The 70646-nt window shown below is 49.9% G+C and overlaps 1 protein-coding gene across 6 annotated transcripts; it reads left to right on the top strand.

Moving 5' to 3' along the window:
- Window positions 1-45109: 45109 nt before the first annotated feature.
- On the top strand, window positions 45110-61054 carry C20H19orf12 (chromosome 20 C19orf12 homolog). Of its 6 annotated transcripts, XM_063701199.1 has the most exons (4): window positions 45432-45515; window positions 46312-47862; window positions 52210-52379; window positions 57657-61054. In XM_063701199.1, the coding sequence occupies exons 3-4, from the start codon at window positions 52220-52222 to the stop codon at window positions 57920-57922; spliced, it is 426 nt and encodes a 141-aa protein (XP_063557269.1). In that variant the 5' UTR covers window positions 45432-45515; window positions 46312-47862; window positions 52210-52219; the 3' UTR covers window positions 57923-61054. The 6 variants fall into 6 exon arrangements, with proteins under 6 accessions (XP_030860158.1, XP_055228319.1, XP_063557269.1 ...); XM_031004298.3 differs by lacking the exon at window positions 46312-47862 and having other exon boundaries at window positions 45110-45515; XM_031004297.3 differs by lacking the exons at window positions 45432-45515; window positions 46312-47862 and adding an exon at window positions 45528-45733.
- Window positions 61055-70646: the final 9592 nt, after the last annotated feature.

The following is a 70646-nucleotide window of genomic DNA, read 5'->3' as shown; positions in this document are numbered from 1 at the left end:
TGTAATCCCAGCACTTTGGGAGGCCAAGGGTGGGGGGGGGGGGGGGGGCGCAGATCATTTGAGGCCAGGAGTTTTTTTTTTTTTTTTTTTTTTTTTTTTTTTTTGAGACGGAGTCTCGCTCTGTCGCCCAGGCTGGAGTGCAGTGGTGCAATCTCGGCTCACTGCAAGCTCCGCCTCCCGGGTTCACGCCATTCTCCTGCCTCAGCCTCCCGAGTAGCTGGGACTACAGGCGCCCGCCACTGCGCCCGGCTAATTTTTTGTATTTTTAGTAGAGATGGGGTTTCACCGTGGTCTCGATCTCCTGACCTCGTGATCCGCCCACCTCGGCCTCCCAAAGTGCTGGGATTACAGGCGTGAGCCACCGCGCCCGGCCCTTGAGGCCAGGAGTTTGAGACCAGCTTGGCCAACATAGCGAAACCCCGTCTCTACCAAAAATACAAAAATTAGCTGTACAAGTTAAGATGTCTCAGTTTCCTAATCTGTGAAATGGGTGCATTGGTGATCTCAGAGGTCCCTGCATGGTGGCTCTGGACTCAGATTCCAGTGGACACCCCTTCCTAGGATGGTCCTGGCAATGCCCAGGTGCTCTGAAAAGGAGAATTCAACTGCAGGCACAAGTGTGGTAGTCGGGGGGTGGGGGCGTGTGAAGACCCATGTGACCCAAGGTAAGGACCCAGGAGTTCGAGACCAGCTTGGCCAACATAGGGAAACCCCGTCTCTACCAAAAATACAAAAATTAGCTGGGCGGTGGTAACCTGTAATCCCAGCTACTACGGAGGCTGAGGCAGGAGGATCACTTGAACCCGGCAGGTAGAGGTTGCAGGGAGCCCAGATCGCGCCACTGCACTCCAGCCTGGGCAACAGAGCGAGACTCCGTCTCAAATAAACAAAACAAAACAAAACAAAATGCAAAATGTGCAAAATGGGACAGAAAGTGGAGACCTAGTCAGGGGAGTTTAACATAACAATAGTGATGGCAGAAAGCGTAGCAAACAGAACTGACAGCACCCATCAGCCATAGGTGTGTGGCGGGGTTCCGGGCTGTCCGGAGGGAGGGCCGGCCTGGCGGGCGCTTCCCGCCGCCTCTGCGCCGCTCTCGCTCTCGGAGCGGGTCAGCCCCGCCGCCTGCCTCCTGCTGCCCTCCTTGGGCGCCTCGGGCCGCGCCCTCTGCTGGCCAGTGACGGCCACGCAGCCAGTCTTGCCCTTGAGCAGGAGAGCTGGGCCCCGGACCCTGTCAGGCCCGGGCACTTCCTCCTCTTACTCATGGTTACCAGCGCTGCCCACCGAGGAAAGAAGCTTCCATTCCCTCTGAGGGTTAGGGCCATCCCTCACACAGCACAGGCCGGGCTAGAGAAAGGGGGACCCCAATGGCAACTTTTTTTGTTTTTTTAAGACAGGGTCATGCTCTGTTGCCCAGGCTGGGGTGGGTGCAGTGGCCTGATCTCAGCTCACTGCAGCCTTGACCTCCTGGGCTCAAGCTCAGCCTCCCAAGTAGATGGAACTGCAGGCGCGCACCACCACACCTGGCTAATTTTTTTTATATTTTGGAGAGGTGAGGTTTCACTATGTTGACCAAGCTGGTTTCAAACTCCTGGGCTCAAGCCATCCTCCTACCTTGACCTCCCAAAGTGCTGAGATCACAGTGTGAGCTGCTGCACCTGGCCTCTTCTTTAGTCCAGTACATCAGAACCAAGAGGAGACCTCTGGGATTCAAGAATGCTGACGTGTGAAAGCCCTCCCCACCGAAGTCCTGGGAGCAGCCCGGTGGGAAGGGCATCTGGCAGGTGGCAGAGTGCCATGGGAGCTGGTTAACCCACTAGCCAGACCCTACCATCCCTCCCTGTATGGCCTTGTACAAGTTGAGATGTCTCAGTTTTCTAATCTGTGAAATGGGTGCATTGGTGATCTCAGAGGTCCCTGCATGGTGGCTCTGGACTCAGATTCCAGTGGACACCCCTCCGTAGGGTGGTCCTGGCAGTGCCCAGATGCTCTGAAAAGGAGAATTCAACTGCAGGCACAAGTGTGGTGGTCGGGGGGAGGGGACGTGTGAAGACCCACATGACCCAAGGTAAGGACCCAGGAAGAAGGCAGCCGGGAACTCCATGGAGTATTTGCCCCAGAGCCCTGAGCCCCAGCCTGGGGATCTCGTAGCACCCCACTGTCTCTTTCATCATTGGTGGTTTCTTGTCCTCTTGTCTTAGAGGGTGAGCATCCCCGGCACTCAGCCAGTTGCCTGCACACAGCTGGGGTTCTGCAGATATCTGCATGAGTGGGGAATGCCTGGGTGGAATCTAACAACCATCCCAGCCAGGCCCCTTCCTGCAGGACTCATGGGCTCCTTGCAGGCTCCATGCCTCCCTCCTGGGTCTCTGTCTGAGCACAGATTGTGCACGAGTGTTTCATAGGTCCCCACCTGAGGCAAAGCGATAAGCAGAGGCCACATTTTTTCTTTTTCTTTGAGAGAGTCTCACTCTGTCTCCCAAGCTGGAGTGTAGTGGTGCCATCTCGGCTCACCGCAACCTCTGCCTCCTGGGTTCAAGTGATTCTCCTGCCTCAGCCTCCGCAGTAGCTGGGATTACACGTGTGCACCACCACACTCAGCTAATTTTTGTATTATTAGTAGAGACAAGGTTTTGCCATGTTGGCCAGGCTGATAAACTCCTGACCTCAAGTGATCTGCCTGTCTCAGCCTCCCAAAGTGCTGGGAGTACAGGCATGAGCCACCACACCTGACCCACATATCCTTTTTAAAAAAATTTGACACAGGGTCTCACTCTGTCACCCAGGCTGGAGTGCAATGGTATAATCTCAGCTCACTGCAACCTTCGCCTCCCAGGCTCAAGCGATTCTCCCACTTCAGCCTCCCAAGTAGCTGGGACCACAGATGAGTGCCACCATGCCCGGCTAATTTTTGTATTTTTTGTAGAGACAGGGCTTTGCCATATTGCCCAAGCTGGTCTCAAACTTGTGAGCTCAAGCAATCCTCCTGCCTTGGCCTCCCAAAGTGCTAGGATTATAGGTGTGAGCCACCACGCTCAGCCCACGTATCCTATATCTACGTATCTAACAGTTACAAATCAAGCCAACAAATGCTTAAATAAAACATGTTCTTTTCCCCTGCCCTAACCAATATAACTTCAAAAAGACCTAGAAGGCCAGGTTTGATTTTGGAAATCTCAGGCTCTGGGAGTTCCAGTGTGGAACACAGCAGCCCTGGCCTCTCCACTTGCCCTCCACACTACCCAGCATTGCCCCTTATGTGGGAGGACACCGCAGGCTGTGTGTCCAGGCTCTGTCCCTACCTCCCACACACACAGCCCCTCTGCCACCCCTGGGGCCTAGGGCAGGGCTTCTCAGCCTCAGCCCCATTGACATTTTGGGCCCCATCGCTGTTTATTGTGAGGCCATCCTGTGTATCGTAGGCTATTTAGCAGCCTCCCTAGCTTGTACCCCCTGCTGTAAAAACCAGAAATGTCTCCAGACCTTGCCAAATGTCTTCCAGCGTGCAAAATCGCCTCCCCTGCTTTCAGAACCACTGACCTAGGGGTACACTGTCCAGGGCCATTAGAACAGGGCATTCTGGGGTGCTGGGTACCCAGCAGGTGGTCATGAAGGGGGCCCAGGCTGTGCGGGGTGGGGAGGGGTCACATTCCCTTGTGGGGAGGGGCTGCCTGAGGAAGGCTGCTGGATGGCTGCCCTGTCTACGTGCATACCCATAGCTCCAGGGAGCCCGTGGGGGCATCCAGCTCCCTCGTGGTGTGGCCCAGCTCTGATCAGTTCAAAGAGCTTCTGAACACAGCACAAGTGCATCCCCCGCCAGCAGCCTGCCAGGTACCAGCGTAAGTGGCTTCCTCCTTCCCGACTGCCCATGGGGTCTTTGCAGTCCCCTGGGCCATCTCTAAGTGGTCTCCTGTCTTTACTGATGCCCCTGGCTCTTTCAGCGCGCCCCCAGGCACTGCATGGCCTCCACCGGTGCCCAGGACACTTTGGAAGGGCAAGGATGAACGCTGCTTATTTTAACAGTTCCGAGAGGTGCGCACATGCACTCCGAAAAGAGTAGCGCATCAGGACTGTGACTTCACGGTCTTAGGATGAGGATAGGTGATTCAAAGTGTTGATTTTCCTACAGGCCAAAGATGGCACAATTTAAATATTAGTAAGAAGAATGGCTACAACGAACTGAAACAAAGGAAATATGCTCAAAGCTGTGACTTTATAATGACACTTAAGCCAAAAGGAACCCTCACAAGTCACCTTGGGACAGAATGAACATGCATTATGGTTTGCCCTGGAGCATTCTGGCTCATGCCTGTTGCCCTTTCGCCCTTGGAAGTGTCCTGGTTTGGATGAGCAATTATATGGTCACCCCTGCCTTGGATTTCAAATTCATTATTTTATTTTATTTTATTTATTCATTTTTTTGAGACGGAGTCTTGCTCTGACCCCAGTCCTGGAGTGCAGTGGCATGATCTCGGCTCACCACAACCTCTACCTCCTGGGTTCAAGTGATTCTCCTGCCTCGGTCTCCCGAGAGCTGAGATTACAGATGCACGTCACTATGCCTGGCTAATTTTTTGTATTTTTAGTAGAAACGGGGTTTCACCATTTTGGCCAAGCTGGTCTCAAACTCTTGACCTCAAGTGATCTGCCCGCTTCGGTCTTCCAAAGTGCTGGGATTACAAGCATAAGCCACCGCGCCTGGTCAGAATCATTATTTTAAAATCTGGTAGGCCAGGCATGGCGGCTCATGCCTGTAATCCCAGTACTTTGGGAGGCCGAGGCGGGTGGATCACCTGAGGTCAGGAGTTCGAGACTAGCCTGGCCAACATGGTGAAACCCCATCTCTACTGAAAATACAAAAATCTGGGCGTGGTGGCGGGCACCTGTAATCCCAGCTACTTGAGAGGCTGACGCGGGAGAATTGGTAGAACCTGGGAGGCAGATCCCAGCTGAGATCGTGCCACTGCACTCCAGCCTGGGCGACAGAGCGAGACTCTGTCTCAAAAACAAACAAACAGACACACCCTGTCTCCTCTCTGTGCTCCCCCAAACACAGCTGAAGCCCCAGCACTGTCTATAGAAGGATGTGTGAAGGATGTCAAGGTTCCCATGGTGTTAAAGCGACATCAAGGACAAGGATGGAAGGATGCCTGGCGCCTGTCCTCTCCCCTATGCAGTGGGGTACAGAGCACATGGGCACCGGGAACTAACTCCTTTACTGATAGCTGAGCAGCCCGGGAGGCCCTCTCAGAGTTCTGGGCCTTGCTGGTGAGATGAGAGCAGGAAGTATGGAGTGGAGTGCACACCTCCAGGCCTTCTTGATGGAGTCTCTGAATCCCCTGAAGCCAGTTCCAGGTTCAGGACCCAGGTGAGGAATGTCCTTCCAGGTGTTCAGAGAGGGAGCCCCACCATCGGGAGCTGCTCAGCACATCCTGGTGCCTCTGGTACGACCTCAGCCTATCCTGAACATGGGGCGGGCCCTCCATCTGTCCTTGGCAGCAGGAGGGATTGGGCCTTCTTCTTGTGAATTCACTCCTGTCATGTTTCTGTCCCCAGAACCCAAGCAGCATCCTTTATTTAATTTTTAATTTTTTTTTCCTTTTCGAGACGGAGTTTCACTCTTGTCCCCCAGGCTGGAGTGCGGTGGCGCAACCTCGGCTCACTGCAACCTCCGCCTCCCAGGTTCAAGCGATTCTCCTGCCTCAGCCTCCCAAGTAGCTGGGATTACAGGCACACACTACTACACTCAGATAATTTTTGTATTTTTAGTAGAGATGGGGGGGTTTCACCATGTTGGCCAGGTTAGTCTCAAACTCCTGACCTCAAGTGATCCGCCCACCTCAGCCTTCCAAAGTACTAGGATTACAGGTGTGAGCCACCGCACCCAGCCTAATTTTTAATTTTTAAGAATTATTATTATTATTAGAGATGGGGGTGTCTCACTATGTTGACCAGGCTGGTCTCGAACTCCTGGCCTCAAGTGATCGATCCTCCCATCTCAGCTCCCAAAGTGTTGGTATTATAGGCATGAGCCACTGCACCTGTCTAATTCTTAATTTTTTGAGTCAGTGTCTTACTTTGTGACATAAGCTGGAGTGCAGTGGTACGATGATGGCTCACTGCAGCCTCGACCTTCCAGGCTCAAGCAACCCTCCTGCCTCTGCCTGTGGAGTAACTGGGACTACAAGGGCATGCTGCCCGGCTAATTTTTATATTTCTTGTACAGATGTGATCTCCCTATGTTGCCCAGGCTAGCCTCGAACTCCCGGCCTCAAGCAACCCTCCCACCTCAGCCTCCCAAAGTGCCTGGGTTAGAGGTGTGAACCACCATGCCTGGTCCCAGGCAGCATCTTGACTCCACCCTCATCCCCCACATCCAGTCAGTCCCCCGGACCTGTGGATGTCACCTGGGTCACTTCAGTACCCATCCCAGGATCCTGACGAGCCCTTGCCCCCAGCCCAGCCATCTCTGCCTCTCACTTGCAGCAGGGAGAGCTCCAGCATTGGGACCTTCCCTACTCTGTGTCATCCCCCCAGGACTCAGGCCCTTGGGGGCTGCCAACAGGAGGGGAGGGACTCAGAGGACTGAGGCTCCCATGGCCTCCACCAGAGACAGGGGGAGTCCCCACACTGTGAGCACAGTGGGGAGAGGGCTTTGCTTTGATGCAACATTTGTTGGCTTTTTAAAAAAATGTTCAAGCTGTCAAAAAAGTATGTTTGTTGAGTTTGGATGTTTGTGTTGGAATGTTGTTCTCTTGAGCAACATTGAAGAGGGATGGAGATGCCTGTTCTGCGCAGCCAGCATAGCGGGCAGTGCGCTGCAGGGCTGTCCAGCAGAGATTATAAAGACACACACCCGTGGGCTTGGGGGACCCAGTGCCCGAAGCATCTGGACCTCATGACTGGGACACAGTAAACCAGCAGAGTGTGGAGCCTAGGACTGTTTCTCATCAAATCCGCTAAGCCGCCTGCAGGCAAAGCTTGATCTGGGGACACGGCCTCGCCACTGCTGCCTCCTCTTGGCTGCTGCACTTGTCTTGACTCTCCCTGCCCCGGGTGGCAACTAGGCTTGAGTGACACAGTGTGTCATGATTTGTAAAGCAGATGTTTGACAGTATCAGATTTGAGAGAATACAGGAAGTAAAACCCGGTACACGTTGATGTAAGATGCATTCTGCCATGGAAATGACTTCTTGGTGCAAGGTCCCAGGGCCAGGCAGGTGCGAAACTGAGGGAGGACCCTGGGCCCCGCACCTGCAAACTCGGGCCCCAGCGCCTGCGAACTCCCTGCAGGTGGCTGGGTAGTCTGGCCGCTGAGGGCAACTCAGCCTCAGGAAAGCCCGAGAAGCCTCAAGGGTGAACTGGAGGCAGTCGTGGGTCCTCCTTGATTCTAGAGGATGAGGAAACCGAAGCAGGGCCTACTGTTGGTCTCTGACCTGGGGAAGAGGCACAGCATCCCTGCACTGGAGGGTAACTGAACTGCCGGGAGGGTGGCAGCCCCTGGGGTGGCGACTGCACTCTGGGTCCTTTGACCCAGGGAGGGGGACTTCGCAGGTGGAGCACAGTGCCAGGTCCAGCCCAGCCTTGAACAAAGCGGGGTCCTCGCTCCCACGCTCAGCCAATCAGCAAACGGCATCCTCTGGCCTCTCTGAGTGGGTCATGGCTAGAGTGCATGTGATCTAATCTGACCAATAAAAACAGCCGAGTCCAGGGGCTTGACTTCTGCCTTCTTGCTTCATTTGCATGGGGTGGGTTTTAAAGTCTGGGTCCCCTGCGAGAAAGGAGCACCTTGTGAGGATGACCGAGGAGCAAAGGATCAGGAACTGGGAAATATTAGGAAACTGATGACACAGGTGGAGGAGTTCCTCCCTCCCCCCCCCCCCCCCGGTACCCCCGTGCACTTTTTATGTGCATGAGCTAAAACATTGTTGTTTTTGCTTAAATGTTAGTTTCATTTGAGCTTTTAAACTTGCAACAGAAAGCATTCCGAGTATTACCCGGGTTGGAGTCCCGTTTACCCTGGAGAAACTCCTGAATCTTACTGGAATCCTCTGTGCCTCCGTTTCCTCATCTATAAAATGGGAATAATAATAGTACCTATGCTGTAAGGCTGTTTTGATGATTAAATGAGTTAATACTTGGCAAGGGTTTGAAAGAGTGTCCCGGGACCAAGTAATTGCTAGGCACATGCTTGTGATTATTACTATTGGTATCATCATTAGGTGCCTGGGGGCTGCTCACCCCCTTCAGAGACTTCAGCCCAGACAAGCCTAATTCTGGCTCAGGCCACACCTCTGGAACCACTAATAAGAGAGAGAAACCCCTGAGCTGGGGCTGGTCTGACTTTCCAATAATTTATCAAGAATCGAGAGCCAGATTTCCTCTGGGAAATACTAGTTCTTGGGTTTACAAAGTGCCTTGGCTGTAAATACCCATAAAAACGACAATTTGTTGGGCCATATTTATTCTTAAGCTGGTCAAAAGATATTAGTGCTTTCTGACTGTGTAAATCTGCCCACTCCTGAATTCCTTCATGCTCCCGGCATGCCCTCCTATGTGGGCATGAGCAAGCCAGTCGAGCCAGCCAGAGCCGGGCATGGGTGTTCATGACCCTGAGCAGTGGTGGGGGTATCTGCCTGATGACTGAGTCATACGGGTGAAAGGCGGGGTTGGTCTGGCCCCATCAAGGAAAACCTTCGCACAGAGAGTGGTCCCTGGGGCTGGGAGAGTAGAAAGAGAGGCCAGCAGGACCTGACTGCTCAGTGGAGGCTGGACCAGTTGGACAAGCTAGGCTCCTAATGGTGGCAGAGTGGGCCACATGTTGGCTGTTATGAGAGCACCTTGTGAGGGGCAGTCCCCGGGGCTCCTCGTGTTCTGGCCGTAGCTCTCTGACCCTCCCCACATCTTCACCTCCAGAGACACTTCTCCCTTCCACCTCCCAGAGGCTGCCCCCAGCCCTCTGCCTATGCAGTTCCTACACCTGGAATGTCCTCTCTCTGCCTATCCTGACTCTCCTCGCAAGTCAAGGCTCAACTCACATCCCTTCTCGCTGAGCTGCTGTGGCAGTAATGGATACCACCTAGTGTTTCCTATTTCTCGTGTACAAGAGCAAATGTAATTTCCCTGAGGCAGAGCCCTGTGGTTTCCATCTCTCAGTCCTCAGAGCACCTAGCACAGGGCTGAGCACCTAGCACAGGGCTGGGCACCTAGCCCATCACCTGGTCAGCACTCTTTGCATTTCTCCCTGATGATGAAAAAAAAGCAACACGGTAATTGTCACTATTTACTGACTGTGCAACGTTGTTAAGTTTTTAAAATATATTATCTCATTTAACCATCACAGGCTCAGAGATGATTATGCCAATTTTGGAGATGTGGAAACTGAGACTTGGAGAGAAAGTGTGATCTAGCTAGAGACTAACAGAGCTGAGATGGAAATCTGGCCCATATAGCCGGGCATGGTGGTGCACGCCTGTAGTCCTAGCTACTCAGGAGGCTGAGGCAGGAGGATTGCTTGAGCCCGGGAGGTAGGGGTTGCAGTAAGCGGAGATCGTGCCACTGCACTCCAGCCTGAGTGACAGGGTGAGACCCTGTCTCAAAAAAAAAAAAAAAAAAAAAATTTGGGGCCATGATCCCAACCTGTTTAACTTTGACTCTGGGCACATGTCCCTGTGTCCAAACAGGTAAAACCCACAGAGGATATAGTTGCTAAGATGGCTTAGTTAATTCAGGAAGGGAGGGTTGCATTTAGGAACGCAAGATTTGTGATCCACTGTCTTTGTTTTGTTTGTTTGTTTTGTTTTGTGTTTTTTTAAGACAGAGTCTCACTCTGTGGTGTGATCTCAGCTCACTGCAACCTCTGCCTCCTGGGTTCAAGTGATTCTTCTGCTTCAGCCTCCCAAGTAGCTGGAGCTACAGGCGCACACCACCACGCCTGGCTAATTTTTGTATTTTTAGTAGAGAATGGGTTTCACCGTATTGGCCAGGCTGGTCTCGAACTCCTGACCTCAAGTGATCCACCCGCCTCAGGCTCTCAAAGTGCTGGGATTACGGGCGTGAGCCACTGTGCCCAGCCTTGGGCTCCACTTTCAATTCTCTATTTGAGTGTAGATGTGGCTCCTGGAATACTGGGTAAATTTGTGTGTAGACATTAGTCTCTGCTTTGGAAGATACTGACTTGTATGAAGATCTTGTAGAACACTGTGAGCCATAACCAACACAGGTTAATGTACAGTTGGTGTTCAACAAAGGCTCAGAGATGACATTGACTAGGGCCCGTAGCTCCATGTAGCCTCCGTGAAAACAATGTCCAACCACCTTAAATAGCGTCCATCTTTTTCTTTTGGTGGGTGGTGTCGCAGGCAGGGTTTTAAAGTGCAAGTAAGAGGCTGGGTGCAGTGGCTCACACCTGTAATCCCAACACTTTGGGAAGCTGAGACAGGCAGATCACTTGAGGTCAGGAGTTTGAGACCAGCATGGCCAACATGGTGAAACTCCATCTCTACTAAAAATAAAAAAATTAGCTAGGTGTGGTGGCAGATGCCTGTAATCCCAGCTACCTGGGAGGCTGAGGCAAGAGAATTGCTTGAACCTGGGAGGCAGAGGTTGTAGTGAGGTGAGATCACGCCACTGCACTCCAGCCTGGGCGACAGAGCGAGACTCTGTCTCAAAAAATAAAAATAAACATAAAATAAAATAAAGTGCAAGTAAGAGGTCAGAACAAGAACAGCATTCAGGGCAGCTTTTAGGTGGCTTGGGGTGGGTGAGAAGGACCAGCTGGCCACCAGATTTCATAGCTAAAAACATCAGGAATTGTGGACACAGCCCACAGCCCTCGTATCTGAGAAATCCTCACCTTCCAGGTAAGCACTGCCCACTTCCATTTGCCCGATTGCTAATAAATCATGACTTCTTCCTTGCACATAGACACTCTCTGCGTTTTTATTCCAAACATTTAACTTGCAGAGTTGACAGAAAGGCTATAGATTTCCCCCCAAATATCCATTTGCCTTACCATTTATCTACTTCGATCTGAAATACAGAACATGATGGGTGCCCTAGGTAAATCAAGCATTTCCTGTCTTCCGAAATGGGTTTGCAAATGCTTATTTCATGCCATTACCATTTTTCTGTTTCTAGCAGTAAATCAAAAAAGTATCGCCCATTCATCCACTTTAAAAGTAATGTCTTTCTTATGCATAATTACACATACCCAGTGGAGATCTGTGTGTGCACTGTAAATCTACTCTTTTAAAAGGTTTCCCCTTAAGTACATTGGTGACATAAATTGGCGTAGAGCAAATTTATTTATTTAATAGGTTTATTCTTTTAACTGGTCTGATAACCATTACTGTTCACTGTTTGGTTTGAGGAGAGGAGGGAGTTCTTATTAATTTATCTGATTTATTTCTATGGCAGATATTTATGTAAAAGCGTTCCTCTGGAAATGAGAGTGAATGTAATTTATTGGTTTAGCAGGTTTATTCTTAACTGGCCTTCAGGCGATCCACATGGTACTCATAGAAATTGGGAGAGTGTCTTAAAATAATTGAAGTAAGAAAAGGAGGTGTGACAGACCAGGGGGAGAACATCTTGGAAGCTTGCATTTGGGCAAAAGTTTTCCTAAATACTAGACCAAAGGAGCAGAAGAAGTGATAGAAAAAAAGAATAAAGGGAAGAAGAAAGGAAAGAAAGAAAAGAAAGAGAAAGAAAGAAAAAGGAAGAAAGAAGAGGAAGAGGAAGGAAGAAAGAAAGAAAGAAAGAAAGAAAGAAAAAGGAAGGAAGGAAGGAAACAAAGGACAGAAAGAAAGAAAAGAAAAGAAAGCCTCAATAATAACAACCCCAAAATGTTTTGGCAAATTGAAGATAAAAGAGAATCTGCTATTCAGGCCCGTGTAAACTTGCTGGCTTTTGTAAATCTTGTTTGTAGCTCCTGATGGTGTTGGAGTGAAAGCAGACAGGCCCAGCTGGTGGAAGCGAGGGAGAGAAATGCTGAATTTTTAGCAGTTCGGGTTTATTTTTAGACATTGAAGGGTATCTTTAGCTTCCCAGTAAATGAGTCCATCAGAAGGCCGTATATGAAATAATTAGAATGTAAAAATACAGAACAGAAACTGAGGGCCCCCACGGCCAGACTTGCAATGCAGGCCCCCTCCCTCCCGGCACAGATGGGGTCAGACAAGCTCACTGCACCCTCTGGTCCAGGCTGCCCAAACCCACCTGGAGAAGGACACAGGGGCAGGCTGAGCCCTGGGCTTGTCACTGACATCACCAGCAGGCATAAGGGCCCATCCTGGAACATTGTCCCTGTGCCTCCCTCACATGAGGATCTGGTCAGGCTGGGCATGCCCTTAGGAACAGTGACCCTGGACTGGAGGCTGGAGACTGGTGGCCTTCAAGGAATCCAGAGCTTGGTCCATGGGGGACAGGCCCAGAGCTGGTGTGAACAGGCAAGGTTGGGCCATCAGGAACCAGCATTTTTATTTTTATCTTTTAAATCATAGAGATGGGGTATCCCTATGTTGCCCAGGTTGGTCTTCAACTCCTGGGCTCAAGCAATCCTCCCACCTTAGCCTCCCAAAGTGCTGGGATTACAGGCGTGAGCCACCACACCTGGCTGGAATCAGCCTTTCTGGACAGGGAAAGAAGGGTGAGACTTGGAGAATCTTTGGACTCCAAAAAGACCTTTAAGTTGGTTTAGTCCTATCCATTTTCTTTCTTTCCTTCCTTCTTTCTTTCTTTCTTTCTTTCTTTCTTTCTTTCTTTCTTTCTTTCTTTCTTTCTTTCTTTCTTTCTTTTTCTTTCTTTTGAAATGGAGTTTTGCTCTTGTAGCCCAGGCTGGAGTGCAATGTCACAATCTCAGCTCACTGCAACTTCCACCTCCCAGGTTCAAGTGATTCTCCTGCCTTAGCCTCCTGAGTAGTTGGGATTACAGGCACCCGTCACGACACCCAGCTACTTTTCTATTTTTAGTAGAGTTGGGGTTTCACCATGTTGGCTAGGCTGGTCTCGAACTCCTGACCTCAGGTGATGCACCTGCCTCAGCCTCCCAAAATGCTGAGATTACAGGTGTGAGCCACTGTGCCCAGCCAGTCCCATCCATTTTCTATTCCTAAACCTCCCGGGTCTCCCCCAAGAACACTGAATTGTGCCAGAAGCTGGATGAAACGATCTGACCCCACAGCCTCACATTCTTGTGACACTGAATATTCCTTACAAAATACAGAAATATTTCAGCATGGGATTTTCATTAGGCCCTGTTCTGGCTTGGAGGGTGGCACACCTGCTATAAACCATGCTCAATCTCTGCCCTTAGAGTAGGCTCCATGTCCCAGAGGAGGTTCCGTGTCCCACGTGCAGGCCGGTGAGCAGTCTAGAAGCCCTTTCATAAGCCCACCCTGTCAGTGCTGGGGAGGCTAGAGGCGGGTCTTCGAATCATTCATCCACCTTTGTTTCTCATGACCTTGAGGCCTGGCACATAGTAGGTGCTCCAAACATATATGTTGAATGTTTTTTATTTTTATTTTTTTAAATTTGAGACAGGGTCTGACCACGTTGCCCAGGCTCTCTCAAACTCAAGCAATCTGACCCCAGGCTAGGCTGGTGTAGAACTCGTGACCTCAGGTGAGGACTGGCCCTGGGAGCGTAGCCCACCACCAACATGGTGAAATCCCATCTCTACTAAAAATAGAAAATTAGCTGGGCGTGGTAATGGGTGCCTCATGCCTGGGCCTCAGGTGACGGGTGCCTGATCCACTCACCTCAGCCTCCCAAAGTGCTGGGATTACAAGCATGAGCCCCATGTCTGGCCTATTTTTTCTTTTATTTAATTAATTTATTTATTTGAGACAGGATCGGACTGTGTCCCCAGGCTGGAGTGCAGTGGCGTGATAGTAGCTCACTGCAGCCTTAACCTTCTGGGCTCAAGCAATCCTCCCACTTCAGCCTCCTGAACAGCTGGGGCTACAGGTGTGCACCACCACACCAGGCTAATTTTACTTTTATTTTTTGGTAGAGATGGCATCTCACTGCGTTGCCCAGGCTGGTCTTGACCTCCTGACCTCAAGAGATCCTCCTGACTTGGCCTCCCAAAGCGCCAGGATTACAGGTGTAAGCCACCGTGCCCAATGCCTGTTGAGTGTTGAGTGACAGCAAGACAGGCAGAGTGAGAGTGGCGTCCTTGCTTCACAGATGAGTGAGCAGGGGCATTCTAGGTGCTATGAAAGGCCACCTGCAAAGTGGCCACATCTAGCTGCCTGCTGAAGGACCACAGACGCTGCTGGCCAGGGCCAGGCTCCTGGATGTGAGGCTGTCACATCTCCTCCAGGTGGTATAGGAGCCTGGCCCAGTGGCCTGCTGCTGTGCGTCTCCTACCTTCCCTGCAGCCATCACTGGCGAGTGCCCCTGAGCCTTGGGGTCCTGTGCCTGGTGACTTCTTAGCTAACGGAAGTGCTGGCTTCCTGGCCTCGCTGGCCCTGGGAATATGGCCCAAGCCCCTCCAGCAGTAGGAGTCTGGGGCATAACTTGACCTTCAGTGTTGAGAGTGCAGTGGAAAAGCCTGGGGGTGGATGCTAGAGGTCTGGGGAAGGCTCCCTGGCTCCCAGACTCTTCCTGCCCTGCCTGCTAATGTCCCCAAACCCACCGCCAGGGCTGCATCACCATGGACCACAGTGGTGGATGCCACTCTATTTTCAGAAAATAGCTTCCAGTTTCTGTATCTGTATCTGTGCCTCTATCTACAATCACTCTCTTGATGACAGATTAGATAGATAGATGATAGATAGATAGATAGATAGATAGATAGATAGATAGATAGATAGATAGATATAGATAGATAGATAGATAGGCAGACAAACGGGGAGAGAGAGAGAGAGAGAGAGAGAGACCTATACCTATATCTATCTCAGGAATCATTAGTGTGCTGTACTTTAAAGCTTTTCAGCAGGCTTCGTTCTGTAAATGTGCGCACCAAAACACTAGACAAGTGACAATTACAAATAACAAAAAAGATACATGTCCAGGCGCGGTGGCTCACGCCTATAATCCCAGGACCTTGGGAGGCCGAGGTGGGCGGATCACTTGAGGTGAGGAGATTGAGAGCAGCCTGGTCAACGTGGTGAAACCCCATCTCTACTAAAAATACAAAAATTAGCCAGGTGTGGTGGCATGGGCCTGTAGTCCCACCTATTCAGGAGGCTGAGGCAAGAGAATCTCTTGAACCTGGGAGGCGGAGGTTGCAGTGAGCCGAGACTGTGCCACTGAACTTGAGCCTGGGTGACGGAGTGAGATGCTGCCTCAAAAAACAACAACAAAAAAAGGCCTTGTTACGGTCTCTGCTCCCACCCTGGCCTCGCTAGAGGCCCCTTTCAAGCCTGCGAGTGAGCCTGGGTTGATCAGACTCTTTCTTGAAGTCAGAGAATTGACAAGAAGCCCAGGGTCCTCCTCTGTCCTGCCAAAGATTTAAAGGGGAAGTTTGGGTAAGAAACAACAAACTTGACCAACTTGACAATGCTGTTTATTTGTTTGCTTTAAAACAAAATCTACTTGTTTGAGGAACAGTGATGAAAATGAGCGAGTGTCTGTTCTCAGGACAGTCTGTCTTTCCTGTGGAACTCAGGCGAGCCAGTCCCTCTGCCTCTGGTTCTCTGGGGACAGTGTGTTCAGGGAGTCCCAGGCAGGGGCTGGCTTGCTCTGGGGTGTCCAGCAGAAGGCCAGAGAGCTTGCAAGCCAGACCTAGGGGGCTCCCGTGGGGCTCCCACTGCCCATGAAGCCCTTCTGTCCCCAGTGCCTTTGCTCTTGTTGTCCCTCCTGCCCCACCCTCTAGCCCCCAGATCTGTGCATGGCAGTTTTTTCTTGTCACTTGGCTTTAATTGCAAATGCGCCCTCTTCAGGGAGGCATTTCCTGACAACCTGATCCAAAGTGCCCTGCCCTGCGGGCCTCCCACTCTCAGCCCACCTTGCTTTATTTTCTCCAGTACACGAATCGCAATCTCCATCATCGACGGCCATGCACCGAATAATGTATGGGTCAAAGGCAGTGTGCAGTGGTGACAGTGGTCCCATCAATGATAATACTATATTTTTACTGTACCGTTTCTAAGTTGAGATTTGTTTAGGTACACAGATACTTAACCACTGGGTTCCAGCTGCCTGCGGCATTCAGCGCAGTAACGTGCTGTCTGGGTCTGTGGTCTAGGAGCCACAGGCCACACCATGCAGTCTAGATGTGCAGTAGGCAGCCCCATCCAGGTTTCTGTAGTGCACTCTGTGACGTCCACACAATGACAACATCACCTCTCCATGCATTTCACAGGACATGTCCCTGTCACTCAGCGATGCTTTAGATCTTGTTGGCTGCCTTCCCCAAGCAGAACATGGGCTCCCTGAGAGCAGGGAGACCATTCTCTGTGGTGACCATTCAGAGCAGTGGTGAGAACAGGGCCTGGCCCACCTGGCGGGTACCCGGTAGGCATCTGTAGAGTGAATGAGAGTAAAGGAAAGACTGGCCCTTCCTGTGCACATAGCTGAGATGGGAACTCTGGATGTTCAGAGTTCAGTCATCCTTTGGTTTTGTTTGTTTGTTTGTTTGTTGTTTGTTTGTTTGTCAGTCATCCTTTGGTTTTGTTTGTTTGTTTGTTTGTTTGAGACAGATCTTGCTCTGTCACCCAAGCTGGAGTGCAGTGGCACCATCTAGGCTCTTAGATTCAAGTGATTCTCATGCCTCAGGCTCCCCAGTAGCTGGAACTACAGGCATGTGCCACCATGCCTGGAGAATTGTTTGTATTTTTAGTAGAGACAGTGTCTCACCCTATTGCCCAGGCTGGTCTTGAACTCCTCATCTCAAATGATTGGATCTCAAGTGATCCACCCACCTTAGCCTCCCAAAGTACTAGGATTACAGGCATGAGTTGCTGTGCCTGGCCACAATTGTCCTCTTGTCATTACTCCCAAAAGAAGCTTTTCCTAAGTTATTCTGATAATTCCTGCTTGAGCAAATCTAGATAATTGAGGTATAAGCATTGGGTGGGGCATTTTTTTTTAAATTGTTGTTTTCATTGAAATTGCCTTAATTCTCCCATTTCCTCTGCCACTGTGGACAGGACTATTTGGACCTCCTCTCTCTCTGCTCTGAATCGCTGTCTATCATGGTCACCAGCACCTCTCTTTTTTAAAAACAATTTTTTTTAAGAGTCAGGGTCTTGCTCTGTTGCCCAGGCTGGAGTGAAGTGGTGCAATCATAGCTCACTGCAGTCTCAATATCCTGGGCTTGAGTGATCTTCCTACCCCAGCCTTTGGAGTAGCTGAGACAACAGGTGTGCACCATCACACCCAGCTACTTTTTTTTATTTTTTGTAGAGACAGAGTCTTGCTATGTTGCCCAGACTTGTCTCAAACTCCTGGGCTTAAGCAATCTGCCTGCCTCAACCTCCCAAAGTGCAGAGATTACAGGTATGAGCTACTGTGCACAGCCAGCACCTTTTCTTGGACAATGACATTTCAGCCAGCCCCTGGTTTCATGGCCAGATCACTGAATGGGCCAAGGCAGTTGGTCCTTTCCTTCTCTTTTCCCTCAAGGGAGGCTTTTCTCCTGCCCAGCATCTCTTTTTTCTTTTTTCTTTTCTTTTTTTTTCTTTCTTCGACGGAGTCTCACTCTGTTGCCCCAGTGGGAGTACAGTGGCACTATCTCAGCTCACTGCAACCTCCACTTCCCGGGTTCAAGTGATTCTCGTGCCTCAGCCTCCCAAGTAGCTGTGATTACAGGCGCCCGCCATCAGACCCGACTAATTTTTGTATTTTTAGTAGAGATGGGGTTTCACCATGTTGACCAGGCTGGTCTCAAACTCCTGACCTCAGGTGATCCACCCATCTTGGCCTCCCAAAATGCTGGGATTACAGGTGTGAGCCACTGCATCCAGCCCCAGCATCTCTTTTCTGTCATTCTTGTAAGAGCATCCCAGCTAGTCTTGGGGAAGCCATCTTTCTCCACTTTCAGACCTTGCCTCTTGGGTGGGGCCAGCAATGTCCCCTCTAAACCCTGGCCACAGCAAAGGTTTAGAGGGGGAATGAATTGGGCTAGGGAGAGAAAGGGGCCCCTGGATTTCAGCTGGAGCCACAGGAAGGGGCTCTTGCTTCAGGTGTCCTGGGTGTTAGGGCTGGGGGCTGTGCAGCTGCAATGGCACCAACACAGGAGATGTGAGGCTCTGAAGCAAGCCGTGGTCTCTGCAGTTACGCCACGTTTCCTTCATGCCAACACTGGCTTGAGTTGCACATTCTGGCACAAGCTCCTGGGAGGCCCTTGATAGATCCTTGTCTCCTCTGGGCTCCACATTCTGTGCAAACATCTTTATCTGTGGACACAGGCTCGAGCTGGCCATTGACCCTTCCTCAGGAAAGACAGACCCCCATCCAGAAGTGTGTGGAGCCTCTCAGTGTCTGGGAACTGCAATGGCCTTGGTCATCCATGTTAGCCAATGACCTTAACCACATACCCACGGGCCCTGGCCACACCCCGTAGCTGACTGTGAAGATGACCCTAAGAACCATATAGGCAGCCAAGAAAAAAAGTCCAGAGACTCTATGATGAGATGGGGTGAAGGGGGTACCTTAGTCTGTTCAGGCTATTTTGACAAAGTACCGTAGACTGAGTGGCTTATCAGAAACAGAAATTTAGTGGTGGCTCACACCTGTAATCTCAGTACTTTGGGAGGACGAGACGGGTGGATCACTTGAGGTCAGGAGTTCAAGATCATCCTGGCCAACATGGTGAAACCCCATCTCTCAGGTTACAGATTGCAGACTTCATATTGTATCTTCACATGGCAGAAAAGGGGCAAAGAGCTCTCTGGTATCCCTTTTACTTATTTATTTATATATATTTCTTGTAAAGACGGGGTCTTGCTATGTTGCTCAGGCTGGTCTTGAACTCCTGGTCTCAAGTGATCCTCCCGCCTCAGCCTCCCAAAGTGCTGGGATTACAGGCATGAGCCACCACACCCAGCCTGGGATCCTTTATATAAGGGCACTCACCCCATTACTGTGGGCTCTGCTCTCATGACCTAATCACCTTCAAAGGCCCCACCTCCTAATACCCTCATGTAGGGAATTAGGATTTCAACATATGAATTTTGGGAGGACACAGAGCATAGCAGGAGGTTCTGGTGAGAGGCCTGAAATACTTCCCCGTCATCCGGCTCCATGGAGCCCTCTGGCCCTGTGAGCCTGTCCCTACAGCACCTCCTGTATTTGTTTAGCCAAGTTATCAGAGTGGCCCCAGGGGACACAAATCAGCCTGAGATGCCAACAATTAGGCTCATAAGCTCCCTGTGTCAATTTGCTCGGATAGTAGTGAGTACATCTTTGTCTGGGTAGAAGCACATCTTCACACTCTGGAGCTATGGAGGGTAAGCATTTTAAGCTGCAAATATTGTTATTCATAATAGGTTAGCAAATATTTTCAGATTAACTAAGTGTCACACTCTGGAATTATGACTGTGAATCTGACAGCTTCTGATGGTGGTGGCTCCTGCCTCGTTCTCAGGCTGGGAGGCCCCAGACCAGGGACTGTCCTTAGGGGATGGGTAGTCAGACCCTCTCCCCCATCGCAGGGATCCCCTCATCCATTTCCACCCTGAATAGTGTCCAATCCTTCTCCTCTTGGGTACCTCTAAGGATGTGCTACTCACTACTTTCAAAGGCAGAATGCATCCCCCGGCTGGGTGGCTCTGGTTGCCAGAGGATATTTTGGGCCAGCCTTGGGTGCACTGGCCTTTATGCTGGCATCACTCGCTCATGGGGTCACTCGGCAAACATTCCTCTCATGGCTACAGATGCCAGAGCCTTTGCTCAGAGCCAGGGAGTCAGAGGAGGAGGCAGCGCAACCCCTGTACGTGAGGAGCTCACCTCCTGGGAAACAGACAGACAAGAGCACACTCAGCTCTTACACAAGACACAGAGGGGGACCCAAGAGGCTGGGGGACTCTGAGACAGGAGCTGGGGGAGTGGAGGAGAGCCTCAAAGGATCGACACAATACGAATCTACCGAGCTGGGGACTGGGTGGATGGAGCAATGGCAGGCAAGGGAGGGACCCTCACCATGGATGTGGATGGTCAGAGCGGCCATGCAGGCGCGGAGAAAGCCGGTGGGGGTAAGCGTGTCAAAAGTCCTACAAAGCCAGGTTGCCATCGAAAGGGGCTGCTCCATGCTTCTGGAGACACTCTGCACCAGTCTCAGTGACTCTCCACCCTCCTGTCTTCCTCCCACCTCTCGGGCTTCTCCTTAACCAGACCTCTAAAGGCTGGAGTGCTCCAGAGCTGGAACTTCCACAGCAAAACTCCTTGCCCAGGACATAGTGTCTCCACCTCCCCTGTAGCTCAAGCCCAGAGACCTGGCAGTCATTCCTGAGGTCCTTTTTCTTCCATCCCAGTCTCCAGACCATAACCAGTGAGTGGGTCTATCACTACAGAATGTGTCTTCTACCCTGTCTGCTTCTTCCCTACTCCCCTGCTGCTGTGCTCTAAGCCTCCCCCATCTCTCAAGGGCCAGGCCCCCAGCCAGCCTCCTGTATTAGCTCAGGCCACCATAACAAAATACCATGAGCCAGGGCTTGAACAATGAACAGTTATGCTTCACCGTTCTGAAAGCTGGGACGTTTGAGATCAAGGAGTGTCTGAGTCCATTTTGTTTTGCCGTAAAGAAATACTGGAGGCTGAGTGATTTAAAAAGAAAAGAGGTTGATTTAGTTCACGGTTCTGCAGGCTGTACAAGAAGCGTGACACCAGCACCTGCTCCTGGTGAGGCCTCAGGAAACTTCCATTCGTGGCAGAAGGGGAAGGAGGAGCAGGCATGTCATGTGGCAAGAGAGGGAGCGAGGAGAAAGAAGGGTTCCAGGATCTTTTTTGTTGTCGTTTTATTGGCCAGAATGTTTTATTTCATTTTTTATTTTTATTTTTATTTTTTGAGATGAAGCCTCACTATTTCGCCCAGGCTGGAGTGCAGTGGTGTGATTTTGGCTCACTGCAGCCTCCACCTTCCGGGATCAAACAATTCTCCTGCCTCAGCCTCCTGAGTAGCTGAGACTATAGGCACGCGCCACCACACCCAGCTAATTTTTGTATTTTTAGTAGAGACGGGTTTTCACCATGTTTGCCAGGCTGGTCTCAAACTCCTGACCTCAAGTGTTCTGCCCGCCTCAGCCTCCCAAACTGCTGGGATTACAGGTGTGAGCCACTGCGCCCGGCCCTGGGTCCTGCTTTTAAAAGTCAATCTGGGCCAGGTGCCGTGGCTCACATCTGTAATCCCAGCACTTTGGGAGGCTGAGGTGGGTGGATCATGAGGTCAAGAGATCGAGACCATCCTGGCCAACATGGTGAAACTCTGTCTCTACTGAAAATACAAAAATTAGCCAGGCGTGGTGGCACGCAACTGTAGTCCCAGCTACTCGGGAGGCTGAGGCAGGACAATTGCTTGAACCAGGGAGTCAGAAGTTGCAGTGAGCTGAGATGGCACCACTGCACTCTAGCTTGGCAACAGAGCAAGCCTTTGTGTCAAAAAAAAAAAAAAGTCACTCTGATCAGTTTTCTTGTGGACCCATCCTTCCTGCCCCTTACCCCACCCCATTCAGTGGCCTCCCATAGCTTCCAGGACAAAGTCCCCAGTCCTAGGGGGCTTAGAAAGCCTTGTAGGCCCAGGCCCCCAACCCAGTCCCTGACTCTCAAACCACTGCAGCCAACCCCTTCGTACCAGTTCTTCAGGGGCCACTTCGCATGGACAATTCCTCCACCTTGTTCCACGGCATCAAAGGCTCCTTCCCTGTGTCCAGCTCCCATAGGTCCATAGGAGACAGGCATCTGATCAGATAACCATTCTGGGCTAATGGGCTGCTCGGTGCCAGGGGATGACTGTACCACTCCATCCAGGTCACACCCTTGCGTTTGTTTAAAATTTAATTTAGTTTAGATTCAAGGGGTACATGCGCATGTTTGTTATCTGAGTATATTGTGTGCTGGTGGGGATTGGGATTTTACTGTACCCATCATCCCACCCCTGCCTTTTTACTGGGATACGGGGAACTACTGAGTCTTAACATACAAGGACTAGCACACAGGGCGGAGGGGAAGGCAGCACCTTAGACCCCACAGCATTTCCAGTCAAAGGGTATTACTCTAGCAATTCCTTTCTGTCCAGGGTTGATCTTGATTATTTTCAGACAGGGTCTCACTCTGTCTCCCAGGCTAGAGTGCAGTAGTGCAGTCAGGGCTCACTGCAGACTCAACCTCCCAGGCTCAAATGATCCTCAGCCTCGCAATAGCTGGGACTATAGGCACATGCTACCACACCTGGCTAATATATATTTTTTAATTCTTTGGAAGTTTTTAAAATTCTATGTAGAGATGGGGTCTCACTATGTTGCTCAAGCTGGTCTCTAACTCCTGGACTCAAGCAATCCTCCAACCTCAGCCTCCCAAAGTTCTGGGATTACAGGTGTGAGCCACCACGTCTGGATGAATCTTGGTTATTTTAATGCAAAATAACAAAAAGAGAAGTTCTTTGCCCCTAAATGAAAGTATATGTTAGGGAAGATGACCTCGTGACAGGTGCTGGCCCTTGTGTCAATAGACTTGAGTCCCTGGTGAGGCTCTAAGGGGCGGGGCTGGGAGCTAGGACCCCCTGGCCCCAGAGCCTTTCAGCTACCATGTGGCTGGGCCCATACCACGCCACCCTTCCCACACTCGGCTGGACATCCTGAATCTGGGCCTGAAAGATTCTACATGCAGACAGCACCTGTAGGGAGGGCAGGGGTGGGAAAAGGCAGGCAGGTGAAGGGTCAAGTTGGTCCTAGTTAAAGGCTTAGACCAGCGACTTCACCAGCTGTGTGACTCTGTGGAAAGTCCTCACCCTCTCTGAGCTTCTGTTTTTTGCCCGTGTACATCGGGGGTTGGAAAATGGGGGAGGGAGGGTGTTTGTCTCCATTCTTAAGGGCTATGACGAGCAACCTCAAAGTTTGTCAAAATGAACCAAGGAAATCGGCCCTTGGGAATGCACCTGGAACAAGTGCACAGTGGGTAGCAGGAGCCAGGTGGCTTCTGGGTGAGAGGCCTTCCTGGTCACCTGCTTGGCTGCATAGCATAGGAAAAGCAAGAGGTGACCAGACGGGAGGTGCAGAGGAGGGCAACCCCAGAGCCAGGCGTGGGCTCAGTACAGCCTGGAGTTGCTTCAATCATTGTATCCAGGACTATTTCCAGTTCCAAGGGGGGCCTCCAGGAAGCTGCTAAGCATGCGGTTAATCCTCAGGTCTCCTTGCCCATCAGGCGAGAAGGAAGTTTTGGCTGCTCAGGAAGGCCTGTATCCAGGAGAAAGGGCACTGACCACACAGGCAAGAAGGTCCCATTCTGGGAGATGGTACCTTTCTCACTGCCCGTGGGTAGCTTGGGCCTGGGCAGCAAACCTGGGGCTTGTGGCTAGGGGCTGAGCTTGGGACCGCTCAGGCTGGTGGGAGGGCTGAGGTCTCCCCATGCTGTCGGGGGAGCCTGAGGGAGATGCTTGCCCTGGCCTCCCAAATTCCAGTAGAGAGAGCCACATGCAGAGACTGAGCGTGCCGTTGGGAAGAGGTGCCCCATACCTTATTCCAGCCTGAGTGCCTGCTGTGCTCAGGACCCGCACACCTTTACAGAAGGGTGGCTGGGGAGCTCATCAGAGGGCCTGGCATGTGGTCCTGGGAGCCGGGGGCTTAGAGGCTGACATGGATATAGTGACAGGGGCACAGTCTTTGGTATAAAGGTGGAGGACACTGAAATGTCCCAAGCCAGGAGGCTGGAAGGGAGTGCGAGGCGGATTAGCCTGGGCAGGAAAGACAGGGGCACACCCACCCCAGTTCCCTGCAGCCCTCTGAGGGGGTGTAGAGAAGCATCAGCAGCTCTCGAGGCCCCGGGGACGGGACATGGAGGCTGGGGAGGCGCAGAAGCCCTGGAATGGGGTGTGTTGATGAGAGGACATGAAGGCTTTAATGCTTCGTGGGGCCAAAGGGATCCCAGCTTACCCTTCAGCGAGGGCATTAAGTTATAGAAGGGGCCAAGGTGATGCTGACACACTGGCCCCAGTAGAGACTCCCTAAGAGTTGGAAACAGGGAAATCCAACATCCAATGACTGAAGGCAGTACTTGGCAAAAGTAATTTTACTTTTTACATCAATGAGATGAGATGCAGTCACAGACATAAAATTCACAACCCAGAGCTGACAAACTCACCGTAAGATGGCAGCTATTATTATTGTCTCAAATTTCAAGCACTGACACCTTTTAAAAGGCCCCAAACTTCACTTAACACTTGTTGTTTGGAACCCTAAAATTCAAGAACTGAAGGTCGCCCAGGAACCAAATAGGAGGAGTCTGACTACAAAATTAGAAGAGACAGATCAGGGAGACTGCCGGCCCTTTACAAATTCTCCATCCTTCTCACCCATCACCCTTCAATCCCAAGACAGGTCAGCAGACTCCATGTGGGGCTCTGAGTCCAGTAAGCACAACTAAGCCAGGCAACTTCTTTTATTTTTATTTTGATTTGAGACGGAGTCTCACACTATTGTCCAGGCTGGAGTGCAGTGGCACAAACTTGGTTCACTGCAACCTCCACCTCCCAGGTTCAAGCGATTCTCCTGCCTCAGCCTCCTGAGTACTGGAATTACAGGCATGTGCCACCATGACCTGCTAATTTTTATATTATTAGTGGAGACAGGGTTTCGCCTGTCTCAACCCCCAAGTAGCAGGGACTACTGCGCCTGGCCACGGGCATTCTCTTATACAACCACAGTTCAATTATGAAAATCGGGAAATACCGATTGATGCGGTATTAATAAATAAATTTATTTATTTTGAGACAGAGTCTTGCTGTGTCATCCAGGCTGGAGTGCAGTAGTGCAGTCACAGCTTACTGTAGCCTCAGCCTCCAGGTCTCAATGAATTCTCCCACCTCAGCCTCCCAGTAGCTGGGACCACAGGCGCATATAACCACACCTAGCTAATTTCTTTTTCTTTTCTTTTTTTGTTTTCAGTTGAGATAGGGTCTTACTATTTTGCTCAGGCTAGTCTCAAACTCCTAGGCTTAAGTGATCCACCAGTCTCAGCCTCCCAAAGTGCTGGAATTATAGGCATGAGCTGCCACGCCTCGGCCTTGGGTGCTTTTGAGCATACTTTGCATGCATACAGGCTGTCTCGGGATAGTTTGCACAGCACACTGGTGCACTGTTGATGACGTTATGCTACCAGCATATGACACAAGCACCCCGGATGTCCTAGGAAGAAGACACGTGCAAGCCAAGGGCAGGGGCTAAAGCCCAGAAACATTCAGGGGACTGGCACATTGGCAAGGTTGTTAGGGGACCCAGTGGTCTGACACATGCCAGGACAACCCTTGTAAAGGAAGGCACAGGCAGTGGCAGCTTTCCTTCAGCTGCACTAGGGAAGAGGCACAGTGCTGGGTGCACCACCTGGGACATTAGAAGTAGCATACTTGCTGATACTTCTCCCATCCGCCTACCAGACAGCTTGGGAGACTGCCACTCAGAATGGAGTCTAGGGCAAGAAACGGCTGGCCAGGAGGTCTAGGCTGTGAGAGGATCTGCTCTTCCACTCAAGCTGCACAACCCAGAGGAGCCAAAAGTATCAGTCTTAGAGTCTCCTATGATGAAGAAGGCTGCCATGCCAACCCTCTGCAAGCTTCAGTAGGAGAGGTGCAGGGTAAACCTTTAGCCCTTGGGAGTGCGGTGGTGCCTTCTGCTGCCGAGAACTCATCTCAGTCTGAGACTAGCTCCTGCCGTGCAGTGGGTCCTCGCAGAGACTTGGAGACTACCCACAGGACAGTGAGTGACTTTGTTCCTGGAACTGATTACAGTGAGACCCATCAAGTCATAGATTGGGAGGACACAACAGCAACCCATCAGCAGTGAAAATAATGCATTTGAGCTGGGCACGGTGGCTCAGCCTGTAATCCCAGCACTTTGGGAAGCAGAAGAGGAATAATAATAACATGAAGATGCATAATATGTTAATGCAATATTTTAAAGAGTTAAAATTAATGCAAAAATCCATGATGAGCAAAATATTAAAATTTCAAATAAAGACAGGATCAGTAACTGCTGTGCCGAGCCATATTGGTGTCTGAGACAAAAGGAAAAATCAGTACTACTGACCTATGGAAGTGGCACTAGCATGACAATCATTGGACTTACATTAAGGTCTGCCAAAAAGCCTTTCCTGCAGAGGAGGCACCTAGCAACTGGGTGGACAGGATGGTTCATCCTCTGGGCATCAGCCAGCATCAGCCACCCCACGGCAGGGGAAACAGATAGTTCCATGAATGGTGTGGCCATGGTGGCAAAAGTCAAGGGAGACATGAGCCCAACACAAGTTCCCTCTTGCTAGAGATGACCTGGCTGCTGTCACTACTGAATGCCCTACCTGCCAACCACATGGACTAATAATGAGCCCTCAAGATGGCACCATTTCACAAGGAGATCAGGCAGTCATGGTGCAAAGTTCATTATATGAGACCCCTTCTGTCATTGATGAGACAGTGATGAGTCCTAGCAGAGTGAACACCTACTCTGGATATGGATTTTCCTTCCTTGCAACAGTGCCTTCACTGGCATCACCAACAGAACACTTACGATCATCTCTGATTTATTGGCAAGGGATTTGAACAACACTGCCTCAAGCCAAAGGGTCTGTTTTACAGCAAAGAAGCTACGGCTCCAAGGTTCCTCTGGAAGCAGCAGGCCTACAAGAACATCAGGATGACCTGTGCCAAGGCTATGCCAGGGTGAAAGCGTGAGCCCACACCCTGTATAATTGGGATACTATCCTTGAAACTGTGGTGTACGTGCCTTACCAAGAGGAGACACATGGTGCTATGATCCCAACAGCAGAAAGACATGGGGCTGGAAACCCAGGGGGTGGCGGGGGGAGTGAGATCGGCTGCTCTCACCATCACTCGCAGAGACCACCTTGAGAAATGTGTGCTTCCTGTGTCCACAGCTTTGGGTGGGGCTCTAGCAAATTCGACGTCTTAGTTCTTGATGGGGGAGGAGGAGCGGAGAGTGGACTCCTCCACCAGGGAACATCACCAATTCCACAGAACTTGAAAATATAAATACTCCCTGGTCCTCTTGGGCTTCTCAAGTCAGTGGGCCAGAGGCAATTAGCAACAATTAGGATAACGGAGTTTCTACATGCAAAAGAATGAAGAGGTAGCCCCTACATTATACGATATAAATGTTAACTCAACATGGATCAATGACAAACATCAGAACTCTTAGAAGAAAATATATAGGTAAAACTTCAAGACCTTGGATTTGGTAATGGATTCTCAGATACGACACCAAAAACATGAGCAAAGAAAGAAAAATAGACAAATTGGAATTCACCAAAACTAAACACTTTTGTGCATGAAAGGACATAATCAAGAAACTGAAAAAACAACCGATGGAATGGGAGAAAATCTTTGCAAATCATATATCTGATAAAGTTTTAAAATCAAGAATATATAAGGAACTCCTACAACTCAATAACAAAAAGACAACTCAATTAAAAATGAGTAAAGGATTTGAACACATACACATCCAAAGAAAATATACAAATGACCACAGGAAAGTATACTCAACATCGCTAAACATTAGGAAAATGCAGATCAAAACCAAAATGAGATACCACCCCACACCCATTAGAATGCCTGCTATATATAATAAAAGAAAAATGAAAACATGGTAAACTAAAAATAACATGTATTGATGAGAGTGTGTTGGTAAGAAATTGGAATCTTTGTGCACGGTTAGTGGGAATGTGGAATGGTGCAGCCAGCCTGGAGAACAATATGGCAGTTTCTCAAAAAATTAAACAGAATTCACATAGAATCAGCTACTCCACTGCTAGGCATATACCCTGATGAACTGAAAGCAGGACTCAGAGACATCCATGCTGATGTTCACTGCAGCATTATCCACAAGGGCCCAAAAGTGGAAACAAGCCAAGTTGCCATTAACAGGTGAATGAATAACAAAATGTGGCATGCCTTGTACATACAATGGAACACTATTCAGCCATAAAAATGCATGAAGCTTTAATACATGCTACTACATGGATGGACCTTGAAAACACTATACTATGTAAAATAAGTCAGTTTCAAAAGGACAAGTATCATATCATTCTACTTGTTTGAAACATCTACAAGAGACAAAGTAGCAGAGAAAGTAGGCTAGTGGTTACTAGGGGCTGAGGGGAGAGGGGATGGGGAGGTGTTGCTTAATGGTTACAAGGTTTCTGTTTAAGGCAATTAAATAGTTTTGGAAATACATAGTAGCAATGGTTGTCCAGCAATGTTCATATAATTCAGGCCACTGAATGAACATTTAAAAATGGTTAAAATGGGCTGGGCGTGGTGGTTCACGTCTGTAATCCCAGCACTTTGGGATGCCAAGAGATGGGTGGATCACCTGAGGTCAGGAGTTTGAGACCAGTCTGACCAATATGGTGAAACCCCGTCTCTACTAAAAATACAAAAATTAGCTGGGCATGGCTACTTGCGCCTGTAATCTCAGCTACTCCGGAGGCTGAGGCAAGAGAATCGCTTGAACCCAGAAAGTGGAAGTTGCAGTGAGCCAAGATCGCGCCCCTGCACTCCAGCGTGGGCAACAGGAGCGAAACTCTGTCTCAATAATAATAATAATAATAATAATAATAATAATAATAATAATAAAATAAAATGGTTAAAGTGGCACATTTTATGTTGTGTGTATTTTACTGCAATAAAAAAAGTACTGATTAAACTGTCAGGAGAAACTAGTTCTGATTATTGCAAGGAGATAGAGTTGTTTCTCCATGAGGGATGGATGAGTATGTTTGGGACTCAGGAGAGTCACTGGGATGTCTCTTCGTATCTTATTTATTTATTTACTTCTTATTTTTGGAGACAGGGTTTTGCTCTGTTGCCCAGCTAGAGTGCAATGTTGCAATCACGGCTCACTGCAGCCTCGACCTCCTGGGCTCAAGCGATCCTCCCACCTCTGCCTCCTGAGTAGCTGGGACTACAGGCATGTGCCACCACACCTGAATAATTATTTTTCTTTAGAGATGGGGTCTTCCTCTGTTGCCCAGGCTGGTCTCAAACTCCTGGGCTGAAGTGATCTGCCTGCTTCAGCCTCCCAAAGTGCTGGGATTACAGATGTGAGCCACTGCATCCTGCCTTCTTGGTGAATCTTGAACCCGCAATTAGATAAAATAGGCAGTCACAGCAGCCAAGGGCCAACCAAGACAAAGCTCAGGAAAGACTCAGAAACTGCAGGGGGGAAGGTGTGGTCACCTCACCTGGCACACAACTTAAACAAGCCAAAGTGCTGGCCAAGAGTGAGGGACATCTGGAGTGGTAGGTGCAGGAGGGAGACGATGAATAGCAACTGTAGTTTCATTCACAGTAGGATTTCCGCAGGCCTCCCCCTTGAAGACCTGGTGACAGGTTGGATTTGATGCAGGGCATGCCTGAGTCTGAGCAGTCCAAGAGGGAGATGATCAGACAATCGTGGGCACCGCCTCGCATCCTCCTGGCCTCTGCTGATTCAGCTATGGCAGTGGTGAGCAGTTTTGTGCAAGCTTCAGCTCATTTGGGCCTCACAGCACCTTGCCTCAAGCATGCTGTTTGCTTTGGCCCCAGAGCTTCCTGAATGCTGTGGCATGGGATGGCAGAAAGAGCCCATTCAGCATGCAAACATATGTTCAGCCCGAAGGTACGGGGGTTACCGTTCCCAGGGAACTCTCAGCCAATGGGGGAGAGGCAGAAGATTCTGAAAGGTCTTCTGTCTGCTCAGCAGTCCGCGTGGGACCGAGCCCTGGGTGCCTGTAGAGGGGACCAGCCTTGGTAATGCACCCTTGTGTTGGCTTGTCCTTCACTGTGTCACCTTCCCTGGTTCCTCATCCTACTTCCTAAAATTGCCTCCAAACTCCACCTTCCCTCGGAGAAGGACTGAAGTAGGTAAGTGGAATTTAGTATCAGGTTTGTAAGGGTGAGATCGCAAAGTACTTAAGATACAAACACAAAGTGTATCAACACAAAGTGTATACACAAAGTGTATACACAAAATGTATACAAACACAAAGATACACACAAAGTGTATCTATCCTACAGACCTGGGCTCAGTCCTTTTTTTTTTTTTTTTTTTTTTCAGACAGGACTGGAGTGCAGTGGCGTGATCTCAGCTCACTGCAACCTCTGCCTCCTGAGGGTTCAAGCAATTCTCCTGCCTCAGCCTCCCGAGTAGCTGGGATTACAGGCACCAGGCTAATTTTTGTATTTTTAGGAGAGACAGGGTTTCACCATGTTGGCCAGGCTGGTTTCGAACTCCTGACCACAAATCATCCACCAGGCTTGGCCTCCCAAAGCACTGGGATTACAGGTGTGAGTGAGCCGCTGCACTGGGCCACAGCCAGTGTTGAAACTCCATATAATCACAGACTAAGTTAAAATTTCAAATTAAACATATCTGGATAATTTCATCATAGCAGAAATGGTGAAGGGGTAAATTCTGGCAAAGTGACACGCTCAGTTTCTTAGGTTACAATCGGGAGGGCAGCGTTTTGAACGCGCTCCGGCGCCCATGGTCCCTGGATTTCCTAATCTATAGCACCCTCTAGTGTTAGCTTTGCTTCATGTCCAGAGCTCAGTGGTAAAAGCCTGAAATTCTGCCTCTGCACAAAGCATGGTAAGTGGAAATTTGTGACAGGAGAGGCTCCTTTTATTGCTTTTTCTCTAAGGAGAAGTCATCAGGTGCTTAAATCTTTGGAAATAAATTTGTGCCACCTGTATGTTTAAAATAAAGTATCATGCTTTATGCTTCATTTGTTCTTCCAACAAGTAATTGTTGGGGGTCCCTGCGGTCTGCAGAACGCCCCATGTTGGAGCAGGAGGTTTTAAATGAAAACGCTGAACATTTTCACAGATGAACAGGGAAGGAGGGTGTCACCCCAGTGTCCAAACGGGGAAGTAGTTGGCCGGTGCGTGCAGGGGAGAGAGCTGCCACCGTTCCCCCTCAGTCCCACCTCAGAATTCATCATCCTACCTGGCTCGGAAACAGATTTGGGGAGCATATGCTCTCTTTGTAGTTTGCCCCACAATCAATTTCAGTGCATCTGTGCAGAGTGACGTGAACTGTCCTAAATGTCTTCTAAAATAAAAAGACACCTTTGCCTTACTCAGGGCTTCGCAGCATTAAATGTACTTGGGTTAAAGGCTTCAGCGTACTCCAGTGGGGGCTCATCTTCCTACACTTTGGATAATTCATATGCATGAGAAGACATCGTCATTTTCGGTGCAGTTCTGAAAGGAAGTATTAAGGGCGAGAATTTGATTTTAAGTGAGGGAAGGGAAAAAAAAGGCGTGAATTTAGCTCCAGACTCTGCAGAGGATGAAAGAAGATGTTATATTTCTGTTTGAGACGTTGCAAATCACTCGAGTGCCCTCTGAACTTCTCCCTCAGCCCACCTGTCCACAGAATGGCTGGGATTCACTCCACTCTCCAGGATTTACTGTCACCTCTCCCATCCACAGTCTTTTAGGAACAGACCATCTCAGACAGCCCCTAAAGTTACCGCATGGACAACAAATTGTTCTGCAAAGTGATAGCATAGAATGCACCAAAACATCTTGAAAGAAACTTACTCAAGATGTGCTTGTTTCCTCAAGATGATATTTTCTTTGTTTTAACCGGCAGTCTTGTGGGTATATATGTCTATGTTTAGCCAAAATGAAAAATGCTCCTAAAATAAAATCTCAGAAACTTTGACCAGAGTGCTTGTATGTTCTAAGGGGGAAAGAGTGTTGCATAATTCATTATGGGAGCAGACTAAACCTTCCCTCCACTTAGAAGAGTGGGGCTGGGTGTGGTGGCTCATGCCTGTAGTCCCAGCACTTTGGGAGGCCAAGGCAGGAGGCCAGGAGTTCAAGACTAGCCTGGGCAATATAGGGAGACTCTGTCTCTAAAAATAATTTAAAAATTAGCCAGGTGTGGTGGCATGCACCTGTAGTCCCAGCTACTCAGGAGACTGAGGTGGGATGATCACTTGATTCCAGGAATTCCAGGCTGCAGTGAGCTATGATTATACCACTGCACTCCAGCCGGGGTGACACAGTGAGACCCTGTTTCTAAAAAATAATTTAAAATAAAACTAAATAGAAGAAAGATGGGCACTAAGCCTAAAAATTTGACCACACTAAACATAAGGTGTTAGTTCAGAGCTCTGGACCCCAAAAGCTGTGGCCTGGAGTGGGTGAGTGTTTTATTGGGAACACTATATGGGAAAAGGAGTCCAGGAAGAGGCTGGCCCACAGATAAGAGAGTAGCAGGAGACCCTGTAAGATGCTGAGAGCCTGGCTGGGCCCAAGCAACTCTCAAGAACCAGGAGGTCTCAATATTCCCTTCCAGGCACCTGGTGAGCCACGCTGCTACATTGAACCCTCACTGGCCACTGTAGACCCAACAACCAAAGTCTGTGGCACCAACACCTTGTGTTAGAGAGACTTCGGGGAAGTCCCCGAGAAGGTCTGGAGCTCCCAGTTCATTTGGGCCAGGCACACTGAACAGAGGGAGGGCTGGAGGAGCTGAGGAGGGAGGCGAGGAGGCGAACCCTGAAGAATCAGGCTTTAGAAGCTCCTGATCAGGAGAAACGCACAGGTGGCTCTTACCACCTCTCTCAGCAACCTTTAGAGATTCCGGGCTGGTGTTTGCTAGCTTAAAAATCACTCCTTTAAAATAATTAAAAATCATTTAGAAAAGGAGGGCTTTATTTCTCACATAGAGTTACAACCTGCAAGGCAGCCACCCTGACCGGCTAAGAAGTGTAGTCTCCAGTAGAAGCCAATAGGCAGGAACTTTGAGGAAGGGTGGGAGGGGATAAGACAGGAATTCAAGCTGAATGGGTTGGCCAGGTACACATATTCAACAGGATATAGGAAGAGCTATGAATATTCATGGAGGAGGCCATACACATGTGTGATAAGCAAACATGCATGTTACACGCATCCCATGTTCACCTTGGAGTGGAGAATACACATTTAAGTGTATTACAATCAGGCTGTAGACGTCAAAAGGTGAATCAGGGACATGAAGGCATTGCACAGCCTCTGTAAATGGGCAGAACCAGGCCATGGTCAGTGGTCTCTTATCAGGAGAAAGTTACTGAATCAGCCTCTTGTCCAATCAAAGCTGCAGCTCTGGCTGGCGGAACGAGGGTCAGTTAGTGTCTGGCAGTGGGCGAACTGCAATTGTTTTAATATTACCTATCTCCAAGCCATTGGTTTGTTTAGCTGCTAGAGAAAAAGAAACCCCTTGTGGCAGCTGGAAACTAGTTTATTCTTTAAGTGTAGGGGTGTGTGACTTAACCCTTCCCTGATATGGCCCTTAGGTCCTGGTTATGATTTGGTATCTTACTGTCACGGAGTCCATTCTGCCAGTCTTATGACCTCTATTTTATTTTTATTTTTTAGAGACAGGGTCTCAGTCCATCACCCAGGCTGGAGTGCAGTGGCGTGATCTCGGCTCACTTGCAACCTCCACCTCCCAGGTTCAAGCAATTCTCCTGCCTTAGCCTCCTGAGTAGCTGGGATTACAGGCACCCACACACTCAGCTAATTTTTGTATTTTTAGTAGAGAAGTGGTTTCACCATGTTGGCCAGGCTGGTCTCGAACTCCTGACCTCAGTTGATCCTCCCACCTCAGCCTCCCAAAGTGCTGGGACTACAGGCGTGAGCCACTGCTACCACCATGACCTCTATTTTAACATGAATGCTGCTCATTTGTGTTTAAGCCACAAAAGGGAGGGGGTAGAGCGGGGTGTGTCTGACCTCCCTTCCCGTCATGGCTGGAAACTCTGTAGTTAAGGTTCCTCTGGGGTCCCCTTGGCCAAGAGGGGGTCTGTTCAGTTGGTTGGGGGGTGCTGAGGATTTCATCTGTAGTTCTCATGTTTCACTGTAAGTAGACTGAAGGCTTAAATCACTTTTATTTATTAATGTTAAGGGGGATGTCCATTAAACCTGAAAGACTTGGGGACACCAACAAGGCTGATAGCCATTAGATAATTATTATTAATGACAGTCATTAGTGATACCAATTATGTACCAATCATTCTGGGCATGAGAGCTATAGGGATAAATAAGACATAACAGCCTCCTCCCTTGTGGAGCCTGCCTTCTGGGAAGGGGGAGTGTTGGTGTTCCATGAAAGTGTGACAATATCAAAAATCCCTCCTAGGCCAGGCACAGTGGCTTATGCCTGTAATCCCAGCACTTTGGGAGGCAGAGGCGAGTGGATCACTTGAGGTCAGGAGTTTGAGACCAGCCTGACCAACATGGTGAAATCCTGTCTCTACTAAAAATACGAAAAATTAGTCTGGCATGGTGGCGGGTGCCTGCAATTCCAGCTACTTGGGAGGCTGAGACAGGACAATTGCTTGAACCCGGGAGGCGGAGGTTGCAGTAAGCTGAGATCGCAGCCACTGCACTCCAGCCTGGGTGACAGAGTGAGACTCTTTCTCAAAAAAAAAAAAAAAAAAATCTTATGTTTTGTCTGCTGTTCTACTAACAGGTTTGGCTTGCAGGAAATCTGCAATGCCTGGGATATTTCAGATTTGCAATTTAGGGAGGACCAGGGTGTACAGACCTCCAACCTTGGCACTCAGAGCTTAGTCTCCTCCCTGAATTTCCCTCTTTTTTTTGAAATTGCTTTGTCATCCAGGCTGGAGTGCAATGGCACGATCATACCTCATCACAGCCTTGAGCTCCTGGACTCAAGCGATCTTCCTGTCCCAGCCTCCTGTGTAGCTGGGACTACAGATGTGCGCCACCACATCCAGCTAATTTTTTATTTTTGTAGTGACGGCTCTCTATGTTGCCCAGGCTGGTCTTGAACTCCTGGCCTCAAGTGATCCTCCCACCCCAGCTTCCCAAAGTGGTGGGATTACAGGCGTAAGCCACCAAACCTGGCCTGTACTGCCCATTTGGCAGCACTGTCTCGATAGTATTGTAGCTCTGGTTGCTGTGTTCATGCGTACACTTACGTTTTCTTTCTCTGAAAAGTCAGGGATGCCAGAAGGGGACCTTATCTCTCTTGGCTACTGTTCTATTCCCCAGTCTGAAGGGGGAGCTAGCACTGGGAAGGCCCTGAGTCCATGTTTGTTTTCTGGGAATACCATTAAAGGTAACTGACCACTTTTGTTTGCATTGACTAGAAAGACAAGAAATGATGGCTTTAGCTGTATAATACTCTCCTCCAGGCACTTGAAACAGCCCTACCAAATCATATTAATGATAATCACTCGTGGTAACCAGTCTCTGAGTTGGCCCCAGTGATCCATGCCTACCAGCCTTCATGCCTCTGTGCAGTCCCAGCCACATGGACGAATGTGTAGGGGTGTTGCAGTGATGGTGTGCAACCTTTAAGCCAGATCATGAAGACGCTGTGGCTTCTGCTTTGTTGTTTGGATCCTTCCCTCTGGAGGATGCCAGCTTCCTCATCAAGAGGACATTGGAACAGCCTGTGGAGAGCCCCACCTGCTGAGGCACTCGGGCCTCATGGCCAACAGCCCAGCCACATGAGAAAGTGGTCCTCTGGGAAGCACATCACCAGGCCCAAGCACCCCTTCAGATGACTACAGCCTCAAGAGAGGGCCCAATCTAGAACCGCCCAGCTACAGCACTCTCAAATTCCTGACCCTTGGGAGCTGTGAGAGAGGACATTGGTCTTAAGCCACTAAGTTTTGCATTTGATATGCAGCAATAAATAACAACTACAGTGATACTGATGTTGTTCCTTAATAATACCAATTAGTGGTGATTTCTTAGTCTTTTTTTTTTTTTTTTTTTTTTTTTTTTTTTTTTAAAGAAATGGGGTCTTGCTATGTCTCCTAGGCTGGAGGGCAGTGATGCAATCATAGCTCACTGCAGCCTCAAACTCCTGGGCTCAAGTGATCCTCCTGCCTCAGCCTCCCAAGTAGCTGGGACTACAGGCACAGGCTACCACACCCGGCTAATTTTTAAATCTGTTGTAGAGACGAGGTCTCACTATGTTACCCAGGTTGGTCTTGAGCTCCTAGGCCTTCCAAAGTGCTGGGATTACAGGTGTGAGCCACGACGCCAGGCCCCACATTATCTTTTTTAAAAGATGCAATATAAAACCTTAGCAAACAGTGTGCTCGCTTTGCAAATGCAGCTTTAAGAGAAGCCCCTTACCTTCCAGTGCCTTCCAATTGCATCGTTGCCCCCGAGTTCCTCCTACGCGGAAATCTGGTGCTTTCACTGTAAGAAAAGCAGGTATAAGAAAGTGAGAGGGTTGAAGTTCTATTTATTGCCACAGTCAAAGGGGGCAGCCAGAACAAACGCAGGGTTTCCGGGGAGTTAGCTGTGGAGCACAGCAGAAAGGCCGCTGGGGTCTGGCTGGGAGGACAGATTTCCTTGGCGCGCTGTGCAGCAGCCTTCCCAGAGGATGGGGGCCGGGGGGGGATGGGGGGCGAATTATTTCAATAATAAAGGAAAGGAAGATTTTTATTTTAGGTCAATAAAACAAAAAACTCGACCATAATTCGTTAATTTTATTGAAATGGCATGCAAATTACTTGATGAAACTTAGCAGAAAAGCGGCTCGGTGCAAACAACGAGCATTGTTTGGGAGCGCGTTTCCCGTTGGTCTCAAATCCACATACAATATTTCCTTAGTGCTTAATTATTTCCCCACTGCTCGCGTCTGCAGGGCTGAGCCCTTTGTCTGGCTCGCTTTGCACGCGGCGGGCAGCAAGTGCGGCGCCCTCCCCCGCGCCCGGCACAGATGGGGCCCCGGGGCCTTTGTTTTAGGGGTGGAGCGACAAGATCTGTAAAGCGGGCGCTGCAGGCCCGGTGCACGTGCTGCGGGCGCGGGGGTCCCCAGGCCGCCGTCCCCTTCCTTCCTCCGCCCCATTGTCTGCCGGCGTATGGGAAGCCGCTGCGCTCCCGCCGTGCGAGCGCTGTAATCTTTGAGGTTTCTGCAGATTTGTGGAGGAGCTTACTTGACAGCAATCTCTTGGCGTGCTCAGATCACTCTGCAAGCCTCTGGCACCCGCAGGGCCGCCGCTAAAGCAAGGGCCTCTGGTCCCCCGGGCCTGCCCCGCGCAGCTCCCCCTGGCAGCTCCTCCAGCAAAGCACCGCAGCACCGAAAAATAAAATCCTACGGCGGGGATTTAGACCAGAGAGGAGTGAGGGTTTGGGGCCTGGCGCCTGCTCGAGCCTCGGGTAGGGGAGGGGCTTCCTTGGCTACTGGGTATGCTGTGGGCCCACGCTGCACCCCTAAATTCCTGACCCACAGGACCTGACAAAGGTAATCCATTGCCCCAAAGTCACCCTATTCGGGTGGGATCTCTGCTTTCATAACAGAGAAGGGTCCCAGCAAGGGGACTGAGGAACGAATGTGTGCAAAACACTGGTTTCATTCTGAAGTCAGAAGTGTGGTTCCCCCATGCAGCTGGAATTTTGCAGGGACGTCCGGCTATAAGATGGGTAATGCATGTAGAGTAGGAGGGAGGGCAGACGCCAGAGACCCCACCCCACTGCAGGTGAAACGCAAAAGAACACCTTGCAGATTCCAAGGTGCCCACTCTTCCCAGCGCTCCAAACTATCAGGATGTTTTCCGTGCTGGAAGAGTCCCTGACATTTCCTCCTCTCTGATTTTCGCCATATTTACAACGTGTGTGTGTGTTTACCTTCCTGGACTTCCCTGCCTTCCAAAGGCGCTCTGCACCCAGTGCAAATGCCCTCACCCTCAGGGCCCTCTCAGGTCTCCCCATCTCTGCCAGCCGTGTGTTAAGCGAAGAACAGAGGCTGGAAGGCCAAGAGCCCTAGATTTCTGTTCCGATTGTGTTACTGACAGTGTGATCAAGGGCAGGTCCCTTCCTCTCTCTATTTTCGGGGTAGCCTAAGAAATCATCTGAGAACCGGAGGGGCTCTGTCTAATCGAAGACTGTGACTGGGGAGCCTCGGTTCTTTGCAGGGCCCAGAACCTGCCCCTCCATCAGGTTCCAGACTCTGAGCCCGGGAGCGTGCATTACCAGGAACATGGAGACACGGTGGCTACACATGAAGGTGGGTTCTGATGATGCTAGATTGCTGTGGGCAGATATTCTGGGACTTCTCAGAGCCCTGAAATCCTTCCTTTGTGGAAAAGTCAACTGGGCCGAAAGCTGGACCTGATGTCCAAGATTTGAGGGTCACCCTTCCCCACGGGTGGGGTCTTCTTGGAGGGGAAGACCTTCACTGTTGGAGTCAGCAAGCCCATTCCTGAATCCCAGCTCTGCCTCTAGCAGCTGCGGGTGTCTGCAGCCTCTAATTTAACCAAGAAAATCTCCAGCCCCCTGCTTTTCAAGGTGGAGCTACCACCTGAAATAGGATGTGACCTAGCCTGAATGTGCCTAGAAGTTTCAGCTCCTCTGTTTTCATGATCACTAGTATTAGTGTTTCATGATCACTAGTATTTACCTTCTCAAAATATAGTTTGTCGGCCGTGTGCCGTGACTCATGCCTGTAATTCCAGCACTTTGGGAGGCCAAGGTGGGTGGGTCACTTGAGGGCAAATCACTTGAGGTCAGGAGTTCAAGACCGGCCTGGCCAACATGGCGAAACCCCGTCCCTACTAAAAATACAAAAATTTGCCAGAAATTGCTTGAGCTTGGGAGGCAGAGGTCGCAGTGAGCCAAGATTGTGCCACTGCACTCCAGCCTGGGTGACAGAGCGAGACTTCGTCTAAAAAAATAAAAAATAAAAAGTTAGCTAGGCATGGTGGTACACACCTGTAGTCCCAGCTACTAGGGAGGCTGAGGCAAGAGAATTGCTTGAACCTGGGAGGCAGAGGTTGCAGTGAGCTGAGACTGCACCACTGCACTCCAGGCTGGGAGACAAAGTGAGACTCCATCTCAAAAATATTAATACCAGGGTTATGGAGACTTCTCCAGCAATAATGAAAGAAATTTTGCAGATATATAGAGACAATCTAGGTGACATTCTTTTTAAAATTGCGTGCACCACAGGCTAACAAACAAGCAAATACCACGGGTGACTTCATTTATGTATACTGGAGCGAAAGAGAACATTCTGCTATAGAACAAAACCTCAAACAGACCAAAGCTCCAATAGAAGAAAAGACAAACCACCCCCACCCCAAATTCAAAGCTGCCTTAAAGTAAACCTAGTGGGAGAAAGAATTTGCATCCTCTGAACAATTTGAAATAAAAACTTCAGAATCATAATAGTGACTCTACCATAATTTTCTGTAATAAAACATCTATTATAACAGATATGGCAATACAATAAAAGTCCTATTGTTCCAGAAACTGTATTATAACTGAAACAGGATAATTATAGAAATACTTCCGTGAGAATTGCATGTTCAACAGAACCATTGAAAAATCATTCTTCTCAGACTGAAAATAAGTCTTCCAGGCACAGAAGAACTCTTCAGTGAGATCTGAAACGCAAGACGAGGTGGATTTTTTTTTAAGTCTTCTATAGCAGCTTGACCTTCTAAAGTCTCGTCAGGGCCATCTGTAAACTCCAAGGCCCCATCAGCCTCCAGCTCTGAGTTCCACACTTTATTTGGAATACTAACATCTATGAGTAGATTTTTAAGTAGGGCATCTCTTTATATTCTTTCAATAGACAGATTTTCGGATGAATCTTGGCTCTATCGAGTTCATTTGTAAATTCTAACTTAGAATTTTTAGCTTTTTAGAACAGTTGACCTCTGGAACATTTTGTAGAAATCCCATCCTATGTGGAAGGCATTGCTGATAGTACCACCCTCCCTGTTTTATAGTTTACAAAGCACCTTTCAGTTTTTTTCCTCTTTGAATCCTCACAATAATCCCAGGTTGTTGAGAGCAGGGATTCTCATCCTGATTTTGTATTTGAGGAAATTGAGGATTATCTGGGAGCAGGGGCTGGGGGATTTGTCTGGAAGCTGTGTTTGCAGTGTAAGCATGCTGTTTTTACTTAGTTTGTCTTTTTTTTTTTTTTTTTTTTTTTTTTGCTGTGGCTTTGGGGAAACTGATGAGAATTAGTGAGGAACCAGAGGGCCTGCAAGCCCTCTGTGACAAGTAGGGCTTGTCACCACTACTGACTTTTAATGTCCCATCTTGGGTAACCTGGTACTTGAAAGGTTGGGAACCTGGAGGAAATTCACTGAGTGATGATGGTGGCTGAGGGACTGAGGGAGGGAGCTGGGAGGAAATAATAATAATAATGACAATGATGATAACACACACTCAACATGACAGCAAATATGCAGAGTGGTGCTAAGTGGTGACTAAAGGGACATGATAACCATCTACAAATATTTGAAGGATGTAAACACCAAGGAAGAAGATGAATTAATTATTTAAAAGAACAGTGATGAAGCCTGGGAGGAGATCATTACCAGTCCCCAAGCCACCTTGTCCTTCCACAACCCTTTCAGGATTAAGCTCTCCCAAGACCCAAGGGAGGTGGCAGGATGGTTTCCCTGCACACAACAGTCTTGACATAGGCATGGCCTGAGGCTGTTAATATTTTTTTGAGACAGGATCTCACTCTGTTGCCCGGCGAAGTGCAGCAGTACGATCACAGCTCACTGCTATGCAGCCTCAGTCTCCTGGGCTCAAGCGATCCTTCCACCTCAGCCTCTCGAGTAGCTGGGACTACAGACGCATGCCACCATGCCCGACTAATTTTTAAATTTTTTGTAAAGATGAAGTATTGCTATGTTGCCCAGGCTGGTCTTGAACTCCTGGTCTGAAGTAATTCTCCCACCGTGACCTCCCAAAGTGCTGGAATTACACTAGTGAGCTACCGCACTTAACCCAAGGCTGTTATTTTTATTTTTTTGAGACGAGGTCTCGCTCTGTTGCCTAGGCTGGTGTGTGGAGTGCAGTGGGACCATCTCAGCTCACTGCAACCTCCGCCTCCCAGATTCAAGCGATTCTCCTGCCTCAGCCTCCCGAGTAGCTGAGACTACAGGCGCGCTACAGCACGCCCAGCTAATTTTTGTATTTTTAGAAGGGACGGGGTTTCACCATGTTGGCCAGGATGGTCTCGATCTCTTGACCTCGTGATCTGCCTGCCTCGGCCTCCCAAAGGGCTGGGATTACAGGCATGAGCCACCATGCTCGGCCCAAGGCTGTTATTTTTATTGTGCCATGGGTGGACATGTATGTACTATGCACATGCTCAGATTATAATAATCACAGCTGGCATCTGGTGAATACTTCGTGATAGTGTTTGCATGTTTCCTTTAAAACTCATGTTGAAATTCAATGGCCATTGTGGTGATATATATATATATTTATTGTATTAAATATTACATATAATATATTATATATAATTATATATAATATATAAATATATATATGTTTAATATTTATATATTTATATATATTTATATTTTTATTATATATAAATATATTTTTATATTATATATTATATATCTTATATAATATATATAATTATATATAATTATATTATATAATAGATTATATATAATTATATATAATATATCATTATATATACTGATATATTATATAATATATATCATTATATATAATGATATATTATATAATATATAAATATCATATATCATATATAATATATCATATATCATATTATATATTATATAATTCTATATCTTTGTCCAAGCTTATATATTATATATATTTTATATAATATATAACATGTTATATATATTATATATTATATGATATATATTTTATATATATATATATTTTTTGAGATGGAGTCTACCCTGTTACCCAAGCTGGGGTGCAATGGCATTTTCTTGGCTCACTGCAACCTCCACCTCCCGAGTTCAAGAGACTCTTCTGCCTCAGCCTCCCGAGTAGGTGGGATTACAGGCATGTGCCTCCATGCCCGGCTAATTTTTTTATTTTTAATAGAGATGGGGTTTTGCCATGTTGGCCTGGCTGGTCTCAAACTCCTGACCTCAGGTGATCTGCATTGGCCTCCCAGATTGCTAGGAGAACCTTTCAGCAGTGATGAGGTCATGAGGGCTTTGCCCTCATGAGTGGATTAATGCTGTGATCACAGGAGTGGGCTCTTGATAAAGGAATAAGGGTGGCCCTCTTCCCTCTCTTATGCTCCCTCTTTATGTGATAACTTCTGCCATCTTATCATGTAGCAAGAAGGCCCTCACCAGATGTGGCCCTTAGATCTTGGAATTTCCAGCCTCCAGAACTATAAGCCAAATAAATATCTTCTCTTTATAAATTACTCAGTCAGTGGCATTCTGTTGTAGTAGTAGAAAACAGATTAAGACACCTGGTATTAAGGGTTGAATTGTATAAAGATGTGTTGAAGTCCGAACCCCATCACTGGGAATGTGACCTTATTTGGAAATAGGGTCTTTGCAGATGTAATCAAGTTAAAATGAAGTTATTAGGGAGGGCTCTTAATCCAATATGACTATCAGAAGAGAGAAGTTTGGGCTGGGTGCAGTGGCTCACGCCTGTAATCCCAACACTTTGGGAGGCTAAGGTGGGCGGATCACCTGAGGTCGGGAATTTGAGACCAGGCTTACCAACATGGTGAAACCCTGTCTCTACTAAAAATACAAAAATTAACCAGGCATGGTGGTGCACACCTGTAATCCCAGCTACTCAGGTGACTAAGGCATGAGAATTGCTTGAACCCGGGAGGTGGGGGTTGCAGTGAGCCGAGATTACACCACTGTACTCCAGCCTAGGCAACAGAGGAGACTCTGTCTCAAAGCAACAACAAAAAGAAACAACAAAAGAAGCTACAGGGTTTTTGGGTGTGGCCCACATGGCGGATCATCCAGCCCTGGTCTAGGTGGGTGGCTTTAGCCTGAAGGAGCCACGGAAGTTTTAGGAGCTGGTGCACTCAGCTTTGGGAGAAAGTGAGGGCATAGAACGCTGGCCTCAGGGGCCCCGTCTGAGTTTTGACTCTGGCTGGCCGTGTGAACACCACCTAGCACCCTAGGGCATTGTTGGGCCCATCAGCAAGAGAATGTTTTGTCAAGGTGGGGGTAGAACTGGATTTCCCACTATCTTGGGCCCATGAGGCATATGGAACTTTGGAGAAGCCGCTCATTTTCACATTCTGTAATGTAAACAAGAATAATCTAGATTCATATATATTACCTCCTTTTATGTTCAGAACAACCCTATAGGATAAGCACTACACTTGTTGCCATTTCCCAGATGAGGAAACTGAGGCACGGAGACGTGGAAGAACTTTCCCTAGGTCACTGTAAGCAGCATAAAGCATCGCTGTGTGCTGGGCCAGTGCCATTTCCGAGCCACCACGGCACGCCTTGCTCACTGTGCAGGAGGCCCCAGTTGCCTTTAGGAGCATGAGGCACTGTGTGCTCCATCTCTGGGGTTCAGAGTGTGCGGTCACGTTATGCCTGCATTCGTATCAGAATGAGGCCCAGGAGGCTGATGGGTTGCAGATTTGCATGCAATGGCGCGATCTCGGCTCACTGCAACCTCCATCTTCCGGGTCCAAGCGGTTCTCCTGCCTCAACCTCCCGAGTAGCTGGGACTACAGGCGTGCACCAACCATGTCTGGCTCATTTTTCCATGTTTAGTGGAGATGGGGTTTCACCATGTTGCCCAGGCTGGTCTCAAAGTCCTGGCCTCAGGTGATCTGCCCGCCTCGGCCTCCCAAAGTGCTGGGATTACAGGTGTGAGCCACCGCGCTGGGCTGCATGAACCTCTTACATGCTTGCCTTCTCTGGAGGGCCTGGACTTTGAAGCTTCTTTCACTCCCAGCATCTTTCCCTACACAGGCCCTCTCCCCACTATCTCTGGGGGAGGAGTCTGCAGGCCAGTTCTGCAATGTGTCGCCAGAGGGAGCTGCCCGCAGAGAAACGGGAGCGCCACACTCAGGCCCCAGGAAGGCAGCAAGCTGAGTTCCCCTGGCCTCAGTTCACTTTCCCTCTTGAAAGTCACCCAAACTCAAGCAAAAGCTCCGATTCAGGAATAAATGGGGTTGTTTTATCCCAGCCAAGGCCTGGGGAAGCTTGGTATTAAGAACTTTTATTCCATTCTTTTAAAAATGGAAAAGGGTCCGTCCTCTGGGTGCCCATAGCACCCTGGAAAGCAGGCAGAGTGCTGGTCACAGGCGGAGACTTTGAGCTACCGAGACCGAGGCTGGAGTTTGGGCCCTGAAACTTTCTAACCAGGATGGCCTTGGGCAGAGCAGCCTGTGTTTAGAGCTTCCCATCTGTAATATAGTAATGACAACCACGCCTGCTTTGCAGGGTTCCTGTTAGGATTCTCTATAGAGCCCCCCAGAAGCCACTTTTGGATTTGAGATGGTTCAAGGCCAGACCTTGCATGACAAGAGTAGGGACAGCTTTCCACAGGCCTCAATACAGTAGTATTCCCAGGCAGTTCTGCAACCCCAGCCTCATGCCCTTTGCACCTTCCTAAGAGGCTGCCTTGCCTCAGCTTTGGTCCCCATCCAAGAGTCCTAAGAGCAAAGCCAGTTCTTTTCCTTTTTTTTTCTTTCTTTAAGAGACGGTCTCACTCTGTCACCCAGGTTGAAGTGCAGTGGTGGGATCATAGTTCACTGCAGCCTCGAACTCCTGGGCTCAAGCAATCCTCCTGCTTCAGCCTCCCAAAATGCTGTAGGTCACAGGTATGACGCACCCACCCGGCCTAATTTTTATTATTATTTGTAGAGATGGGATGTCACTGTGTTGCCCACGCTCGAACTGCTGGGCTCAAGCAATCCTCCCTCCTCAGCCTCACTGGCAGCTGGGATTACGGGTCCCACCCAGCCTGCTTCTCCTTTTGCAACCCCCAGACCCAGAGGCTCCAGAGCAGGCTCTGGAACAGCGGAAATCTGGCTCCAGCCCACACATTCACCAAATACTGACGCAGCACCCTTGACCTCCAGATGCCCCTGTGCTCTCTTCCGCGTCCAGACTGCGGGGAGAGAGGGGTCCTCCAGGCCAAAGGGAGGGAGGTCTCCGGGAGGTCCCCGCGGTCCTGGAGGCAGGTGCGCGGGGCCCGGATGTGATCATGCGTGAGCGTGGGAGAAAGGCAGGGCTGGGCCTGCGGGAGCGCGGCCTTGCGGTTCCCAGGACTCCTCTCCGGGCGCCTCGTCTCGTTACGCCACCCGCAACCCAAGCCAGGGCCCCGGTGACAGCGGCGGGGTGGGCCAGGACCGGGGAGGGGGTGCCCAGCAGCGACCCCCGCGTCCCCCTAAGGCCCGGCGCAGCTCGGAGCCAGGAGCTGGCCCGGCGCGTGGCTTCCCGGAAGGCCCGGCGCAGCCGGAAGGTGGGACGGAGGGCGGGGCCAGCGCCGGGGCCGCCACCAAGGCCTGCGCGACCCTCCGCGGGGCTGGGGCCGGGGCTGGGGAGCTGGGCGGGGAGCCCGGGGCCTGCCAGGCCCGGGCTGCAGCCGCGTCTGATCGCCGAGCGCGCCGCGTAGACCTCCGCTCCCCCAGGTAAAGGAGCGCCCGGAGCCGGGGCGGGGCGCCTCCCAGGCCGCGCCCCGCGAGAGGAGAGGGCACCCCAAGAGCAGGCCTGGAGGCCCGGGAGCGCCTTGGGGAGAGGGTCCCCGCCCTGCCGGGAGCCCGGCCCTCCCGGTGCCGGGGTGGACACTGTTAGTGTAGTCATTGTCCCTATGGAGAAACTGAGGCATGGAGAGGCTGAAGTCACACAAGTAAGCAGCAGAGCTGGGACTAGAGTCCCGGGCCCTGGCTCGCTGTCACCCAGGAGTGGCGTAGGCATGGGTGTGGTGGGTGGGGGTGGGGTGCGGGTGGTGGACGTGGTGGGAGTGGGTGAGGTTGGGTGGGGTGGGGATGTGGATTTGGCGGGGGTGGGGTGCGGAATGTGATGGGTAGGGGTGGGGTAGAGTGGGGGTGGCTGGTGGGGCAGGGGCGGGGCTGGGGGTGGGGTGCTAGGTATTATAAATGTGAAGCGGATCCTGACAGGACACCTGTGGGGCAGCGGAGCTGGGCTGAGCCATATGGGAAGAAAATCTGGGCGCTAGTTTAGATTTGGTCAGGAAGGGTCGTTAATGATTTAGGAGATGAGATTAGTTTTGGGGGTGGCAGGTAGTTTGTTGAGCTTTTGTTTAGACAGTCTTACTCTGTTGTCCGGGCTGGAGTGCAGTGGCGCGATCTCGGCTCACTGCAACCTCCACCTCCCTCGTTCAAGCAATTCCCCTGCCTCAGCCTCCCTAGTAGCTGGGATTACAGGCGACACCACCAAGCCTGGCTAATTTTTTTGTATTTTTAGTAGAGACGGAGTTTCACCATATCGGCCAGGCTAATCTCAAACTCCTGACCTTGCGATCCACCTGCCTCAGCCTTCTGCAATGCTGGGATTACAGACGTGAGCCACCCCGACCAATTTTTGTATTTTTTAGTAGAGACGGGGTTTCACCATCTTGGAATAGCACCTGTAGTTCCAGCTACTCGGGAGGCCGAGTTGGAAGAATTGCTTGAGGCCAGTTCCCAACCAGCCTAGGCAACATAGGGAGACTGCGTTTCTGGAAACAACAACAACAACAACAACAACAACAACAACAACAAAGCAGGAAGGAAGGGGAGAGGGAAAGAGAGAGAGAGAGAGAGAACGAAAGAGAAAGAAAAGGAAGGAAGGAAGAAAGGAAGGAAGGAAAGAAAGAAAAAAGAAAGAGGGATACTTTGAGAAGCTTTGAAGTGATCTGTTTATTGATCAAGTAGATAGGTAAGGTGCATGCTGCCAGGAGGAGCTGGGGTAGGGAGGGCAGGGCCCTGCTGTATGGGGGTGGGCAGCGGACGGCCCCTGCTCAGCCCTGGCCTCCATTGCTACACAGAATGGCAGGTCCAGTGTGATCTGGTCTTCTGATTTTTCAGGAGAAATCAGGAATCTGAGGTGCATGCAAAATCTCCTGATTTTTAAATATTGGCAACTAATTTGTTTTAAAAAAACAACAACTATGAGCTAATCCAAAACTGTTTGCTGGTGGGATCCACCTACTGCCTTTGCGCTGGGGTATGGAGAGGTGGGAGGTCAATGTTGACAAGAGCCAGATCTAATTTTTTGGTAAAGAACAGGGTACTTGGAGGTCAGATAGCTCTCTTCATAGCTATCTGAAGCCTTCCTCTCCCTTATCTCTTACAATCTGGTCCAAACTCAGAAAGCTAGGCTGCTCTCGGTGAGATGGGCTTGTCTCCATCTCTGTCTACCTCTCAGAGCAGCCTGGGCGCCTGCAAGAAACCAGGGCTTCCAGTTGGCATTTGCCTTCCCTGTGGCTGGCAGATGGGCTTCCTGTGATCAAGGCCTGGCATGTGGATAAATCTGAGTGTGATACAGTGGGGGGGGGGGGGAGCCACACTCCCACCCCCTAAGGTCTGTCCCCATCCTCCCTCCTCACCCACTTCCCTGTCATTTACAGACAAAGGCAGCCTTGCGGTGGGAGAAGGAGCAGGGTGGGCTTCCCTCTCAATCTGGTGAGCCTGGAGAATTCAGGAAGCTGAGCTTTTTAGCAAGGGCTCAGGAGATGGAGTTACTAACCTTTCTTCCCCAACAAGAGCCTGTTAATGCTCTAACTTCTGAAATGATTACTGCAAAGAAATTAAACCTTGGATGGAGTCAGCCACAACATCTCTACCCGTGGTGCTGGACTATTAAAACACAGTGACTTCCTCTGCCTGCCCTCACACACGCAGTGATAGCTGCTGGCCCTCCCGTTCTGCAGAACCCTGGGCTTGTGTCTCAGTGAAACCTGCCTCATTGTCTGAGATATCACTGAAGTTCTGGGTCTCATGGCCAAGGAAATCAAGGACGCAGACACTCCAGAGGGTAGGTTAGAGCAGAAGTTTAATAAGTGAAAGAAAGAAAGCTCTCTGGATCAGAGAGGGGTCCCAGAAAGATGGGTTGCCATTTTACAGTGAAATGCAAGGGTTTTTGTAGAAAAGCTGGTGGGAGGGGTGCTTCATTTACATAAGGTGCGAATTTCTGAGTCCCTCGCCCCACCCTTTCTAGTGCACATGTGGGCTTCTTAGCCTGAGTTACTACTCCATGTTGCTTATTTCTTCCTACTGTGCATGTGTGAAAAAGGTTGGGGGGTGGAGGTAGAACACTCCAAGGTAGACATGCCTGCTCCAGGGTAGCTCTTCTTATCAGTGCCATGCAAGCCTCTGTGTCTGAGTATTTCTTTTTTCTTTTTTTTTTGAGACGGAGTCCCACTCTGCCGCCAGGATGGAGTGCAGTGGCGTGATCTCAGCTCACTGCAACCTCCGCCTCCCAGGTTCAAGTGGTTCTCCTGCCTCAGCCTCCCAAGTAGCTGGGATTACAGGCGAGCACCACGACACCTGGCTAATTTTTGTATTTTTTTAGTAGAGATGGGTTTTCACCATGTTGGCCAGGATAATCTCGATCTCTTGACCTCGTGATCTGCCCACCTCGGCCTCCCAAAGTGCTGGGATTACAAGCGTGAGCCACCGTGCCCGGCCGTGTCTTGAGTATTTCTAAGAAGGGAGAGGACTGTGCTTACTGGGGCCCACCATATGTCTGTATGTCACACAGGGGACCCCGTTTCTGTGTTAGAGCTTGCCTTCCTTATCTGTGTTTCCTGAAAGGGCAACGACTTCTTAGGCTGCTTTTTGTTAGAAGGGAATTCTGCCAAGGACCCTTGCCCTAACTATTTGCCTAATTGATTTCTCTCTCTCCTCTCACATTGATGCTGGCCTGGCTGGAGCAGGTAGAGCTGGAAGTAGCATTTTTGCAAGGACATCTCTTTAGCCTCTGTAGATTTTCACTTAAAGTCATTCGGAGCAGGTCGGAAGCTAGGTTTTTTTTTGGGGGGGTAGCCAGTAGAGCTAAAGTGGTTATGTATCTGTTTCCTGCCTTCCTTCTTTCCACTTCTACATGCATTTTCTTGCTGTGCAGAAACTGTTTTGAGAGTGCAGACCCAAAACTGCAGAAAACCTGTTTTGGGAGTGGTGTCTGGGCGCTGGCCTGGAAGCCAGCCTTGCAGACCAAGCATGGCAGGGCTCAGGGTCTTCATGCCCTGGGAAAGGGAGGTTCCTTGCAGCCTCCAAAGGGGCCCTCCTGAGACCTGGGCAGTGCCTCTCTTTTTCCAATATAATTGACAAATGAAAAGCTGGATATAAACCAGAACTAAGCTCAAAGGTGATTAGATATTTTACACCAGGATTTTGAGCTTTTTGTAAGATTTTACTATAAAATTATTTCCTTTGGTTACTTTAATATGTACTTGAAATATATCTCATTTTGTGCTGGATGTGGTGGCTCACGCCCGTAATCCTAGCACTTTGAGAGGCCAAGGCAGGCAGATCACCTGAGGCCAGGAGTTCAAGACCAGCCTGGCCAACATGGTGAAACCCCATCTCTACTAAAAATACAAAAATTATCCAGGTGTGGTGGTGCATGTCTGTAGTCCCAGCTATTCGGGAGGTTGAGGCAGGAGAATCGCTTGAACGTGGGAGGCGGAGGCTGCAGTGAGCCGAGATCGCGCCACTACACTCCAGCCTAGGTGACGGAGCAGACTCTGTCTCAAAAAAAAAAAAAAACAAAAAAAACCTCTCTGTATATCTCTATCTAGCTATCTATGTCATTTTGTTTGTGTGATAGCTTTTCAGGACCATGGTGACTGGATAAATCAGGTTCTGCGCTCTGTCTTCCCATTTCCAGGTGGCTTCTGCCTGTTCAGTCCTGACACTGTTATAATGCCATTTTATTGTTTAGACATTTGTATGTAAACAAATCTTGACCACTGGAATAGTGGAAGGGGGTTCTCTTCTGGGGAGAAGGAGGAGGCATTCAACCTGTCAGCAAGCAAAGGAGCTGGGCAGGGCCTGGAAACCAGGAGACCAGGTTTTGGGAGACCCAGGGCACAGGGTAGCCAGAGCGGGGACCCCCAGGCCTGAGTGCTCCTCCAGTCCCTTATGTGAGCAGGGCTCACAAGGCCTGCCCTCCCACTGCCTCTCATACTCCATGGGGACAAAAAGACATATCTAGGGGTGCTTGTTTGCAATTTCTGAATTTGAAGACTGAGTAACGAATGTCAGAGTCCTGCGTTATGCCCTCTTGGGGTCTTGCTGCCCAAAGTGAGATCAGAGGAGCACTTTGGGGGCTTGTTGGAAATGCAGAATCTTACCCTCCCATACTGGCTGTATCTGACAAGGTTTTCAGTGATTCCTGTGAACTTGTGGAGAATTACAGGTCTAATGTGTACCAATGGGGAAAAAGAAGGGAAATTTACAGGGGCAGGAGCGTAGAATGCTCTCCTGGGACTGCAGAGAAGTTCTGAGGACCTGACTTTGTGGTCCTCTCATGGAATCATGGGTTTGTTCTCTGGGCTCAAAATTGTATCCCAGGATTGGGAGAGCAATTTTACAGTAGGGACTTCTGCTTCTGGATCATCCTTGGGTCAGAAAAGCACACATGTCTGGGTACGGTGGCCCACACCTGTAATCCCAGCACTCTGGGAGGCTGAGGCAGGAAGATTGCTTGAGCTCAGGAAGTCAAGACCAAGCTGGGCAACATTGCGAGACCCTGTCTCTATGAAAACAAAAAATTAGCTGAGCGTAGTGTTGCATGCCTTTAGCCCCAGCTACTCAGGAGACTGAGGTGGGAGGATCACTGTAGCCCAGGAGTTCAAGGCTGCAGTCAGCCATGATCGCACCACTGCACACCAGCTTGGGCAACAAGAGACACTGTCTCTTAAAAACAAACGAACAAACAACAACAAACAAAACAAAAAAACCTCATAAAACATATAACCCAAAGATATTAAGGCCAAATGTAGTGGCTCGCGCCTGTAATCCTAACACTTTGAGAGGCTAAGGCAGGAGGATCTCTTGAGCCCAGGAGTTCAAGACCAGCCTGGGCAACATAGTAGTCATCTCTACTAAAAATAAAAATAAAATTAGCTGGGCATGGTGATTGCATACCTGTAGTCCCATCTACTCAAAAGGCTGAGGTGGGAGGATCGCTTGAGCCCAGGAGGTCGAGGCTGCAGTGAGTTGTGATTGTGCCACTGCACTCCAGCCTGGGCAACAAAGCAAGACCCCACCTCAAAAAAAAAAAAAAAGATAATAAGCAATAGAATCTATCCATAACTTCCTCAGTTGAATTGCTGTAGCACCTGTTTCAATATTTCCACCTAGAATGAAATGGGAAGTGCTGGTGAGAAAGGGAAGTACTGCTGGAGCCTTGGGCTCAGCCAGAGCTCTAAGGAGACCCCCCACCTCGTGGCCCCTTTGATTTTCTCAGCCTTTGGGCTCTCCAGAGCCCGTCCCTCCCTGCCCTGGCTCCAGCATGGCACACATTTTCCCTACCCTGGAGGATTGTGCTAAAGGTCTACTCGCCCATCCGTGTGTCTATTCATATGTATTGCAAAGCCTGGGAATGATTTCATGTATTTTTTCTCCAGTTGCTTTGTCTCCCTGCTTTATCTTTTCCCTGCTTTTAGTGTCCCGTGGGTACAACTATGTTGACTTTTAAGAACAGTTGCTTAAGGCAGCCCAGTGTGTGTGTTAGTAACAGTGTTCGTTCAGAGCCATCCTGGGTCAGGAGCCTGCAGGCTTCCAGACTTATGCCAGGCACTTCCTGCCCATCCTGCTGGCACTGTCTGAGAGTCCAGCCTGTAGGGACTGTCTCCGTCTTAGAAGGGAGGTATCTGACCTTCTGCTCAGGGCCCACTGCAGGTCAGTGCCCGTGTGGTTACAGGGTCCCATCCCTTCCCCGGCTCTGGCTTGGCCTCAGCTCAGATGCCTCACGCCGGGACTTCCCGGTCTCTGCTGGGCTTTGTGTGCAGGGCATTCCCCGGGCCAGTGCAAAGGCCACTGATGCCAGAAGGGTCAGACCACCTCCCTTGTGATGAACCAGCAGAACATGTGGCCGGGTTGCTCCTTAATCTGTCGTAAGTCAGAAGTTAATCAGAGGGCAAAGAAGACCTTTCATCCACTCAGCTGCTGCTATTTGCTTATTCACTAACTGCTGCCTGCCCTGTCTGTGGGAACTTTCCACCGTCTGGATGCTGTCTGTCATACAGGCGCTTGGAGCTGCTGAGCTTTCCTGAAAAGGGGGACCCTTCCTTAAAACTCTAGGAGCTAGAGTGGCATTGTGATGGAAATACTCTTATGCTCATTGAAACTGTCCCTCTGAACTTCTCCCTCGAAGGCCCGCCACGATGACTATCATGGTGGAGGACATCATGAAGCTGCTGTGCTCCCTTGCTGGGGAGAGGAAGATGAAGGCTGCTGTCAAGCACTCTGGGAAGGGTGCCCTGGTCACAGGGGCCGTGGCCTTCGTCGGGGGTTTGGTGGGCGGCCCACCGGGACTCGCCGTTGGTAAGTGCAGGTGTCTCACAGAGATAGCCAGCCTCAGGGATGTCATAAAAGGGCCGTTGAAACACAGGGAGAAGGCCAGGCACAGTGGCTCATGCCTGTAATCCCATCACTTTGGGAGGCCGAGGCGGGCGGATCACTTGAGGTCAGGAGTTTGAGAGTAGCCTGGCCAACATGGTGAAACCCCGTCTCTACTAAAAATACAAAAAATAGCTAGGCGTGGTGGCGGGTGTCTGGTGTCTGTAATCCCAGCTACTCGGGAGGCTGAGGCAGGAGAATCACTTAAACCCGGGAGGCAAAGATTGCAGTGAGCCAAGATCATGCCATTGTACTCCAGCCTGGGTGACTGAACGAGACGCTATCTCAAAGAAAAAAAAAAAAAAAAGGAAAAAGAAAAAAGAAAAGAAACACAGGGAGAAATGAACTTGTACAAGTGGTGCCATGCGCCTTGTGGGAGGAGTTGGTGGAATTAAGGTTGCCTCTGGGAAATGATCTTTGCAGATATAATTTGTCCCATTGGAAATGCAGGCTTCTGTGTGAGTGTCTCAGAAGTGTGGGGCACTCTTGTAAATGGCATCTGTGTCATTTGGGCCTAGAGGCATCTTTCCCCCAGTGCTGGGATCCCAGAATAAGTATCAGAGCAGCAGGCCTCTGAAGATACCAGGGTGTCCTGGGTCCCATGGTGTTCTTCATGACTGCGAGGTCCCTGCAGAAAGGAAACCAGGGAGGAGGCTGGGAGGGGCCATGCACCTTCTCAGCACATACGGTGTGGCCATTTCATGTGAGCCAGCTCACTCTGAGAGAGCTCCCTCGTTCTGAAAGAGACCACCAAAATAACTGCCTTTCACCCTTAGAGGGCCTGCCCACCTCCTTTACCACCTGCTTTTTTCTTTCCTTTTTGAGACCGAGTCTTATTCTGTCACCCAGACTGGAGTGCAGTGGCATGATCTCGGCTCACCGCAACCGCTGCCTCGCGGGTTCAAGTGATTCTCCTGCCTCAGCCTCCTGAGTAGCTGGGACTACGGGTGTGTGCCACCACACCCGGCTAATTTTTGTATTTTTAGTAGAGACAGGGTTTTGTCCTTTTGGCCAGGCTGGTCTCAAACTCCTGGCCACAAGCGATCCACCTGCCTGGGCCTCCCGAAGTGCTAGGATTACAGGCGTGAGCCACCGTGCCTGGCCATTTACCACCTGCTTCTATATGAGAATCAATTTCAGGCAATGAATGAAAGTTTGGCTAATTTTTCCACTGTTCCTTGGAGCTAGGATGAAGTTACTTTCTTTGGCTTGGAGAAGGAAGAATTCCTGTGTCCTGAGCCTCAGAAGGTCTACCTGGCCTGGGGCTGTGGCCCAAACCATAGATGGAGTCAGAGAGCTGAACTTTTCTGCTGAGGTTGGCTTCCGTTCCCCAGCTCGCTGGCCGGGTTCCTGCCCTGTTCTTCCCTTCTGTAGTGGGATTGACATTCAAGGACATTTCGTTAAGCTGAGGCTCACACTGAGGAGAAAAATAAATGTGTGGGTGGCCCCAGACCTTCCCTTTCCATATTTTCCTTTCCAAACTCCATGAATTAGTGAGGCCTGACTTCAGCATCTTGCCATCCGGGAAGGAACCGGAGATGGGGGAGACAAGGCTGTTTCCTTCTTCCTCGATGACACTGTGCATCTGTGCCCCCACCTCCATCTCAGTGCTCAGGGGAAGGCTTTGGGGATCATTTTATCATTTAGCTGCACCCAGATGCTATTTTGGGAGCACATATTTTATTCAGATTGAGTAAAAGCTGGTGGAGAACAGGATGTCCACTAAGAGAGCCCGGGGGATTCACTACTTCCAGTCCCTGGTCATGGGCGGGACCATCATTTTACCCTGAAAACAAAGGAATTTTCTCCTCTCCAAAGAGCCAGTAATTTGCTGGTCGATATTCCTGGCGACTTTTTGCATTAAGTGCTGCTCTAAATCAAATATTGATGTTCTCATAAAGGTTTAGTGCACATGAGTGCAACTCTTGTCGACTTGGAGCATTTCACTGGTGTCATGGGGAAAAGTTCAGTAAAACTTGTAAATTAGCTGGTTTTCCCTTCCCAGAATGTGCCTTTCTTTTGCAGAGGAGATGAACCCTGTCTGCGTGTGGCATTCAGCCTCTGGGATATGGGGCTGGCCCCAGCTCAGTACCTGGGGTGGTGTCTGCTCCAGGGGCCTCGGTGCTTGGCTTCCAGAAGAAGCAAGCACTGGTTTTGCTGCCTGTTGTCTGAGTCCAGCCTGCCAGTGGGTTCTCTCTGGCCTGGGTTGCATTTTTGAAAGAAACTTTTCATTTCCCAATAATATTAGGTTTACAGAGAAGTCGTGAAGATAGTACAAAGGATTCCTGTATATCTTCCATCCAGTTTCGGTTCTCCTAGCGATCACATGTATTACTGTATGCTTGTCAAAACTAAAATGGGCTGGGTGCAGTGGCCCATGCCTCTGTAGTCTCAGCACTTTGGGAGGCTTGAGGCTGAAAGATTGCTTGAGCCCAGCAGTTCGAGACCGGACTGGGCCACATAATGAGACCCCGTCTCTACGAAAAATAAAAAAAAAAAAATTAGCCAGGCATGGTGGTTCATGCCTGTAATCCCAGCTACTTAGGAGGCCAAGGTGGGAGGATTGCTTGAGCCTAAGAGTTTGAGGCTGTAGTGAGGTATGATCACACCACTGCACTCCAACCTGGGCAACAGAGTGAGATTCTGCCTAACGAAAAAAAAAAAAAACCTAAGAAACCAACACCAACGAATACATTACTATTAACCATTCTCCAGACTTGATTTGGGTTTCACCAGTTTCTGCATTAATGGCCTTTTTTTTTTTTTTGGTTTCAGGATCCAGTCTAAGACACCACATTGCATTGAATCACCTGCTTTCTTAGTCTCCTCTGGCCTTTAACACTTTCTCAGACTTTCCTTGTTCACAGCCTTGATAGTTTTGAGGAGTACTGGGCAGGTATTTCGTAGAACATCTCTCAGTTTGAATTTGCCAGTTGTGTTTAGGATGGGACTGGAGTTAGGAGTCTTTAGGAGACATGCCTGGGAGGTGACGTGCCCCTCTCCCTTGTCTTGCATTAATTCTGGGGGTATGTGATATTCACATGACGTCAGTGATATTCACCTTGAACACTTGGTTAAGGGCATGTTTGCTGGGTTTTTCCACTGCAAAGTTTCTGTTTCCCTTTCCATACTCTGTCTGTTGAAAGTGAGTCACTAAGTCTAGTGGGCTTCATCTTTAAATATCTGATTGGTGATATTTAAAAATTGTGAGATGTTTTAAAGCTACAAATCTGGTATTTTGTGTGGTAGCAATGAACTGGCGTGAAGTAGCCACTGCCACTCAATAGGAACTAAGCTGTCCGGCTCTTCTGTGTCCTGGGCCTCGGAAGGTCCATGCGATTCAAGGCTTGGTTGGCCCAGACTATAGACTGGGATGAAGTCAGAGCCTGCCACCCATCCAACCTCAGCAGGGGAGAGGCCGGGTAAGGCCCAACCGCCCCTTCACTCTTCTTAGTTCCTCCCTGGCTCTCGGAGGCACCTGACTTTGGACCCCTTCCCTAGGGCACCTTCCCCTCCTCTGCACCATATTCTGCACGTGGCCTCTTCAGGTAGAACTTTCTGTGGATACAAGGTCTTTAAGTCCCAGAATATCATGACATAGCCTTGGCAATGAGTTTACATTGAACAATAATGTTTCTGCCCTTTTAGGGTGGCAGAAGTAGAAATAGTAAGCTACCTTACATTTGATATTTATTTTTATTTTTTTGAGATGGAGTCTCACTCTGTCGCCCAGGCTGGAGTGCAGTGGCACAGTCTTGGCTCACTGCAACCTCTGCCTCCCGGGTTCAAGTGATTCTCCTGCCTCAGGCAGTAGCTGGGATTACAGGCACCCACCACTATGCCTGGCTAATTTTTTGTATTTTCAGTAGAGACAGGGTTTCACCATGTTGGCCAAGCTAGTCTCCAATTCCTGACCTTGTGATTCGCCCACCTCGGCCTCTCAAAGTGCTGGGATTACAGGCGTGAGCCACTGCGCCCGGCCAGTTTGTTATTTATCGATCATACAACTTGGAGGGGATCTATGAAAAGCACTGCTTCAAGAGGAAAGAGCCTCCTTATCTGTCCCCAGGTCCTTTAACCACATGGGCTCACTGAAGATTTTGTAAGTTCAGGGGCAAGGAGCATATCAGCTGCCTGGTGGAGGAAATTCAGTCTCCCCACTGAGGTGGTTTCTTTTTTGGAGACAGAGTCTTGCTCTGTCACCCAGGCTGGAGTGCAGTGGTGTGATCTCGGCTCACTGCAACCTCCACTTCCCGGGTTCAAGTGATTCTCCTGCCTCAGCTTCCAAGTATCTGGGATTACAGGCATGTGCCCCCAAGCCCAGCTAATTTTTGTATTTTTAGTAGAGACGGTGTTTCACCATGTCGGCCAGGCTGGTGTCGAACTCCTGACCTCAGGTGATCCACCTGCCCTGGCCTCCCAAAGTGCTGATATTACAGGCATGAGCCACCGCACCCAGCCTGAGATGGTTTCTCTTGAAAATGCATTTGTGGCTGGTTGTGGTGGCTCATGCCTATAATCCCAGCACTTTGCGGGGCCAAGGTAGGCGGATCACCTGAGGTCAGGAGTTCAAGACCAGCCTGCCAACATGGTGAAACCCTGTTTCTACAAAAATACAAAAATTAGCCAGGTGTGGTGGTGTGCACCTGTAATCCCAGCTACTTGGGAGGCTGAGGTGGGAGAATCGCTTGAACCTGGGAGGCAGAGGTTGCAGCGAGCCAAGATCATGCCATTGCACTCCAGCCTGGGCAACAGAGCAAGACTCCGTCTCAAAAAAAAAAAAAAAAGAAAAAAGAAAAAAGAAAAGAAAAAGAAAATGCATTTGTTTTTCAGCCTTCTCCTTTGTGATTAGAGAGGGATTTTTATGGTAAGCCCAGAAACCTCTGTCAGCTTATGAAGAAGAAAGTGGGCCCAGCACTGAGGTGGGAGATGGGGCAGGCAGGCTTCATTTTGCATCCTTAAATGTGGAGCCCAGGGAATGCATGTTGGGTGTCAATTATCTGAGCCAAATGGACAGAAGACTGCATAAACCTTTGCCCTCCACACTGGCTGGCGGAGCAGGCGTGGCACCGGCTGAGCCCGCTGTAGCCCGCTCATGAATGTGCCTGCTCATGGTGATGGTGGTGTGCACTCAGTGGGAACTTAAGTAAGGCCATCGCTTATGAATAAGACCCGCTAATTGAACGATTCCATGTTTTCTAGGGGGGGCTGTCGGGGGGCTGTTAGGTGCCTGGATGACAAGTGGACAGTTTAAGCCGGTTCCTCAGATCCTAATGGAGCTGCCCCCTGCTGAGCAACAGAGGCTCTTTAACGAAGCCACAGCCATCATCAGGCACCTGGAGTGGACGGACGCCGTGCAGCTGACCGCGCTGGTCATGGGCAGCGAGGCCCTGCAGCAGCAGCTGCTGGCCATGCTGGTGAACTACGTCACCAAGGAGCTGCGGGCCGAGATCCAGTATGATGACTAGGCCGCACCTCTGGGGAGGTGGGGGGGCCCCTTTAGATGACTCTGTGACTCTGAAGAGGTGGCTTGGGAGTTGGGAGAAGCCCGGCAGATGCCCCTGGGGAATCTCCACATCATCAGTGTATTACTAGTAACGTCCTGCTGGAGAGCCCACCGCTGTGCAGTGTCACATTCCAGAAATTACCGATGAAGCAGCATGTGTTGGTGGCATGTGCACTGGCCTGCCGTGACAGCCCTCTGACTGGCCCCCCAGTGAAGAGTAAAGGCCTGCCTGCCGCAGGCTTCGGAGGCGTCTGCTGAGTCCTCTCACCCGCATGGGTCTGGGGAAGTGATCACGCTCAGCCGACGGTCTGACCACACTTCATCCTCCCCCCAGGGCCTTCTCATCTTGGGAGATGACTCCTCTTCCGAGCACCTGCTGCAGGACTGGATCCCACCCCCCTGCGGGCCCTGGGGTCTCAGGGCCTTGGAGCAGCCCATGCTGGAATCATGTTTACCTCCTAGTGCAACCCTCCCCTACCCAGGGACTGTCGAATGGCCCCACGGAGGGGACGGGCGGCCTGCTGAGTGAAGCCACAAATACTGAGTGGACTTGACCCCGGCCCCCACTAGGCTGCACACCTAGACTCGCCCTGCCAGGGCCTCGCTCTTCCCATCTGAAAAGTCATGGTAGTTCTTGAGGTTTACTTCTCAAATGAAATATTTTCAGTAAAAAGTACAGGCATATCTCGGAGATATTGTGGGTTCAGTTCCAGACCACCTCGGTAAAGCCAACATCACAATAAAGCAAGGAAGCGCATTGTTTTAGTTTCCCAGTGCATCTAAGTCATGTTACTGCATATTGCAGTCCACTAAATGTGCAATAGCATTATGTCTAACACATGTACAAACCTTAATTTAAAAATATTTATTGTTCAAAATGCTGACACAGAAACGCAAAGTGAGCACGTGCTGTTGAAAATGGTGCCAAATAGACTTGCCTGATGCCAGGCTGCTACAAACCTTCAATTTAAAAAAAAACACAGTATCCACAAAGCATAGTAGAATGAGGTATGCCTGTATTGCTCTTTCTGAAGTGGTGTGATATAAACCATCTCTAAGAAATGTTTCTACCCTAAAGATTTCCCCAGTACAGTCAGCTCTCCGTAACTGTGGTCTCCACATTTAGATCCAAACAGCCTTGGATAGGAAATATTTGAAAAAAGAAATTGCATTGGTACTGAACATGTACAGACCTTTTTTTCTTGCCATTATTCCCTAAACAATGTGGTGTAGCATATTTACATAGCATTTATATTGTATTTGGTATTATAAGAAATCTAGAGATGATTTAAATTATACAGGAAGGTGTGCGTAGGTTACATGCAAACGCTATGCCATTGCCCATCAGGGACTTGAGCATCCTCAGATGTCGGTGTCTGAGGGTTGAGGTTGCAGTCCTGGAACCCATCCCCATGGATACTGAGGCATAGCTGTACTGTGTGTTTTCACTTTACTTTCAGAACTACGACTTGAATGTGATCGATTACAATAAATGTTTTTCTAAAAAGCCATTTTCCCACATATTATGTGTAAAATATCTCTAACATTCAAAGTCTTACAAATGGAACAAGAGGGAAGGTACCGGATTTGTGGCTTTAAAGAATGCAAGAGTAGGTCAGGCGAGGTGGCTCATGCTTGTAATGCCAGCACTTTTGGAGGCCAAAGTGGGAGGATCGCTTGAGGCCAAGAGTTTGAAACTAGCCTGCGCAATATAGTGGGACCTCCATCTCTACAAACAATGTTATTCCTTGGTCCCCAGGTCCTGGGGCAGGGCAGGGACTTGGGGCTCTCCTCTCAGGCCCTGGAGGCTCAGAGGGAGGCACTTCTGCTGAGGCCCCGCTTATAGGAAAGCTCAGTATCCTGGCACCTCCATGTGTGTAAGGACGTCAGGGTGAATTATAACCCATGGTGATTAAGGAAGGGCCGAGCCTTTCTCTTGCAGAGCGATTGCTCTTCTGCTGGCCTCGTCTAGCACAAATCAGGTGCCCTAGCACAGGCCACACTCCTGGAGTTAATGAAGCCACTTTAATCATTTATATGCCACTTAAGTTGATGGGGGACAGGGCAGGGGTGGGAAGGAGGGGTTGTCTGTCTGTGAAAACTGAGTGTGGCTTTTCTTGTTGAACTGATCATTCCTGCTCTTCCTGCAAATAAGTCCTGCATACGGTCCCTGGGACTAAAAATGGAAAATCACAGCATGCCCCCTCCCAATTTTGTATAGCTTTAGTGGGCCCTAAAGTTGCCCGTTTTTAGTGTAAAGGAAAAAACGTTGATTTGCAGATATCGTGAGAATGAAACCTCAACAAAGATGTTTGGTTCAGTGCTTCAAAGTTGGGGGACACTTTTTCCATGTTGAACAAATGCCAACTTCTCCGGTTGCTTACAGCAAATCCTTCTGGAACAATCGGGGCTGAAATTGAGTTCCCTTTGTTAGGCAATTGGGCCCCATTCATTCTTACTCGTGCATCAGGTCCTGGTCTGTGTCAGGCCCAGGGGACACAGGTGGTCCTAGCTCAGAGGCCCAGTGTCCACTGCAGCCCCTCCCACAGCCTGCCCACCCCTACCGCACGGAAAAATGCCCAGGGAGGAGATGGTCCAACTCCTGACCAGTTTTGTGTCTGATGGAGCAGGCCTTGCTGAGTGAAGACGCTGGAACTAGCTGGGTCCTGGGGTGACTTGGAGGCTTTGGGCCTAAAAGGGCAGCCTGAACCTGGAGTCTCATCTCCCCCAGGAGCCGAAAGCACTTTTCTTGATTTCCCCCAGGAAATCAAGCGCTGCTTCTCAGCTCCTGTGGTTTTAGTATTTATATATCTGTATCTTCTTTGTAGAAATTTATTTATTTTTGAATAAGTAATACCTGCCTGGTAAAAATTTAAAAGGTACGGGAGGGTGCAAGCTGCAAGGGAAGGCCTTCTCCCATGCCGACCCCAGAGGCAGACACTGTTACCAATTTCATGTGTATTCCTTTAACTCTGTTTTAAAGTAAGTCTCTGAAAACTGTTCATTTCCTTTTGTCAGTATTTCTTGCTGAAAACCTAGAAAAACCCAGAAAAGTATAATGAAATAAAAACTACAAATTTCACAACCCAGAAAACTGCTGGTAACAGATTTGGTGTCTTTCCTGCAATTATTTTAATGCTATGTAGGTATACATATATTTTTTTCTTTTTTTTTTTTTTGAGATGGAGTCTCGCACTGTCGCCCGGGCTGGAGTGCAGTAGCGCCATCTTGGTTCACTGCAAGCTCTGCCTCCTGGGTTCAAGCCATTCTCCTGCCTCAGCCTCCCGAGTAGCTTCGACTACAGTCGCCCACCACCATGCCCGGCTAATTTTTATTTTTTTTATTTATTTTTTTATTTTTAGTAGAGACGGGGTTTCACCGTGTTAGCCAGGATGGTCTCAATCTCCTTACCTCGTGATCTGCCCACCTCAGCCTCCCAAAGTGCTGGGATTACAGGCGTGAGCCACTGCGCCCGGCATATGTATGTATATTTCTAACGTACTTGCCTTCTTATCCTATATGCCCCTTGAACACCTGTATCAATGAATGTTAAATAATATTTTTGACGTAATTTAAAATTCGTTGTAAATATTTGTAATGGCTGCATAATATTCCACTGTGCCTAACCATGTGCCTGGTGTGAATTCCATTTGTGGATTTTTACTACTGTAATGCTGAAGTATTACAGTAATACTGTGTTAATATTCTCTTTATTGAATTCTGGTATATAGTCTTTGGGATTCATTCCTCAAAGTGAAATTGCTGGATTTAAAAGTATGCAGCTTTTTTTTTTTTTTGAGACGGAGTCTTGCTCTGTTGCCCAGGCTGGAGTGCAGTGGTGTGATCTCAGCTCACTGCAACCTCTGCCTCCTTGGTTCAAATGATTCTCTTGCCTCAGCTTCCAAGTACCTGAGATTAACAGGAGCCTGCCACCACGCCTGGCTAATTTGTGTATTTTTTAGTAGAGACTGGGTTTTGCCATGTTGGCCAGACTGGTCTCAAACTCCTGACCTCAAGTGATCTCCCCACCTCGGCCTCCCAAAGTGCTGGGATTATGGGTGTGAGCCACTGTGCCCCGCGAAGTATGCAACATTTTTTAAGGTTGGTTGTTTTATTAGGTCAGAATCCTTTCTGGAGAGGCGGTATCATTAACTTACTCTCCCAACAAGGGGGCACACATCTCATTGCATCCCCATCAAGGAGCAGAGTGCTAGTGTCTTATGCCTTGATTAATTTCATGGGTGACTACTGACATCTGGTTTGATTCATTTTCCTTTGATTATGAATGGGGTTGATTGATCTGTAGCTTGGCTGTCTCTCTGTGAAAGACAGCTGGAGGTAATCCCCTATGGAACTGCCTGCCCAGGGGTTCTGGGACCCCACCCCAGTTCCCTGTAGCTGAAGCAGTTGGGAGGGTGAGCAGGGAGTCAGCTGGCGGGGCAGCTGGGTGGCTGGGTGTCTGGGTGGCTGGGTGGCATGGTGTCCAGGTGGCTGAGTGGCAGGGTGTCTGGGTGTCCAGGTGGCGGCATGTCTAGGTGGCAGGGTGGCAGGGTGTCTGGGTGGTGGGACAGCAGGGTGTCTGCGTGTCCAGGTGACAGAGTGTCTGGGTGGTGGGATGGCAGGGTGTTTGGGTGTCTGTGTGTCTGGGTGATAGGGTATCCTGGTGGTGGGGTCTGTGGGTGGAGGGGTCTCCAGGTGTCCAGGTGGCAGGGTGTCTGGGTGGAGGGTTTTCCAGGTGGTGGGATAACTGGGTGTCTTGGTGTCTGGGGAACAGGGTATCTGGGTATCCAAGTGGCAGGGTGTCTAGGTGGTGGGGTGGCTAAGTGCCCAGGTGTCCAAGTGGCTGAGTGGCAGGGTGTCCAGGTGTCTGGGTGGTGGGGTGTCCGGGTATCTTGGTGTCAAGTGTCTGGGTGTCTTGGTGTCAGGTGTCTGGGTGTCCGGATGTCCAGGTTTCTGGGTGTCAGGTTTCTCGGTGTCTGGGTGGTGAGGTGTCTGAGTGTCCGGGTGTCTGGGTGTCCAGGTGTCCAGGTGGTGGGGTGTCTGGGTGTCTGAGTGGCAGGGTGTCTGGGTGGCAGAGGGTCTGGGTGTTTGGGTGTCCAGGTGTCCAGGTGATGGGTTGTCCAGGTGTCCAGGTAGTGGAGTGTCTGGGTGTCTGGGGGTTGGGGTGTCTGGGTGTCTGGGGGTTGGGGTGTCTGGGTATTGGAGTGGCAGGGTATCTGGATGGTGGGGTGGCTGAGTATCCAGGTGTCCAAGTGACTGAGTGGCAGGGTGTTCAGGTGGCAGGATGTCTGGGTGTCCGGGTGGTGGGGTGTCAGGTTTCTGGGTATCAGGTGTCTGGATGTCTGGGTGTCCGAGTGTCTGGGTGTCTGAGTGTCCGGGTGTCTGGGTGTCGGGTGTCTGGGTATCCGGGTGTCTGGGTGTCAGGTTTCTGGGTGTCTGGGTATCCGGGTGTCTGGGTGTCAGGTTTCTGGGTGTCTGGGTATCTGAGTGTCTGGGTGTCTAAGTGTTGGGTGTCCAGGTGTCTGGGTGTCAGGTGCCTGGGTGTCTGAGTGTCACTTGGATACCTGGATACTCAGCCACCCCACCATCCAGACACCCTGCCACTTGAATATCCAGACACCCCAACCCCCAGACACCCAGACACTCCACTACCTGGACACCTGGACAACCCACCACCTGGACACCTGGACACCCAAACACCCAGACCCTCTGCCACCCAGACACCCTGCCACTCAGACACCTAGACACCCCACCACCTGGACACCTGGACACCCAGACACCCAGACACTGAGACACCTCACCACCCAGACACCCAGACAGTTGACACCCAGACACCCGGACATTCAGACACCCAGACACCTGACACCGAGACACCCAGACACTTGATACCAAGACACCCGGACATCCCACCAGGTGTCTAGGTGTCTGGGTGTCAGGTGTCTGGGGGGTCCAAGTGTCCAGGTGTCAGGTGTCTGGGTGTCTGGGTGTCGGGTGTCTGGGTGTCAGGTGTCAGGTGTCTGCATGTCTGGATATCTGGGTGTCCAGGTGTCTGGATGTCAGGTTGTCTGGGTGTCCAGGTATCAGGTGTCTGGGTGTCTGGGTGTCTGGTGTTTGAGGGTCTGGGTGTCTGGTGTTTGAGTGTCTGGGTGTCTGAGTGTCTGGGTGTCCAGGTGCCTGAGTGTCAGGTGTCTGGGTGTCAGGCATCTGGGTGTCGGGTGTCTGGGTGTCAGATGTCTGGGTGTCTGGGTGTCTGGGTGTCTGTGTGTCTGGAGGTCAGGTGTCTGGGTGTCCTAGTGTCTGGGTATCTGGGTGTCGAGCATCTCGGTGTCATGTGTCAGGTGTCTGGGTGTCCAGGTATTCGGGCATCTGGGTGTCAGGTGTCAGGTGTCTGGGTGTCTGGGTGTCCAGATGTCAGGGTGTCAGTTGTCTGGGTGTCTGGGTGTCAGGTGTCAGGTGTCTGGGTGTCTGGGCATCTGGGTGTCCGGGTGTCTGGGTGTCTGGATGTCAGGTGTCTGGGTGTTCGGGTATTAGACATCTGGGTATCTGGGTGTCTGGTGTTTGGGTTTCCGGGTATCTGGGTGTATGGGTGTCTGAGTATCAGGTGTCTGAGTGTCCAGGTGTCCAGGTATCTGGGTGTCAGGTGTCTGGGTGTCTGGGTATCTGACTGTCTGGGTGCCAGGTGTCTGGGTGTCTGGGTGTCCAAGTATCTGGGTGTCAGGTGTCTGGGTGTCCATGTGTCTGGGTGTCAGGTGTCCGGGTGTCAGGTGTCTGGGTGTCAGGTTTCTAGGTGTTGGGAGTCCAGGTGTTTAGGTGTCAAGTTTTTGGGTGTATGGGTATGTGGGTGTCTGGGTGTCCCCAGGTGCCTGGGTGTCCAGGTGTCTGGGTGTCTGGGTGTCAGGTGTCTAGGTGTCTAGGTGTCAGGTTTCTAGGTGTTGGGTGTCCAGGTGTTTAGGTGTCAAGTTTTTGGGTGTATGGGTATGTGGGTGCCTGGGTGTCAGGTGTCTGGGTGTCTGGGTGTCAGGTGTCTAGGTGTCCGGGTGTCTGGGTGTCTGGGTATCAGGTGTCCGGGTGTCAGGCGTCTAGTGTCAGGTTTCTGGGTGTTGGGTGTCCAGGTGTCTGGGTGTCAGGTGTCTGGGTGTCTGAGTGTCAGGTGTCTGGGTGTCTGGGTGTCAGGAGTCTCAGTGTCTGGGTGTCAGGTGTCTCAGTGTCCGGGTGTCCAGGTGTCCGGGTGTCAGGTGTCTGGGTGTCAGGTATCCGGGTGTCTGGATGTCTGGGTGTCAGGTGTCTGGGTGTCTGGGTGTCAGGTGTCTGGGTGTCTGGGTGTCCGGGTATCTAGGTATCAGGTGTCTGGGTGATCGGGTGTCCAGGTGTCCGGGTGTCAGGTGTCTGGGTGTCCGGGTGTCAGGTGTCCGGGTGTCTGGGTGTCAGGTGTCTGCGTGTTAGGTGTCTGGGTGTCTGGGTGTTCGGTGTCTGGGTGGCGGAGTGGCAGGATTTCTGGGCAGCAGGGCTGGCCCTTCCAGTGGGGCCTGGCCCAGGGAGAGCTGCGGGCTGCCGGTGGGTGAGGCAGCACTAGGAAGACGCCTGGGTACAGGGACCCGGTCATCATTGGAATAAACCATCTGCTCTGGGCCAGCTATTAACCTGCTTCAGTGTTGCCGTTCCCAGGTAGATGGTACGTTTTAGCTGGATGACTGCTTTGTGTCTCTGGGCTGAGATGTCTGGCTGGAGGGATGCAGGCCTGGCTGTGGTGTGCAGAGCCAGGAGGCCGCAGGGCTGGGGACACGGCCTGGCATCTGCGGTGGGAGGCGCCCTCTGGTGGGCCAGCCAGGCAAGGCCTTCCTCCTCCTCTCCCCAGGTCCCGGCCAGGCCAGGCCCAGACGGTGGCTCTCAGAGGATGCTGTTTTGTAACTTCCCCAGGGGGAGGGTGCGGAGGCTGCCCTGAGGTTTTCATAAGCTGTGGACAGGACACCAGCCGCATCTCCTGCAACCTTTTTTGCATGTAAAACAGAATGTCTCTCAATCCCAACAACGAACATATGGGAATTAAGAAATGCAGGACCCATCTAAGCCATGCAGAAGAGGGCATTGCCTGATGTGCCTTCAGTTTGCTGGAGGAGAGAAATGGCTTTATTAGCTGGAGGAGGCCTCTAGGACCATGATGACAGCCACAGCTCAGCAGGCCAAGCTCGGGCCTGGCCAGCCGTGTCGCAGCCTTGGCGTCAGCTTTGGGTGCCCCCAAGTCCTGGCAAAGGAGGGAGCTGAGAGGTGTTTTTCTAAGCCATGGATGTGGTGGCTGTTTATTTTATTTTTCTGGGTTTTAAGAGAAGGACTTTACTCATTGTTGTTAGCAAGTAAGCAAATGCAAATATAATATCCAGGAGATATCTGTTATATACCAGTTAATTAGTAAAAATAAATACAAATGATCAAACCCACAGCTGGCAGGGCTGAGGGAAAATGGTATACACATACGTCCACACACACACGTGCATACACACACACACACGTACATGCAGAAGGCGATACATAGCAATGCAGTCTTTTGGGAGAGTGATTTGATGAAAAGAAAAATCACAGGAACTATAAAATCATATATACCTCCCAGCCAACCAATTTCACTCAGGGAAAACATTCCAATAAAATAACTCAAGTGGAAAACAATAAAGATGTTCATAGCACTGCTCTTTATAATAGCAGGGAAAAAAAAGGGAAAGAATTCCAATTCTGAACAAAAAGGAAATAGTTAGACTATGTATGTGAGCAAGAGGCTGGAATCCTAATAGTCAAGTGTAACAAATAGAGAACAGGGCTGGGCACGTGACATTCTGTGGATGTATCCCCCCACCCTGCCACACACACATGTTTATTTACCTTACCACAAATTCATGCTTCAGTGCTTGGAGGAAATAAGAAAGAGGGCTTGCAGGCTGGGCGCAGTGGCTCACATCTGTAATGCCAGCACTTTGGTAGGCTGAAGCGGGCAGATCACCTGAGGTCAGGAGTTCGAGACCAGCCTGGCCAACATGGCGAAACCCCATCTCTACTAAAAATACAAAAATTAGCTGGGCGTGGTGGTGGGCGCCTGTAATCCCAGCTACTTGGGAGGCTGAGGCAGGAGAATTGCTTGAACCCAGGAGGCAGAGGTTGCAGTGAACTGAGGTCACACCACTTCACTCCACCCTGGGCGACAGAGCAAGACTCCATCTCAAAAAAAAAAAAGAGGGATTGCAGATGGTGCTGTGATCCTAGTGGTTCTCCCACCCGATGAAGGCATGGCTCAGAGGGAACAGACGGGCAGGCATGGGCGTCTCATGCCTGAGGAGTTCTAGTGTTTAAAATGTGAGTTATTTATGTATCCCTAAACCAAACAAGAGCCAGCCTGATCAGATTTTTGGACAGCCAGCCAGGTCCTCATCTCCCTGGGGCTGCCTCTGGGGACCGTTAAAGGCCATCACTCAGGAAGAGTGCTCACAGCCCACCTTGGATCTTGCCCTCCTTAGAGAAGTGGTCCCACCACAACATTCAGTTCCAAAGAACCATCCCAGATCCTGAGACCCATGAGAGCTTGATCTGATGTGCTTGTGCCCACTGACCAAGGCAGGAGGGCCGGCTGTGCTGGGGGCTGTTTTGGGTTCTTCTATGTCAGCGCTATCCAACATGAATAGAATACAAGCCAAACGTGAGTGTTTTACCATGGGCAGGTGTATACAAACCTACCCCAACATCTGAGGAAGCTGAGAGGCCAAAGAAAGAGGCTGGCATATCTAGTTCCTTAGAAAGAAACATCCAGTAGGGACTTACGGACAGAAGCCATGTCTGTGTCTTGGCAGTGGCAAGACAAGATGGTGGACCCCGCGCCATCACCCCCAAGACCCAGAACTTGTATACCAGAGGGGAGGGTGGTTCAGAAGGGATGTGTAGACAGTTGAAGTAGGATAACATCAAGGTTGCTTGACCTAAGGATTTATGGCAAGTACCTGCAATCATACAAGAAATGATAGAGAAATTGGGATCTTAGAGGCCTTCCTGGAATGGGGGTTCATCAGAAGCCAACTTGGCAGATTAGTATCCAAGATGGAGCTTCTTTGGCCTCCAAAGTGAGTCACGTGTAACTTGAGATTTTCTCGTAACCCACACTTTTAAAAAGTAGGAACAAACAGAAGAAATTAATTTAATAATATGTTTTTTTAACCTGATATCCAACATATTATCATTTCAACATGTAATCAATATAAAAGATTATTGAGATGATTTCCAGTTTTTTCATATTAAACCTTCGAAACCTGGTGTCTATTTTACACTTGCTAGCACATCTCAATTCTGACTAGTCACATGTGGCCAGTGGCTAGCATGTTGGGAATCACAACTCTATAAAATACACAATAGAAAGTATAAAAATGAAAGATTTCTTTTTTCTTTTCCACTCAGGTTGCCGGTGATACAGACACTTCTTTCAGAGCCAGGAACCACTCTTTTTTTCTGTCTCTCCTCTGTTCTGAAATTCAGCATCTGGGCTTGTTTGATATCCTTGTTAGAGGTCAAGAGCAGGTTGGGAGGTGCTGTAGACTGAATTGTGTCCCCCTTAAAATTCCTGTGTTGAAGCCCCAACCCCCAGAGTGATGGTGTTTGGAGATGGGACCTTAGGGAGGTGATATGGCTCTGTGTCCCCATCCAAATTTCATCTTGTAGCTCCCATAATTCCCAGGTGTTGTGGGAGGGACCTGGTGGGAAATAATTGAATCATGGGTGGGGGGGATCATCCCTGTGCTGTTTTTGTGATAGTGAATAAGTCTCACGAGATCGGATTTTTTTTTTTTTTTTTGACGGAGTTTCACTCTTGTTGCCCAGGCTGGAGTGCAATGGTCTGATCTTGGCTCACTGCTACCTCTGCCTCCTGGGTTCAAGTGATTCTCCTGCCTCAGCCTCCCGAGTAGCTGTGATTACAGGTGCCTACCACCACGCCCGGCTAATTTTTCTTTTTTGTATTTTTAGGAGAGATGGGATTTCACCATGTTGGCCAGGCTGGTCTCAAACTCCTGGCCTCAGGTAATCCGCCCATCTCGGCCTCCAAAAGTGGTTGGATTACAGGCATGAGCCACCGTGCCCGGCCAATCTGATGGTTTTAAAAATGGGAATTTCCCTGCACAGGGTCTCTTTATTTGCCTGCTGCCATCCACATAAAATGTGACTTGCTCCTCTTTGTTTTGCCCCATGATTGTGAGGCCTCCCTAGCCATGTGGAACTGCAAGTGCATTAAACCTCTTTCTTTTGTAAATTACCCAGTCTCAGGTATGTCTTTATTAGCAGTGTGAAAGCAGACTTGATGCAGGAGGTAAGGGGGTTTAGATATGGCCATGAGGGTGGGGTCTTCATCCTGGGATTAGTGTCCTCATAAGAAGAGACACCAGAGGGCTCTGTTGCTCTCTCTCCTCCATGTGATGACTCAGCAAGAAGGTGGCTGTCTGTAAGCCAGGAAGAGAGCCCTCCCCAGAACCCAACCATGCTGGCTCCCAGATCTTGGACTTCTAGCCTCCTGAACTGTGAGAAAATAAATTTAAGCTGCCCAGTCAATGACATTTTGTCATGGCAGCCCAAGCTGACAGGTTGGGAGTTGGGAGAGTTGAGGGCTTACTGGTGGCTTCCCTAATCTGTGCTCTCTAACCAGACCTAAGGCAGGGGCATTTCCCCCTCCCTTGAGATGTCAAATAGACCTGGTGTGTGGGTGAGACCACCTACCTGAATGACTCCAAGCATCGCCAGTGAGAGGGTCACTTACTGCAGCCACTGGGCACCAGCCTTGTCCTGCCCCAGGAACAGGCAGCCCTGCTGTGGAGGCCTTGGATGATGGCATCCCCAACTTCCTATCCCCTCTGCCTCCAACTGCTTCATCAGATATGGCTGAAGAAAAACACCTGACCACATTGACTGCTCTCACTTTTTTTTTTTTTTTTGAGATGGAGTCTCGCTCTGTCACCCAGGCTGGATTTCAGTGGAGTGATCTCAGCTCACTGCAACCTCCACCTCCCAGGTTCAAGCGATTCTCCTGCCTTAGCCTCCCAAGTATCTGGGATTACAGGCATCTGCCACCCCGCCCAGCTAATTTTTTAATTTTTATTTTTGTATTTTTAGTAGAGATGGGGTTTCACCATGTTGGCCAGGCTGGTCTTGAACTCCTGACCTCATGTGATCCCCCCGCCTCGGGCCTCCCAAAGTCCTGAGATTACAGGCATGAGCCACTGTGCCTGGCTTTTTTTTTTTTTTTTTAAACAGAGTCTCGCTCTGTTGCCCAGGCTGGAGTGCAGTGGCAAGATCTCGGCTCATTGCAACCTCTGCCTCCTGAGTTCAAGCGATTCTCCTGCCTCAGCTTCCCTACTAGCTGGGATTACAGGTGCCCACCACCACGCCCAACTAATTTTTGTATTTTTGGTAGAGACAGAGTTTCACCACGTTTGCCAGGCTGGTCTTGAACTCCTCATCTCAGATGATCTACCCACCTCAGCCTCCCAAAGTGCTGAGATTACATGAGCCACCACGCCTGGCCTTCTCTCACTTTCAATTCTTCATCACTAAGCTCAGAGGGGGCTGCCATGTTGCTGGCAATTATCCCAGGAAAATACGGGATAATTGCCAGCAACATGGCAGCCCCCTCTGAGTTCATTTCCTCTCCCTCTAACCTCTTCTCTCTT

This window comes from Gorilla gorilla, chromosome 20, assembly GCF_029281585.2.
Source record: "Gorilla gorilla gorilla isolate KB3781 chromosome 20, NHGRI_mGorGor1-v2.1_pri, whole genome shotgun sequence".
Lineage (NCBI taxonomy): Eukaryota > Metazoa > Chordata > Mammalia > Primates > Hominidae > Gorilla > Gorilla gorilla.
Note: the sequence above shows the minus strand (reverse complement) of the source record. Positions and strands in the feature narration are given on the sequence as shown.

Bases quoted from the DNA above. Each gene is read 5' to 3' on its own strand.
- C20H19orf12 (XM_031004297.3), top strand. From the start codon at position 45,711: ATGGAGAGGCTGAAGTCACACAA. The intron at 45,734-52,209 runs GTAAGCAGCAGA...TCTCCCTCGAAG, and splicing joins GAGAGGCTGAAGTCACACAA to GCCCGCCACGATGACTATCA. The intron at 52,380-57,656 runs GTAAGTGCAGGT...CATGTTTTCTAG, and splicing joins CCCACCGGGACTCGCCGTTG to GGGGGGCTGTCGGGGGGCTG.